The sequence below is a fragment of the Adiantum capillus-veneris genome, chromosome 29, assembly GCF_014529385.1.
Source record: "Adiantum capillus-veneris isolate H3 chromosome 29, ASM1452938v2, whole genome shotgun sequence".
NCBI lineage: Eukaryota > Viridiplantae > Streptophyta > Polypodiopsida > Polypodiales > Pteridaceae > Adiantum > Adiantum capillus-veneris.
In genome coordinates, this window is record NC_140959.1 from 29,181,794 (window position 1) to 29,253,882 (window position 72,089).

Sequence of the window (72,089 nt, forward strand, 5' to 3'; positions counted from 1 at the left end):
AGAGGCGGGAGAGAGAGATGAATGGATGACACGACCAAAAAAATTCATAACTTAAAGTATGCAAAATGTTTATGAATCATCTTCCAAAAGATCCCTACAAGAAGCATCATCTAATTCTAAGCCCATGGCTCCTAAATCAATAAAGAGAGAAATAGAATTATCATTTATGGATGCATTGGCTTCATCATCTTCGAATTCGTCATCCTCCATCTCATCATCTTCATCATCATAACAATCATCCTCGCTAAGACTTGCGGCCGCCGAACTTGATTTATAGACCTCTCTCTCCTGTATCTCCCCCTCATCCAAAGTAGGAGGTGAAAGAGGGTCGAAGATGGTCTCCACTTCATTAGTAAAAAAAATGGTTCTCCCCCGAGGTGTTAATGGAGTTACAAACCAAAGTTTTGGTTGGTGGATTGTTGGGATATAGATAACCTATAGAAGAAAAGCTCAAAGTGAGTAACATTGGTATAATTAATGTTACAAGCAAAAAAGAACAAAAAAAGTAGTCACTCACCTACTCACAATTGCGTGGCAAAAATAAATTGTCATACCTCCCTGTGTGATGCACAATAGAGTCCACCATGTAGAGGCCATTCTCATGTCTTCTAGACACATTTGCAAACCACTTGCACTCGAAGATGAAGGTATGAAATGTTCTAAAATTAACCTTTAGTATCCTTTCAATAGTTCCACAGTAAATAACTTCATCACCATCTGTGTCAAAGTTGTCCATGGTGGTTCTATGCTCGTGAATGTGGCGTGTACAAAAGTGACAACCCTTTGACCACATAGAGCTAAAAGAAAAGCATTACAAAATAGGAAAATATCTTTTATCAGTTACAAAGATAAAATCAAGAAAAAACTATAGAATATGGTTTAGGTATATGAGTACTCTACCTTTGGTACGCAGCCTTGTGCATACTCCCACTCTGTGTCGGTGATGTCTTCTCCGCACGCTTTTGCTTCGGTCATTCTCTTATGAATCCACTCTGCAATAATGAGATCGGGGAAACATGCAAGGTGTCTAGGCACTGGGGGTGCCCTCCTTCCTCCATGTACTTGTTTCCATGCTTCTCTCTCTTGCAAACGCCTTGCCTTTGCCATTGTCCACAAGTCCACTCACGTGGCCATAACCTTTGCATTGAGAATATAAAAGTTATTGACCACTCGGGATAGATTTATATCCATGTTAAATAATTTTCCCTTTCCACTTGGCAAGTGTGAAGACATCCTTGCATCTTCCTCGTCTGACCACATGCGAGGCATTCAAGGATCAACTTGTGTCAAATACTCTAAGATGTAAAGAAATTCCTCTTGCACGATCCACCCTTTGGCCATACATGCCTCTGGTTTAGACCATAGCCGCACAAAATCTTTAAGAGTCTTTCAAAACCTCTCTAAAAAGAATATCCATCGTGCGTGCACTACTCCACATATAGCGATCTCCTCCACCACGTGAACCAAGAGGTGGATTTGACTAAGAAGGACTGATTGAGGAAATGCATCCTCAATGGCACATATACACATACTGACCGGCAGAATGAACTACAATGTAAATTAGGGGAAGGGAAAGTGAGAGAACGTCATACACACAAACAATAGATAGAATAGAGAAAGGGACACTACCTGAATTATCTTGTGTCAATCATGGACTTCAACCCATACAATTGAACACTTCCACATTTATTTGCTTTTGTAAAAGCTCCCTTTAGTGACCTCATGTATCCTCTTGGTGTGCGAATAGATGCAATGGTACCCTTCACTTTGTCTAGTTCTTCTTTGGCTAGCATCCATGGCTCTTTAGGAAGCACAATCTTCCCATTGGGGGCACACCGTGGAGTAGCAGAGGCGGGGAAATGTTTCAAGACCCTCAAATCTTCCCTTGCCCCTAATGAGTCCTTCTTGCCAATAATGTGGTCCAACAGGGTGTGGGCTACATTTTTGAATATGTGTATGGGATCCAAGAGGTGTTGTATTTTAAGTCCTTCCAATATGGAAGCCTTAAAAATATGGAATACCTTGACATACCTTTTGGTGGAGTACTCGTAGCCGGATTGTTATTGTAGTGCTCTTTCCAAATGGTAGCCCAATTTGCCAATCCGGTGTCTTCCCATTTGTTGGAAGATAATCTATCCGGAGGCATGTGGTGATCTAGCTCGGCCACGATTTGGAGGCATGTGGTGATCTTTTGGCAACATTTTTCCCATCAAACTACAACAAACATGCGTATTAATACAATTGCGTTCAGGGCCGTTCGGAGGGCCACAAACTTCCCAGTCGACGTCTTGCACACGTGCAAAATAGAGAGGATATTCAATTCAAAAAATATATATTTAGTCACATGTGTCCTAAAAAAATTAACAATTAATTAGAGAAAGTAGTGTCAATTACATATTACAATTAAAAAAAAAGATGACTAAAAATTCAAAGAGAATAAAGTGCAATGAGTGCTACAATTTTTAAAAAATAAAGTGCAATCAGTACTTTCACTAAATGGTTTAATTGTTTAATCGCAAATGCTACCAAAAATAAAATGCACTTAAAAAGCATATAAAAATACTACAAAAATATGTACTTATAAAAAAAATCAAAAGACTAAGAATGACATTATCGATATCTAAGGGTAAAGGGGGTGGTTTTTACCCCCCCTACCTTGGATACGTTTTTATCCATTTGAAATGACGTTACACGACAATAGACGCGGCAATATCCACGGTAATAGCCGCGATAATATCCGTGGTAAATCACTAGCGCCTAAAAAAGAAATAAGGCAGAGTATACCGCATTTTTGCGGCATACTCTGCCCTCTTCTTCTCCACCATCACACCTGCACCAAGACCCCTCCTCCCTACTCCACCTCGCACACCCTCTACCTCTCTCTCCCTTGTCCATTTCTCGCCACCCTCTCCCTCTGGCTTATGTTTGTGTAACAAGTCAAACACCTTTTTGAGATGTTGTAGATTCTCTTCTTCAAAAGCATTGTACATGAGAATGTCATGGAGAAAAAAAATAAAAAACTTGCCCAGATATGGCTTCCAGACACTATTGATAAGTGTCATGAAAGTAGCTAGCGCATTGGTCAATCCTAAGGGCATAACCAAAACTTATAGTGCCCAAACCGTGTTCGGAATGCAGTCTAGGGTATATCCACAAGCCTTATGTGTACTTGATGATTACCTAACCATAAGTCTATCTTTGTAAAGATCTCGAGGGGGGAGGGAGGGGGGTCACTATATGTAAAACCTATATATCGCGTGCATTCAAGCGTTATTTATAAAACCCTTTAACTATAAGTTTCTCACCAATAAAAGGTACCCTTTTCCTATTCAATCTATAAACTTTTTTTTTCAGGATCATTTTTTCAAAACCCTTCTGAGAGGAGTTGGCGATCTTCTAGATCGCCATCTTCATGGAGCTACATCTTCAGAGGAACTTAGTGATTTTCTTCTTTCTCGTTCTTTGGATTCCTCCTCTCTTATGGGAGAGATTCTTCTTCTAGGAGTCTCATCAAGAGGCCTCCTAAGCTCTCTATCCTCTTGGGGAGGAAGGGAACTCTCATAAGCACGAAGTTGTTGAGTAAATTTGGCTTGCAAAGCAAGGTTTCCCAAAGCTTGTTGCAACCTAGTAACAAGATAATTAACAAACATGGGGCATCATCATTAGCACCTTCATGTGCAAAATCAAAGTTGTCAATATTCATTCTACTCCTTGATTATCGTCAGCCATGCTAAGTAAACTTATGTATAAATTACTTTGTGCTCTGGTACCCTCAAAAACCTTAGTCGCTAGTCCTTTACCTTTGAAAACTAGTTCTCAAGCACCCACACCCGTGGTTTAGACATTGTTGATTGCAAAGACTAGGGGAGAGGGTCTAACATTGCTCAATTGATCATGGTTTCTATTGAGCTTGCTAGTAGAATAATGGTTAAGCCAAAGGCAAGCCCCGAGAGACTCCATTATTAAGAATATAGTTCCCAATGGTGTACCTCGAACTAAGCCCTTTTCAAGTGAACAGGTCCAACCTTTCATGGACAACTAAGGACCTCTCTTCTTAAGTAAGAAAAGAGAAATCAATAGCTCTAATACCAATGTAATGGAAAAGGCCTATGAACTTTGAAGATAGAGGAATTAAGAGAATTATAGTGAGCATTTTTATGCGACTATTTTGAGAACATAGAGGGTGAACTTAATTAGCGGTAGCAACACAACCATTATACTTAATGAACTTGGCATGAACAATACTTTTGCAAGAGAGAGAATCAGAGAGCATGAAAACAATTGAGGACCGTATTTATATGGAGCTGGGTCTCCCCTCCAATAGGCTTTTGTATTAGATTCTCCCATAAAGAGAGACTTGGTACAATACAATCTTTGTGTTCATTGTGACCTAGGTGATGCAATGAAGATGGAAAGCTTCATGCATCATGAGCATAACATAAACTTTGTAAAAGCATTAACCATCCTCGGCCTTAGTCCCAAGGCCTCAAACACATTTTAAGGTGGAGAGAGCTAGCAGGGAATGAGGGTAGGGAAGAAGAACAAGAAGCAACATACGAGAAAGAGATAGTTCCTCACTTATCGTCACTCTTCTTGCATAGCATAGCATAATAACATAATAATGATAATGAAGAACATAGCAAGCTTAAGCATTGGAGCATGGCTCTTGGTGGGATTTTCATTCCATATCTAAGAGTGTTGGTGTAGGCTCTCAACTTCTCAACAACACTGGATGATCTCCAACTATTACTAAAGTTGCCTTCATAATCCCAAGCTGGAAGGAACCTCTTACTTGCCACCATCCAAGAACACAAGTACGTCAGTACTTGCATTCCTTGGGAAGACAAGTGTCAATGACCCCTTCCCCTTGTTATCGATGTCCAAAATGACCAAGAAACTAACAGCTAAGCAGAGATCAAATTTATGACAAAAAGAAAATGAACCACATTTTGGATATCTTTAAGATTATGTATGCTTATCAATGTCTATTCAAAATCTGCAAAACTCTTCTTACTTCTATGTTATGAAAAGTCCTCGTAATCCAAGGTTCCCACAATAGTCTAGAGTCACGAGTTTATTGACGTTTATGTACCATTCCATCATCTAGATTACCAATCTCTAAAAAGTAAAAATTTGGACAGCATCTCCTTTGTACAGTGGATAGATTTTCAAATTTCCAGTCAAAGCCATCTCTACTAAGACCCTCACAGGAGGTTAATGGCCGTCACAAAAAGGCAAACAAGTTCAAAATCTATAACGTCCTTATAGTTTTATTCTTCCAAATTTAATAACCCTGCATTTGTTACCAGTACTAGTTCAACACTCATCTCAGTACATATTGTACTTTTTCTTGTCAAGAAAAACCTGCAAAAAAAAAAGTCTAAAATTCTATATTTGAGAGTGCAAAAACTATGAAAGCCATCATGTATATGTCTATGTGCAAAGCTATAGTATTCCAACAAAATCAAAACCAGTCAAAAACTAAGCAGACTCCATATCAAACAAACTACTGAATAGGTGTCGTTCACGGATTAAAGTATTTTTTGCACCAATTGGGAAATTGATATGCTTTATCATAAAGAAAGAATGAATATCGCGTCATAAATTTCGATTCTCAACATATATTAGCAACCAAGTTTTTCCATATCAATATTCCCATCACTCGAAGTCACCTCAGTTCAATAGACCAACAAATTTCAACCAAAAAATTCCAGTTCTAATTGCTCAAATGCTAAAACCTCCCAAAAAAGAATTTGGCAGATTCATGTTTGTGTTTTAGGAAATTTCCAAAACTTTAGCTAGCAGATATAAAATTAAAAGATGGATGTAGAAGTCTATCTGTAAAATCATCATACCAAGCATGTCATTATGTGAGAAAACCAACATGCGGCTCAAGATCCAACATCCACCCACATGCTGCTCACAAAACTCAAGTGTGTGTCTTCAAGATGGAGAGGGACCAGCAGACTCAGACAATGATAACCCTTCATATTCTACCAAAGTGCATGTAGTGTGTTAATTTACAGGTCATCCTCACGCAAACCAATTACTTTCTATGTATAAGAAAACCTCTATGTCATGCAATGGGCCTTTGAATCATACATTCCATCTTTCTTTATCGTACATGTGTCTCAACATTTCAAAAATTTAAGCAGCAATTTGTTTGTATTCAGACAGTTACAGAAAATCCATAGGCTGCCATCTCTTGCGAGACCCTCACAGGAGGTTCCCGACAATAGAACACGAGTAAAATCCAACATGAGTACTTTATGGTCGTTAACCATCAATCTGTATTATCAAATTAAGCATGCAATTATTTTACAAAATCCGAACCAGGTAGTAGCCATCCTTCTTACAAGCGTTCATTCACCAAATTATTACCACAATTCACAGCATAGGTAATTATCATTGCTAAAGGATCCCACTTCTGGTCTACCAAAACCATGTTTCTAGGTGAAGGTTTTGAGTATCTTTTTTGGTCCTCAATGTCTATAATGTAAATACTTTCATATATGCTACAGACTTAGCTTTGTTTTTTGTTACAGATCCAACATATCATGTACATAAAATGCATTAGAAGATTAAAAACTCAAATACACTAAGTAGGTGCAGGTGCACCTACTTGTAGGTCTTTTTTTTTTGACATTATCTCCGACGTGTAGGCAATAGAACTTGGATTTTGATCTGCATAGTAGTAGATGTGTATTCTATTGTTCTCCTGTATTTGTGTGTGTGTGGTGAAGGAGGAGAGAGTGGAGAAAGAAGGCATGGTACTAAGTGTAAATCATGATCAGCATAAGGGGGACTTTAGATAGATTACCACCATGCTGAATGATTTTGTGTGTAGCTTTGTCGTTACATCCAGATCCATGAATAAAAAATTCAGTACGATTGCTTATGAGAAAGAGAGAGAGAGAGAGAGAGAGAGAGAGAGAGAGAGAGAGAGAGAGAGAGAGAGAGAGAGAGAGAGAGAGAGAGAGAGAGAGAGAGAGAGAGAGAGAGAGAGAGAGAGAGAGAGAGTTGTGTTTTAGATCCATGAAGGCAAAACTCGAGAGGGTGTGTGTGTTTGTGTGTGTGTGGGATAGCACACGCTCACCTATGACATGTCCAACACAAGAGAGTATGCATGTGTATGAGTGTGTGAGAACAATAGAGAGAGAGAGAGAGAGAGAGAAGGAAAGAAACTGAAGGAACGAGCATTTTATGGCATTTGATACTCAAAAAAAATCACGACTTATCTTTATGGTCACACGTGAAGGAAATTAAAGAGGCTAGCTACCAATAGTATGTACAAGATACCCATTTTTAAAGACAGTTGTGTTCTTCACATGCATTTCCATGTGTTACTGACGATATTCGGAAATGACATGCCAAATGGGGTGGCCTCTACTCCACATATAACATGAACTTCCCCAAGCATCATCTCAAGGTAGGAGTTACCTATAACTATAAGGGGCACCACCTAGCATAAGTGTGGCTAGGACGCAGACATAGATGACCGAGTTTGGTAGGAATGAGATGCCATCTAAGTAATCAACATATAATGATGATAGAGAAAACATCCACATATATAAAAAATTTCCTGGTCGACAATCAGGTGTGTGTACGAGAGAGGCATGTGACAATGTCAGAATGGAGCATGATTGACTGGTGATTGCGCACATGATGAAGCGCAAGCATGAGTGATATTCAAGGGGAGGATCATTCCACGGATATGGGGAGAACAAAGCTAAAGAGGGGAGAGAATGGACTCAAAGATCATGACAGAATTGCACACTTTTGTTGATGATGATGGTACTTACAAAATGGTGGTCTTGGCTGTTACCAACCTTGCTCTTGGCACTAGGGATGGATGCATGATGGAATGCAAGCACCATATGGTGCATGGTGAACTTTGGAGTTAGCGGTGTTAGCACATTAGCGGGAGTTTAGTTGAGGGAAACATCAAGACGATGCATCCCTCAATGACGTCGATCACTAGCATCAAGAGTGGCCCGAGGTAGCATGGTGTCGGTGCACTCAATCCTAGCGTGGTCATGTTGCCTTGTGGGGGTGATAATGAGTTCTAATGTGCATGGGGTGGTCATGATTAGTAAACCAACCATGGTGTGGGTGGAGATTGGTGGTGGTGGTGATGTTGCCAATGCTAGAACGCCAATGCTAGAATGCCCATGTTGGCAATAAGCACAACACCATGAGTTCCCAAGCTTGTGAGGTGCATTATGTGCTTAGTGGTGCATGGAGCTTGGGTGGTGCCTCTAGTGTGTTTTTTTTTCCTTTGTGCTTAGTGGAGTCCTCTTTATATAGGCCTGAGAGGTGGTCCTTATCTAATGGTCCTTGCAAATATCCACTGGTCATTGTATAGAGTCTAGATGCCTTTCTAGTGAGAAAGATAGAGAGGGAGAGAAGGTAGAGATAGAGAGAAGGGAGGTAAGAGTGGGATGGGGAGTTTTTTAACAATCCACTAGCCGTTGGCTAGGTTATTAGAGAAGAGTGGTGATCGGGGCATTTACAATGCGTGTTATTGATAATTTGGGTGGCTGGCGTGGGGTTAATGCTACGGTTCGTGATGTTTTGCTGATGTCGAGATGCTACGTGTCACTTTTGGGGCCGGCCGGGGCATGCATTCAACGTCAGTCTTCGATTTGTTATTGTTTCCGCGTGCTTTTAGTTTTTTTTTCTCCTTTTGTCAATGGTGTGGTGTTTTTTTCTTTGCTTTACATATTTATGCATATGTGCGTATGCGTGCGTGTATGTACATGTTGTGGGTGCATGTGCTCATGAGTGCATATGCGTGTGCGTGCGTAAGTGTGTGTGTGTGTCGGTAAGAATGTGTGTGTGGGAATGAGAGAAAGAGAGAGATATTTAATTTATCTTTTTATATTTTTATGTGCTGCCTGGCTAACTACAGAGAACGAGGGAGAGAGAGCACGAGTGAGGAGAGAGAGAGGGGCTGGGTGGTGTGTGTGTGTGTGTGTGCGTAGCTAACGAGAGAGAGAGAGAGAGAGAGAGAGAGAGAGAGAGAGAGAGAGAGAGAGAGAGAGAGAGAGAGAGAGAGAGAGAGAGAGAGAGAGAGAGAGAGGGAGGGAGGCTTTTGCCCTGCATGCCTTGTGCATGGAGGTCTGCACAGGAGAACGAAAGAGAGACAGTGGGAGTGTGTGTGTGTGTGTGTGTGTGTGTGTGTGTGAGAGAGAGAGAGAGAGAGAGAGAGAGAGAGAGAGAGAGACTTTCTGCACCTGCGTGGGCTGAACGACACCGAGTTGGAGAGAGATAGCGTGAGCGGGTCAACACGAGGGAAAGAGATAGGAGGTGAGTGGGTAAGTGAGAGTCTGAGGTGGTGGGGGTGTGAGTGGAGAGAGAGAGAGAGAGAGAGAGAGAGAGAGAGAGAGAGAGAGAGAGAGAGTGGGCTGAATAATAGATGAGAGGGAGAGTGGCTGAGGGATTGGGGTGGCGACATTGGAGGGGAGAGGGGGGATAATGGAGGAGAGGGAGGGAGTGGTGTCAAAGGCAGGTGCGATGGCCTGTTGCACGCGCGCGAGCAAGGGAAGGGAGGTGGTTTGGTGGCAGTAATAAGAAAACATTTTGTTTTGTTTTTTTAACCTTATGCTCCCCGAATGGGGTCGAGTCCCGCAGCCTTGGCTCCGAAGGCCAGCCATCTCAGTTTCTCAGGGTGGGCTAGAGGGCGGTGCAGCTAACCCGGTGTCATTAGCCCTCCCCCTAAGATTAGGGGCATTTATGCCTCTAACTCATTTGTTTGGTCATTGCCATCGGCGCTGGAGGTTGATAGTGTATCCTCATGAGGAATGTCAATAGGTGGAGTTTGATCAAATTGTAGAAAATAAGGTTTAAGTCACCAACCATTGACTCTGGTTTTATGAAGCTTACCATCAGCTTCCATGAGCTGGTAACTCCCATGGGCATATTTCTTCCTGATGATGAAAGGGCCTTTCCATTGGACTAGGAACTTCTTATCCTTGCGTGTGTCAGAGCTATTGTCATAGTGGAGCACCAACATGCCCTTGTTTAAATCTTTCCGCCGAAGATGATGATTGAAACTAAGCCGTCTGTGTTCTGCCTGTGCCGCATAATAACTGGTTGCTTCTTCTTTGTCCAGTTGTAGTCATTCCAGGTCAAGGATGTGATCTCTCAAATGCATGTTGGGTCATTGAAACTGTCTTGCCATCACTCCGAGACTTGCTAGTTAAACCTCAATAGGTAAGATTGCCTCCTTACCAAATTATCAAATGATATGGGGTGAACCCCAAAGATGTTCAGAATGAGGTTCGGTAGGCCCACAAAGCTGGGAGTAGATACTTATCCCAATCCTCAGAATGGTTGTTAACTGGTTATAATTTTACAAACCATTCCATTCACTTTTTCAACTAGGCCACTACATTGAGGGTAGTATGGTGAGGAGTGCTTTCTCGTAATGCCTAGTTTTTGCATTAACTGTCCCACCAAGTCTGCTCTGAAACCTGGCCCTCTATCAAAGAAGATTTCTAATGGTGTACCAAACGTGCAACATATGTGCTCATAGGCAAACTTAGCTACCTCCACGGTTGTGATCCTAGTTATGGCTGTAGCTTCCGTCCATCTAGTCATATAGTCGACTCCCATGATGATGTAGAACTTCCCTGAGTTGGCCCTAGGCAATGGTCCTATGGCATCTATACCCCATTTTTCAAATGGACCATATGAAAGGATAGATGTTTGTGGTTCAGGAATTAGTGACCTAGTGCCGGCCTTTTGGCACAACTTACATGTCTTACACCAGTGGTGTAGATCACGATTGAGGCTAGGCCAACAAAACCAGCCTGCAAGATTTTCCTACTTATTATATCTAGGGCAAAGTGACCGCCACAAACACCATCATGACAACTGGAAATTACCCCCATAATTTCATTAGAGAGAGGGACCTTCCGGAGTACTTGGTCCTTACCCTTACAATACAAACCGTCTGGCCTTCCTGGTAAGCCATTGCTGCTTCCCTTTCGTTAGGTACAATGGACATTCCCCTGTTTCCAAGAAATGCATTATGTCGAGTAAGGCGTCACTACCTTGAAATAGAGGGAGCTTTAGCTTTATAGCCCCAACCACCACTTCTTACAGTCTTTCGCTTGCTAAGGCATCGGATTCATGGTTTTGAGCCCTTGGGATGTGGTGTAGTCGAACTGCTTCAAACTTACTCAACAAAGTTTTTACAAAAGTAAGTCCTTAAGCTGGGATTCTTACATGTCCATACTCCATTTACTTGCCTTACCAAAAATAGAGCATCCCCAAATATATTAAGGCGCTTTATCCCTTGTGAGATGCACCATTGTAACCCCTTGGTTAGTGCTGCATACTCAGCTTCATTGTTAGAATGTGATTCTAACAAATGGCCAAGTGACAATACCTCAATACCTTTGTCATCAAAGACCACTATGCACGCAGCTGCTTTGTCAGATGCTCGCTTGTAAGCTCCATCAAAGTATAGAGAGTGTGCTCTTTCTGCCATCGATGGCTCTAGAAGTGGTTGAATTCCCTCCCCTTTAGATTGCTTTACCTTCTTCTCAAAGTTCTGATGAGTCATGAGTCCCCCCAAGCTTGCCCTTGTCATGCTTTCCACCTATATCGTGTAGTCAAACTCTTACAGACGAACTAGCCACTTGGTAATCCGAGCAGAAACATCCATGTGTTGTACCACATAAGGAAACATTTCATCCATGGTTAAGATTACGAATTGCCTAGGCAACACCAAAACTTTGTAGTCGCAAATCTAAGAGCTAGGACTAGGTGTTCCACATGGGTGAAACCTTTCTCTACTGCTGTCATCATTCGACTGGAGAAGTAGATTGGCCTCATGAAAGATGTTGTTGCATCCTTCTGGAGTAGCACAGCCCCCAAGGAGTCATCACCCACGCTTGAGGTAACATACAACTTTTTGTCCCACTTAGGCGGTGAGATAGTTGGTAGGGTGGCTAAGACCTCCTTTATCTTGTTGTAGTGATGTTCGATCTCCTTGTCCCATATGAAAGTCGATCGTTGTGTGAGCTATTACAGCTGTAGCACAAGTTGTGATAGTAGATGTATGAATCTATTCAAGTACCTCACCTTTTGTAGGAAAGAGACTAGTTGACGTGTGGTTGTTGGTGAGGGTAGTTCAATGAGTGCGGACACCTTACTTGGATCAGCATTGATACCTTCAGCTAAAATTTCATGGCCTAAAAGAATGACTCTACTTTCCCCAATGTGGAGCATGTCTACATCTAATTGCCCTCCTAGGCATTGCAGTCTTGTCAAACCCTCAGTCACCTTTTCTAAGTGTGAGATGTGAGGGCTATATATACAAAAATCTTCAATGAACACTCTTATGGATGTTCCAAATAATGGTTGAAAGACACATGTGACATATCTCTAGAATGTGGCAGGTGCATTTGTGAGACCAAATGGCATAACTCTATAAGCAAAGCAATCCCATGGTGTAATGAAAGTGGTTTTTAGTTGATCTTCAAAGGCTATTCGTATTTGAAAATAACCGGAATAGCCGTCACACACTGTGTAGCATTCAAACCAGCCACTTCATTCAAAATTTCATTCAAAAAAGAGAGAGGGAAATGGTCCCTCTTTGTGGGTGCATTTAGTGGTTTGTAGTCAACGCAAAACCTTCACTTGCCATTCTTCTTAGGCGTCACTACTACGGGTGACACCCACTCTGAGTTTTCAACAGGATAAATGAACATTCTTCCAGTAGCTTCCTTACCTCGACAAGGATGCCTTTTCTTGTATGACGCCCAACCATTTTAGTTTTTGCACAACTGGCTTTACCCCTTCCTTTAGCTTAATATGATGCCCCACTACTATAATACCTGTGATTCTTTCATAGTTGTCAATGAAAAGGTCACAAAATCCCATCAACATTTGCAAAAATTTATCCTTCTCTTCACTTGTTAATTCCATAGACAACATACTCTTCAACCTACCCTCTCCCCCGGGGCGGTCACTTTTTAGAATGTGTATGATATCACGTGAGTTAACCGGAGAGGATTATTAAAAGACCAAAATGTATAAAAATGTATACATACAGAGGGGGGTGGGGGTTTTTTAAATAGGCTCACAGTGTAAGTATAGTATGTATATTGGGGTATTATTAATTACCTCTTGAACGCACGTGATATAGGGGTCTTTTGATAAGTGACTGCCCCGGGCCCTCTCCTAGGCCGGGTGATTTATTTTTATCTTCGTTGTTTTTCCCTCCTGGTGATGGATTGCCGATCGTGCTTACCCTTTGTAAATCCTTCAGATAATGCCATCACGTCGATGGAACTATCGCTCTCATTGGTGAAAGTGGTCTCCTCCTCATAAGTGGAAGACTCACTGGTGGTTTCATCTGCTGATGTCTCTAGGTCCATCTGTTTCTGCTTGCCGGTTCTCATGTCATAGTAGATTATTCCCCCCTTCTTATCAGTCATGCATAGAATACCAGTGCCCTAGTCCTGCTTTGCCTTCATGGTCATCAACCATGGCCTTCCCAAGATCAATGGATAGCCCTCCCCCTTTAGTTGGCATCACAAAAATGTCTACTTCTACCTTAGTGTTGAAGTCTTTTACCTTCACGGCACTTACCACACCCGCACATTTTACTTTTTGAGTTGTTTGCCATCTTTGCCTTGCATGGAGAAGGCCGGTCAACCTTGAGCCCTAGCTGAAGCATCATAGCTTCACTCACACACAAATTTGTGCGCCACCATCAATGTAGGTGTTTCCAACCCTCTTATCCTTTATGTTGACGTCAATGATTGGAAGGATGTCATCCATGTTGCAACCCAAAATTACTCCAGCTACCACTGATTTGGAGCACCTTGTACTTACCATTTTGTTCTATTTCTACCTTACTTTTGGTGCGAGATCTAGTAGTTGTGGCCATGGAATCTTTGGTCCTTGCTCTGCCACATCCAATGTTAGATCATAGGGCCTAGAACTCTCCCCTAACTAAAAGTCGGTGATGCCTAGTTTCCGTCGTGGCGGGTGGATCCACTACTACAACCTTTCCTTTCTCCTCTAACCTTATGATGTTTATAGTACGGTCAGGTGGTGGTGCCGATGGAAGAGGTGGAATGGGTGCTTGTGGTGGACGTAGAATTTGTGTTGGTGGGGCTGGTGCTGAGGGTGGAGGTGTTCTCTCTCTAGGGGGTGACACTTTGTTTCTCCTACCTCCTCTATTATAGTGTTGTCGCGGTTTGGGGCAGTAGTACATACCGTGACCATCTTGTCCACAGTTGTAGCACTCTCCCCGGGTCTTGATCTCTCTCTTGATTCCTTCCTTACTGTATCAAGTGGATAGACAAATTCTGCAGTTGTGGGCCAACATATCTTGTTGGTCATTTCTTACCCCAAGAGCCGGTGATGGTGGAGGAATTGTGGTTGTCGTGGTTGTTGGTCGACGCGGTGTTCCTACTTCTGTTGACTCGGTTTCTTTGGATTTCATCCGTAAATTCTGCAGTTGATCAGTAATGTGGGCCAACATATCTTGTTGGTCATTTCTTACCCCAGGAGCCGGTGGTGGTGGAGGAATTGTGGTTGTCATGGTTGTTGGTCGACGCGGTGTTCCTGCTTCTGTTGACTCGGTTTCTTTGGATTTCATCCGTAGTTTCTTGTCCTTAAGGCAAGCAATCTCCACAGCTAGCTCATATGTAGCCGGGAATCTACCCTTCACCTTCTCTTTGAGCACCAGCCACAAGCCATGCGTGAACCGATCTTTTTTAAGGAAATCAAGCTTCCCCTCTTGCCAGTGACTCAACCCACCGTTCCCACAAATCCACGAACTTGGACTCATAGGTGGCATACTCTAAAAGACCCTCCCTTCACCTTCTCTTTGACTAGCATCCACAAGCCATGCGTGAACCGATCTTTTTTAAGGAAATCAAGCCCCTCTTGCCAGTGACTCAACCCACCGTTCCCACAAATCCACGAACTTGGACTCATAGGTGGCATACTCTAAAAGACCCTCCTGCTTTAAGTCTCTCAACTTGTCCCATAGCTGTTACCTCCCCCAAAGGGCCTCTTAAAAGCATTTTTTAAGAGCTCCCAGTCATCCTTAGTTTCTTGTGGGAGTGTGTCATACCACGACCTAGCTTATAGCTTCATGAGATGCTTAAAGATTCTAACTCGGGACTCATCTGTGTCTTTGTTGCTAACTACACATGCTACTTCAAAGTTATCTAAGAAATATGCTACCAAATCCTTCCCCTTCTTTCCTTTAAATGTTGGAAATGCTACACTTGCCATGATTACTGAGAGAGAGAGCTAGAAAGACACACTGCTTAGCTTACAACCAAAATATTTTTATTTATTTTTCTTTACAAGAAGGCGTGTATACCCTTTCTATACTAGAACATAGATTAAAATCTTAAATGGTACATTGCCTTGTACCAAAGGTAGGACAAATGACTGATCTGTTGCCCGAACCTCAAAGAAGCCCCCCCCCCCCCCAACATGGTGTCGATGATGTGTTGGTAGTGAGCCTTCCAGTCCAGTATTACCTTGATTGAACATACTCGTATTGGAATGTGTGATCTGCCTTGAGGTAGGTTGTACTGACTCATGTGAATCTTAGACATACTTAGTCGCTATCCAAACTTGTGGGAGATGGTGGTGTCCTTTCCTATAACAGGCTTAGTAGATCCCTAGTGTCTCTAGTGAGAGCGTGAGCATGTGCTTTGTTATTTGTGTTGTAGCATCAGGTGCGACCTGGAAATTGACTGTGATAATTACCTTGGTGACTTGAGTTACCTGATTCTTGAAGTAGAATAGTGTTGACTCTCTATTGTGAAGAGCTCCCCCCATCTTATTGTTGTGGGTTGGTCATAGTTTGTGGACATGGTCTTGACCTCCTCCTCCTTATTTTTGACACACGGCCTATGTATATCCACTGAGTCTGACGAGTTGGTTGTATTTCCCACTACAAATCTATTACCGTTACGCATGGAACTCGAGCCTCAATGGAAATGCGAAGTTTGTCTCGTTGTGCTTGGAGATCTTCTTCTTCTGTCATCCAGTTAGCAAACCCTTCTAACCATTCATCCATCCACAAAAGGTTAGGGTTTTCAATCTTGTAAATTGAAGGGTTTCATGAAAGGATCCTCTGTGGGGGCGCCAAGAAAATGATTTTCAGAAGTGACATGCCAGATGGGGTGGCCTCTACACCACAGATAGCTTGAACTTCCCCAAGCATCATCTCAAGGTAGGAGTTATCTCATAGCTATAAGGGGCACCGCCTAGCATAAGTGCAGCTAGGACACAGACTTAGATGACCTAGTTTTGCAGGAATGAGATTCCATCTAGGTAATCAACATAAAATGATGATATAGCAAACGTCCAGATATATAAAACATTGCCTAGTCGACAGTCAAGAGTGTGTGTACGACAGAGGTATGGAGCATGATTGACTGGTGATGGCACACGTGATGCAGCACAAGCATGAGTGATATTCAAGGGGAGGATCATTCCATGGATATGGGGAGAACAAAGCTAAAGAGAGGAGAGAATGGACTCAAAGATCATGACAGAATTGCACACTTTTATTGATGATGATGGTACTTACAAAACGGTGGTCTTGGCTGTTACCAACCTTGCTCCTGGCACTGGGGATGCATGATGGAATGCAAGCACCATATGGTGCATGGTGAACTTTGGAGTTAGCGGTGTTAGCACATTAGCGGGAGTTTAGTTGAGGGAAACATCAAGACGATGCATCCCTCAATGACGTCAATCACTAGCATCAAGAGTGGCCCGAGGTAGCATGGTGTCGGTGCACTCAATCCTAGCGTGGTCATGTTGCCTTGTGGGGGTGATAATGAGTTCTTATGTGCATGGGGTGGTCATGATTAGTAAACCAACCATGGTGTGGGTGGAGATTGGTGGTGATGGTGATGTTGCCAATGCTAGAATACCCATGCTGGCAATAAGCACGACACCATGAGTTCCCAAGCTTGTGAGTTGCATTATGTGCTTAGTGGTGCATGGAATTTAGAGTGCATGGAGCTTGGGTGGTGCCTCTAGTGTTTTTTTTTTCTTTGTGCTTAGTGGAGTCCTCTTTATATAGGCCTGAGGGGCGGTCCTTACCTAATGGTCCTTGAAAATATCCACTGGTCACTGTATAGAGTCTAGATGCCTCTCTAGTGAGAAAGATAGAGAGGGAGAGAAGGTAGAGATAGAGAGAAGGGAGGTAAGAGTGGGGTGGGGAGATTTTTAACAATCCAATAGCCGTTGGCTAGGTTATTAGAGAAGAGTGGTGATCGGGGCATTTACAATGGGTGTTGTTGATGGTCCGGGTGGCTGGCGTGTGGTTAATGCTACCGTTCGTGATGTTTTGCTGATGTCGAGATGGTACGTGTCACTGTCGGGGCTGGCCGGGCCATGCCTTCGATGTCAGTCTTTGATTTATTATTGTTTCCGTGTTCTTTTGGTCGTTTTTTCTCCTTTTATTGATGGTATGGTGTTTTTTTCTTTACTTTACGTATTTGTGCAAATGTGTTTATGCGTGCGTGTATGTATGTGTTGTGGGTGCATGTGCTTGTGAGTGCATATATGGGGTTGCGTGTGCGTGTATAAGTGTGTGCGTGTCGGCAAGAGTGCGTGTGTGGGAATGAGGAAAGAGAGAGATATTTAATTTATTTTTTTATATTTTTATGTGCTGCCCGGCTAACTACAGAGAACAAGGGAGAGAGCGCGTGAGTGAGGAGAGAGAGAGGGTGATGGGGAGAGAGGGGATGGGTGTGTGTGTGTGTGTGTGTGTGTGTGTAGGTAACGAGAGAGAGAGAGAGAGAGAGAGAGAGAGAGAGAGAGAGAGAGACTTTTTGCACCTGCCTGGGTTGAATGACACCGAGCTGGAGAGAGATAGCATGAGCGGGTCAACAGGAAGGAAAGAGAGAGGAGATGAGTGGGTAAGGGACCCGAGGTAAGGGAGAGGCTGAGGTGGTGGGGGAGTGTGTGGGTGTGAGTGGAGAGAGAGAGAGAGAGAGAGAGAGAGAGAGAGAGAGAGAGAGAGAGAGAGAGAGAGAGAGGGAGAGAGAGAGAGATAAAGATATATATATATATATATATATATATATATATATATTTATTATTATTATTATTTTTTTCATGCACCCTATGGGCGGCACAGGTCCGAAGAAAGAGGGAGAGTGTGAGTGAGGAGGGAGTGAGAGTGTGTGTGGAGAGAGAGAGAGAGAGTGGGCTGAATAATAGATGAGAGGGAGAGAGTGGCTGAGGGAGTGGGGTGGCGATAATGGAGGGGAGAGGGGGGATAATGGAGGAGAGGGAGGGAGTGGTGCCGAAGGGAGGCGCGGCGGCCCATTGCACGCGCACAAGCAAGGGAACCGAGGTGGTTTGGCGCCAGTAATAATAAAAGAACAAATTATTTTTCTTAACCTTATGCTCCCCGAATGGGGTCGATTCACGTGGCCTTGGCTCCAAAGGCCGGCCATCTTCAGTTTCTCCGTGTGGGCTAGAGGGCGGTGTGGCTAACCTGACGTCGCTACATTGTGCAGGCCATGGCCATGTGTGTGTGCACCCTATAGGATGTATAGAAAGTGGTCACACTTGATTTCAACATGGTGAGTGATGCCAAAAGGATAGTAGGAGATCATAGTTCAATTGTAGCAAGAGAACATAGTCAAAAGTTGTAGCATGTGTGTGTGTGTGTGTGTGTGTGTGAGTGAGTGTGAATCGATATATTACCTAGGGTGCCTAAGCCTACAATGTACGGTATTTACATGCAAACGCACAGACAAAGTTGGCGAGTAAGAGGATTCTATAGAATGTTACTACTCCATAGAGGGTTACATAGGATTCTATAGAGGGTTACCACTCCATAAACTAGAGTCCTATATGGAAGGGTTCGGTCCAATGTTGGCAAGAAGGTTAGCTTCGACCGACCACTCATGTGAATTTGCATAAGCTATATTAATTGCTCAGGGATTTGGTAATCTGTACCTTATCCATTTATAGTGTTGAGTCAGGTCCATGGAACGGAAATGGGTATGGGCTGCAAATCCTTGTCAAGGGTACTCATAATGAAAATACATGATAGGGATTTCTAAAAGGAATTTGGAATGAGACAGAAATCTCTCATCTACTAAGGGTAAAAACAAATTGTCATGTTTAAATGTGTGTGTGTGTGTTGGGGGGGGGGGGGGGGGGAAGGGAGAGTATACCCTGGATACAAGCCCCTAGATTTCTTGGTTGACCCTTTATTGTAGCTCAAGCTTCAAATTGGCTGGACCCCTACAAGCTTAGCCAATCACATGTAGAGTGCATATCAAGGAACCATGCTAGCCTTAAGACAAGTGTCCCCCTTTCCCCTTTGAGAGAGAGGACTTGATAAATGCATAAACAATTAATTTAATTAACTAAATTATCATTGGACCCCTTGAGAGGCCAACCAATAGGAGGCTTTAGGAACACCATGAGGGCAATGTGGAGAGGAACTTGACATGTGGTTGACCCCTTAAGAGGCCAACCAATAGGAAGCTTTAGGCACACCATGAGGGCAACATGGAGAGGAACTTGACATGTTTCCTTGTTGCTTCTTTAGACTAGGCTTGCCTTGTGTGAGGGTGTGCGTGTTCTCTCTCATGCCCCTACTACAATGAGGGCTCACCCCCCCTTGAGTAGGGATCTGGTTTGACTTTTGAAACACCTTACGCCCCTCAAGCACCTTAGTCATGGATCACTTAGCACCTTAGTCATTAAGCACCTTAAGCACCTTACTCAGCAAGCACGACAAGCACCTCAAGCTTGAGCTAGGTTCCCACCACCTCAAGTTGAGCCCTAGCTTGCCTAAGGTCTAAGGAATTTTAACACTAACCTTTGGAGGTCTTTAATGGATCTAACCCAAGGCCTTAAAGCTCCATTCTAGCATTGCTGTTTGACATACCATCTCTCATTTGGACCCTTTTCTTTGGCCTTGTGTTGAGATAGATCCATAAGCACATGTCTATATTCTAACCCTTGTTCCCGTTTATTCCCACACATTAGATGATTAGTTTAATATGAGAAAATCATTTGGGTGGGTTAGATACTAGATTTTATGACATTACCTCTCTCTTCAAATCATAGTCGTCCTCGACTATGATATAGAAGAGATAAATCCGTAATCATTTATCGATGTTTCTTAGCGGGTAGAGGATCCCTTTTTACCCTACAACATCCCATTTATCGATGTTTCTTAGCGGGTATATGGATGACTAATCCATTTGAGGCTTGGGAGATCTAGCTACTGCAAGCATGTCGGCTCTTGAGTCCATTTCATTCTCCCAAAGTAGAGTGATAAGTTCTACTTGATGTTTGAGAGACGTTGTCATCACAAACATGATTGTAAGCATGCATACTACTTAAAATTATGCACAAGAAAAAGATAATTAGTCATATAAGACAAAAACATTGATCATTTAAAAGAAACACTTACATTTTCTTATGCTAATGTAGCATTGTAAGCATTGACAAGGTTCATACTATCCTTACGTTGTATTCCTTGCATCCATCTAGCATCTTCAAAAGGATAATTTTTGAACTTAATAAGATGTCATTGGATAATCTTACCATGCCGTAGCACCTTGTCTTCATGATGAAGGATAGCTTCAGGTTGTAGCACCTCTTCTTGGTCTTCGATTTCTGCAGGGTCTTCAATAATTGGTTCTATTGGTGGATCTCCTTTGTAGGACTAAATTAGGCTCACATGAAAAGCATTGTGTATGAACCAATGGTTGGGAAACTTGAGTTGATAAGACATTTCATTGTTTGGATTCAAGATTTGAAAAGGACCATAGTATCTTTTTGCTAGTTTAGCATAATACTTTTGGTGGCCCATAGGAATTTTGCCCATTGTTTGCCTCAATCGAGTTTTGGGAAACTTGAGTAAGACCCAATAATTTTCCTTGAATGTTAAGGCCCTTTTGTGCTTATCAACAACATTCTTTTGCCTTTGTTGAGAGATGGATATAGCCTCCTTAATCTTTTGGAAAGATTCTTGTAGGTCATGGCTATACTCATCGGCAACAAAGATTCTCCCATGTAATTTAAGTAGAAAGGGACTTTTAGGTCTTCCCTCTATGATCTCAAAATGTGCCTTTCCTATAGTAGTATGGACAATATTGTTGTACGCATACTCTACAAGGGGTAAGTACTTCTCCCATTGTGAGCATTGATCTACTTCTATAACATAAGTCATTAGTAGATCAAGAATCATGTCTCACTTTGACCATCCGTTTGTGGGTGATAGGCCAAAGAGAAATTCAATCTTGTACCGAGATTTTCAAAGAGACCTTCCCAAAAATTACTGGTCATTCTAGGATCTCTATCTGACACGATGGATGTTGGAAATCCATGGTGTTTGAAAACATGAGATAGGAAGAGGGTTGCCATTTGGTGTGCCTTAATAGTATTTTTGACAAGAATAAAGTGTGCTTGCTTGCTAAACCTGTCAAATATTGTCCATATTTTCGTATTACCGTGGTAGACTTGGATAATCCAAAGACAAAATCCATGGATATATTCTCCCATGGTGAATTAAGAATTGGCAAGGGCTAGAGTAACCCAGGTTGCGTCAACACACACAAGAAGAAGAGAGTTTTAACGTCGTAGGAAACTATCCCAAAAGACGTTAAAGATTAAAAACTTAGTATTTTTGTGTAGCTTGAGCTATCATCTATTCACGGTTACACTCTATGTTTCACAGACCCCGTAACACATATCTATAGGGATATGTGTATTTATATACATACTTATATGCATCAACTACAATGACATCAAAAGAATGAGGGAAGCATGGCACTAACTCAATTTTCATTATACTACATTATTCATGTAGAAAAAGTTCTTTGAATCAGTAGCTCAGATTTGAGACATTAACGTTAAAGAATTGGCTATATCAACACTCATAAAAAGAATCTACAATAATCAAAAACAAATTTTAGAATTGAAGGGACCTCAAAATAGTGTGGTGTTTAGAAACACCAAGATAAAAAATAAAATCCAATTCACATATTTACATGGATCCAAGTATTGTACAACTCATATGAGGAAATGATACTATGTCAAGAGGCTCAATGACTATAAATACATCATTAAATTTTGCGTTTTCTCATGTATTTCTCCAATACATACAAGGTTTCTCTATCACAAGCTGCTTCGTTTACAAACATATTGCAAGTATACTCTCGTTTTTCCCTTGCATAGATCCAACCAAGTAACCACGCAGTGATTGTTCTCTCCAAAAAACTTTCAAGCTCTTCATTTGATTGATTCCACATTTTTGGAAAAATCAAGTAGGTTCTGGGCATATTCCACATTACACTGTAAAGGGTCTCGTAAAAAATTAAGGTATTATTTCCATCCAGATCATGAAAAATTCTCCATGCTACATCCAAGTTCTTGTGGTATACAAATAGATATCCAATTAGAAGATCTGTCTTTTGGCATGCTGCCTGTCCTGCTATGACATTAAATTTCTGATGGTGTTGTGGAAAGCATAACTCAAGAATACGACGAGTCCTTTGCAATCTACTAGTGCTCCAAATCCACACCTCAAACCATTGCATGCAAAAATCAAGGAAAGTGAATGCATCTTTGCGAATAAAATGCCACACATTTTTACTCTCTTCAACGAGATGCATATGTTTTCCCCAATCTGGGCATACATCACCATGTTGCATTTCAATGGTCTTAAGTAAAACACCATTGAGTTCAAGGATCAATACTCTTCTTTGTTTCCGTTTAGTATCTGAGGGTGGTGGAATCAATTTCCTTCTAGGCCTATGAGTCCTCAATGACACGTGCCACCTCAATAGTAAATGCTTTGTACATTTGAAATCAAATTTATATGCTTCAGAATCTCCTGTTCCAAAAAAAAGGCATGATGGTCAATGGAAGAGATATTATTTTCAATTAACACACTGTGCACCAACATTATTTATTTTATCCATGATATATATAGATTTAAACCTTGAGAAGACAACAAAAGAAAATATTTTTCTTCAATACACAGAAGAAATCTTGTACAAAGAGCTCCAACCACAAAGATAAAAGAGAGACTTCTTTTCCAAGGCTGAATAACATCTAGTTGATGAGTTATAAAAGTGTACATATTTGGTTCATGTTCAAATAATTGGACCTGGCACATTGTTTTGGCCGGAATACTAGAGTCCAACACATTGTTTTGGTCAAAATCTTCTTAACACATTTCCACCACTCTAGATGTATGTGAACACTGCAGGTGATTGAGTCAACGCGCACGCCAAGCCCTTACTGGTTGTTTTCTTCCACCTGCAATAACAAATATGCTAGATTAGATAAAAATTTGATTTTACTTTTTATATTTTTTGATAAATCTAAAGTGAGTCCTACCCATAAGCTTAAGTAGGCCCTTTTGTAGCTTTGATATGTATGCTTTTGCTGCAACTCCGCTAATGAAATGACCACAACCATACCCCAAGCTAGTAGCATAAGCAATAGCATGTTGATCACTCAAATTTTTTGTTTTGTGAGACAATTTTAACAAGTTCAGCTGGTTTTAAGATAATAGTGGCACACCAAACTTGGATGCCAACATAGCTGGATCCTTGCTTAAGGAGTTTACTACTATCTTGCCTCTACTTTCTTTATCATAACTTAACTTTTTATTGCACAATGGTAGCTGTGAAGATGCACAAGATGAGCTTTCCACTTTGACTGAATTGTTGTCAAGTTCTTCCCTTAGAACTTGGACATTGAACATGCCCCATTCTTCCATAATGTCTTGAAACTTTGTAAATAGGTCATGAACCTTTGTGATTGGAGATTGTCCTAGCTGATTGAGTGAAATAACAGATAGAATGTCATCTGTATAATTTAGATTTAAAAGGTATGGTAGAAGCTCATTGCAAAGAAGATAGTCAGGCCTCCCTTGAAAACTTTCAGGATATAAGCAGTTATCATTTGGGTTAATACATCCCTTGAAAGGGCTATCATCAATGAGCAATGTATTCTTTGTACTGCATAAATTCTTGCACTGATACCCTCAACAAACCCTCAACAAACGCTTAAACATAGCCTCAACATTAGGCTTATCCGGTCTATACACTTTTCGAAGATTATGGATGTAGCAATCTTCTTGTCCCCATACCATAAAGAAATGATATTTTTTTTGTGCATGCTTTTCAAGAGTGTTCACATAAGTGCAAACATTCTTTTGTAGCATGGTGGACCAAATACCAACATGAAAGTACTGACATATCTCATCCAAAAATTCAAAACAACCCGAGCGAACAACAATTGTGGTGTGACCAAGGTCAATTTTGACACAATCTGTACATGGATGCCTCTTGTCTTCTTTGCTGAGTAAAACTCCATTAAGATCAAGAATGAGTGCATGTTTCTTCCTGCTGATTGCATGAGCAATATTTTCTGCATACGATACAAAAGAATGATAAAAATTTAAGTTTTGCACTTATAAATCTCAAAACAAGGGACCATATATTTGCAGCACACAATTGTAAATTGCACACGTTTATTTACGTCTCATACTCCCATACTCATCTATAATGATGTCTCCTAAAAGTGATTGCATTTCTCTATTGATGTGGGAAGATTGAAAGACTAGTTTATCTCCATCTCTCTCAAAAGAATATAAGCTTCCAAGTGGCCTACGTTTTCGTGCATCAGGACGTAGATCCTCAACGTTGATGTCTACTTGTGGCACACTGGATCCTTGATTTTGAATGTCAATTTCACCTGCAAAGACAACATATTAGAATTTTGTATTATCTTCCAAAAAGGGCCATATCTATACTAATCACATTGGACAAGTAAGTACCTTTGTTTTTCTCACCAACTTCAATCCCTTGCTCCCTTTCTTGAATGCTCTGGACTTTGTTTGTATTTGGTGTCGCTTTTCTTGTCCCTTTGTCAGTTTTTTCTTGTATTTCCTTGGTTGCAAGAGTCGCTTGGAACTCTTCATTGGCTTCACCCTTCTTCTCACTACCCTCTTCATCCTCATCTCTTTGAGGCATGTTGTTAGTGTAGTGTGAAGGTTTTGGAGAATTTTGCACAACAAAATCACTTTGATGCTCTACAACCACCATCTCCTTTTCACTATTCCTAATGTCACTTTCATGAATTTGAGTCTCTCCAATTGTAGGTAGCATGTTCTCGCTCTCTTTAGTCATGTCATTCGAAGTTTTTTGAGAGGTTTGTTCTACAAAATCACTTTTGTGCTCTACAAGATCACCTTTATGAAACTTGATCTCTCCAACAATGGTGAGTAGCACTTGTGCTGCTTGAGATATGTTATCTCCGTCTTCTATTTTGTTGTCTTCATCTGAAAGATGAAAAAAGCCAAATTTTTACCTATTTAGAAAATAGTCTAGTGGATTTTCAATAACCATAGAATCCATTTCATTTCCATCATCTAACCCTGACGTTTTATGCTAGAAAGGCTCCATTTAGCACATTAACACAAAAATGCTAACCTAGAATGATACCTAAAGCACATTTGAAAGTGAGGCTTAATCTTAAGCTCCAACCTAAGGCTTAAGTCTCAAAGTTTAGGCTTTTGTTTCAAGCCTAAAACTTAAGTCTCAAAATTTACTCTTATGTTTGAAGTTTAAAATGTAAGTCCTCAGCCCTTTTTAGTCTTCATCATTCACTATGTGAAAACCTTTTATACTATGTGCACTGAAACCTATTTATAAAACCCCTTATCTATGAATTTTTCAAGGTATCATCCAATTTTCTTCATAATGTATAAGTATTTTGTAATTTGTAACATTTTTATTCGACTGAGATCATCTGCCACTATATTGTATCGGCCTTTGCGATACCTTAACTTGGCATCATATTCCTGAAGGATCTCGGCCCACCTGGCTTTTCGACCCTTTAATTCTGTTTGTTGTGTAAACCATTTGATGCTTTCATGGTCAAACACAATCTTGAACTTAGCACCATACAAATAGTGACGCCATGTCTTTAAGGCAGACACTATTTCATAGAGTTCACATTCATAAGCAGAATAATTCTGCTGAGCTGCATCCAGCTTCTTACTTTCAAATGCAATTGGTTGTTCGTCTTGTAGCAGGACTACTCCAATGGCACGGGCCTTTTGTGCACTCTCATTAATGTTGTCCAGCCTTTGCTGATGAAGTGCAAATGCAAATTGCAGGGAATGCCACCCTTTTGCTCCATGGATCCTCTTCCTGCTGCCATGAAGGCGACGTTAAAGAGGCCCTTTATGGGCCGAGGGTGGTTCATGGTGATTTCAATATTGGAGCTGAGGTGAGAGCTTGTTTAAGCTTCATGAAGGATTCTTCACATGCCTCAATCCATTCAAAGTGTGTAATCGAGCTATACATGGGTTTTGCAATTATAGTGTACATGTAAATGAACCGTTTGTAATATCCACAATGTCCCATGAAGACTTGAACCCCCTTGACTGTTGTTGGTCTAGGCAACTTAGAAATAACATGAATTTATCCAAGTCAGTAGCTATGCCATTTTTAGACACTATATATCCAAGAATTTTTCCTTCTCTACCCATGAGTATGCACTTTTCAGGATTTAGGCAAATCCTATAAAGTCTACATTTTTTGAATACCTTTTTAAGGTGTTCAAAATGATCAACTCGGATTGATGAATGTATGCATAGATCATCCATGTATAATTCTAAGAATTTCCTCAAATATTCTTTAAAAGCATGGCTCATCAGTCTTTGAAATGTGGCAGGAGCATTAGTTAACCCAAAAGGCATAACCCGATAGGCAAAAATACCCCATTCCGTTGCAAAAGCAATTTTATACCGATCTTTTGGGTCAACCAAAAGTTGATTGTATCCCAAAAATCCATTTAAGAAGGTGTAAGATTCTTTTCCTGCAACTCGTTCTAAAACATGCTCATTGATTAGAAGAGGAAAGTTGTCTCTAATGGTAGCTGCATTCACTTTTTTGAGATTGACACACACTCGTAATTTTCCATTCTTCTTGGGCACTACCACAATTGGAGACACCCAATCTGTGTGTTCAATTTCGTAAATCAATTCGGTTTCCTTTAGTTTCTCAATATCTTCTTTGATCTTCCTGGAAAATGTTTCATAATATGTGTATGCCCTTTGTCTACTTGGTTTAGCATCATCTCTCATGGGTATGGTATGTTGAATTTTTTTTGGATGAATACCCTTGAGATCCTTGTAAGACCAAGCAAAGATATCTCGGTACTCTTTTAGCAAGCTTAGCAAAATCTCTTCTTCTTCCTCCAGTGTTAGGTCATTTGCAATGTAGGCAGACCTAGGTTCTTCCCTTGGTTCAGCCAAGTCTATCTTTTTCATGTTCTCAGGCCCTTCATAGGACTCACCTTGTTTCCGTAGTTCTCTAACAGGTTGTTCGACTATGATTTTTTTATCTTGGAGAGTATACATTTTGTAATGGGATGGAACACTCATTACATCCTTACCATCCTCTTTTGTGGTTTCCATTTCGGTCGTATATATCTCCTTTAGAGCTTTTTTCAATCTCGGTATTTCTTTTTCCTCTCAACTCGTGTCATGGTTGGCTCCTTGTCCTGTTTGTTTAGCTTTACTTGAGTATCCTTCCTTGTTTTTCTTGATATTTTCAACATTTTTGAATTTTATTTTGAAGGATATCTGCCAGTGATTTTGTCCTTGACACAATCATGTGCATCTATCTGCATCAGGAATTGTGTTCTACTGGAGACTGATGGCATAGGTCTTGTTTTCACGTTCCTGGTGTTTCTTTTTCCTGTATACCATTTTTGTCTTCTCGATTTCTGGTTAGCAAAGTAAAAAACTTTTCCTCCCCTCCTTTCAAAAGTAGCTTAGTTCTCACATGTTCTTTTTCTGACTCCGAATCTTTTGAGGTAGGTGAGTATTCATCTAACTCATCTGCTGCATTGTAGTAGAGGTCTGAAAAGACTTGTTGAGCTTTCATCAAGTCCTTGGATTCCTCTATTTCGTCTTCAATGTTGAGGGTTGAAATCATTTGGATGGGAATTATGTCGTAGCCATCCTCATTGCAAAATTGAGTAGGCATAGACATATTCACACATACATCCATTGTCGCTAAAATTTGAGTCCACTCAAATGGCTCCAACAAATGATCTGGAAAGGGTTCAAGTACATAGGCTTCATCTGTGCAATCACTTTCTAAAATACATTCTTCTCGTCTTAAACTCCCATTTTCTGAAGCTCCACAGATCCAAATAGGAGTGTCTTTGTTCAACCACGATGGAAGCTTAGTTTCAACCGAAGAGACCGAATCAAACTCTTGTATGGGCGTTTTCATGACATCTCTATAAGTGTGATCTTTTAAATTCACCCTTGTTATAGATCCCACTTGCTTCAAGTACAGATAATTGTTTTTCCAATCTTGGATAAGCTATACCTGTCGCATGAAAGGTCTTCCCAATATGATTTCGTAATAGAGTTTTTTTTCCAAAGTCTACTATGACAAAACTGTGTTGATATTCAATCCCACCAGAATTGACAATCACTTTTTTGAGCAGTCCTAATGGTCTTTCAATGTGTCCATCATCCAATTGCAATTTTATTCGAGTTTGTCTAATGGCTGGTTGTCCCCAGAATTCCCATACTACTTTTGTGGCTATAGCTATGCCTACTCCATTATCCAGTATTGCCATGGTTTCAATGTCATTATATTTCACTGGAAGGGTTGCGTTTCCTTCTTTCCCTTCGTAATATTCTCCAACTTTGTTCATTGGAACATATCAAATCTCTTTGTTATCCATATCGTGTTTCAATCTTTCCAAATTTTTTACGATGAGCCCCGTTATCCCTGCCTTCTCTAGGATTTTCTGTAGGTCATGCCATAAATATGGTCTGATTTTTAACAGTTCTCCCAAAGTAAGAGTGCATTGGATGGGTGTAGACATGATTAAATGAATGTTGTCTACTTCTAGGGTCTACTCCGCTCTTTTGACTTGAGTGGTCTTGCACACTATGGATTCATCTTCGTTATCTCTCAAGTAAGAGGGTAATGTTTTTAAGGTCAATGGTTTAGACATTCCTGAAGCTTCAGATCCGCAATCCCCATACAAGGATTGTACATCCATGTTCATATCAGGAGGTAGGTTGTCCAACCAAACTTCCTCTATAGGAGTTGACTTTAGACTTAGGCTACCATCGTTGATCTCTCGAAATTTTTCCCATAAGTGTCTTGGCCAGTCTTCCTCTATGAAAGGAATTCCGCCTAAGGCATCTTTTTTGTTTGGCACTAAAAGTTCTGGTTCTTTTGTTTCAAGGTGGGGTTCTACCACCACTTCGGATTTTTCTTTAGTGTCTCTTACTACAAGCTCCTCTAGTTTCGTGATACTTTTGAGCTTGGGTTTTTGTTTTTCCAGCATCTCTTGCATGATTCTTACCAAATTTTGATAAGCTTCAAGCTTAGATGCTTGCATGTCTGGAGAAGAATAGTTTTTCCATTTGTTTTCCATGTTTTGGCCTGCTTAAAGTCCTGCTTGGTAGGCTTCCAAGGATGCATTGATAGGCTCAAAAATTTTATCAACCAAAATTGATCCTCCAGATTTCACGATTGTTATTTTGATTTTTATTTCGCTTCTAGTTTCTTGCACCTTTTCCTGGAATAGCTTTTTTGCTTTCTCCTCGATTTCAGTCCGTTGTTTCTGTTTTCTCAATTCATACCTTTTGCTTCTGCTTCTTTTGGTCTTTTGAGAGACAGTTTTTGTGTTCTGAGAATCATCAAAGGAGTTATGTTTCTTTTTATTCACCTGAGCTCTAGTGATTACCTTGAACAATTGGTTCACTTTCATATGAGTTCCTAGGTATCACTTGGACTACATTCACCACTGTTTTCCCCTTATTTAGAGGACTTTTAGGATAATCTTCTGGGAAGTGTCCTCCCTTTTTGCAACATTTTATGCAATAAGCTTCAATTGGCTTGAGGTTCTTGTCAGGCTTTGGACATTCATTTTTCCAATGATCATCTGTACCACAGTTGTGTCAGTTTCCTGTTCTTGGCTTAATCATGGGTCTTACCATAGGAGGCGTGACACCTAGATTAGCTACATAATACATTGATGCGAGCTCTAGTGGAGCATAAGTCACAGGCTCTTCCATTGGTGGTGAATATGAATTATACCAATCTCCTTCTACCATTACTGTAGATGGACTAGGCTGAGCATAGGGTGTAGCAGGCACTAGTGCTTGTTCATCTACGACTCCTTCTAAATGCATATACTTTACAAGAACTGCATTATGTCTTGGATACAGAGGCTATTGACCCAACACAGGTTGAGGTCTTTCCATACCCATCGGTGGTCTTTGAGCTTGGACCATGTTAGGCTGGTATCTGCACATGGGTTGTCCTTGTGGCCTCATGGGCACGTACTGAACATTCTCGTCATACTTTGGTCAGAAGTAGCACTCGTTGGTCCATGGTTGGTTGTCCCTATTGAGGTATCCCTTGTCTTGGTCCCCTCATAGGTGCTTTTTGCATGTTGTTCATTATGTAATTTATCCTTTTGAGCATGTCTTTTATGGCTGAAAGCGGTGCTATAGTAGTCGTTCCTACTTGTGCTAGTTTAGTGGATGTTGTTTTCTCACTTTGGTTATCCTTAGGGATATCTTCTTCATTGAAAATATCACAATTGTCTCCTAAGTCAATAACATCTGACACACACTCTTCTAGGGTTGTATGCTTCTTGCTATAGAGTATAGCATGAAGTTCTTTGTTTAGCAGTCCCTCTAGAAACAAAGATACGAGTCGTTCTTCTGTAGGTATCTCTAGCCTGGGCATCTGTTTCATTCGAGTTGCACAATCCCTAACAGACTCACCATGTTTCTATTTAAAGATGTAGATTTGAGCTATTGTATTATGTTTGATCCCCGTTTTAGAACAAGCAGCTAGAAATCCTTGAGCTAATGCGTTTAAGTCCATGATTGACCTTGGTGGAATGTTTTGGAACCATGTCAATGCTTTTCCTTCTAATGTCATTCCAAACCCCTCAAATTGAGTATGAAAATTGAATATACGTTCTGCTCTTAGCACTTGCTTAAATCTTGCTAAGTGGTCGTATGGATCCCCTGATCCACTGTATTTTCTGACCCATTTTTGAAAATCAGTTGGTCTGACACGTCGATTTGGTTCAACTCCCGGTCTCTTGGCAGTTGGTCTTGTTTCGAGTCCTTCAAACCAGTCTGTTGGAAATAGTGACTCATGTAGCCATGGACTGGCCTTAGTGCCGGTATATAAGCCTATAAATCAAGGTTTCTTGTTTTGTAAGGTTTCTTGAGCATTGATCTTAAGACTTGTCTCGTCTATCAATCATTCTCAAAATCCTACTCTAATCCTACAATCTTACAGTCCTAAAGGCACTCGACAAGTACAACTATTTCCAAGCTACCTTTACACAACAAAAGATGACAATCTTAGGCTATGCAGTTTCTAAAAGAAATTTTTTAACTCTAGGACATCCTAGAGGAAGTTAAAGGATAACTTCACAAGACGCTCATGTTTTTTCCTAGTTTATGTCTCTTCGATCCTCGATAGCGGTGCCAAATGTGGGACGCGTGTCTCACCTCACTATCCTATCTTATTGCAGTTTTAGCGAGAACCACGATTAAATTGTCAATCCATGGGATGAAGCTGACTCGACTAGTGCGTAGAGGGTACAAGAGGTTGTCCATATCTCGAAAAACAACTAAAAACTCGCATCTAACTCAAGCTACACTCAAGTGACTGAAATCACCAAAAGCCAATCGCTCATCGGCAAACAAATCACATCCGTTGCAGCATCAAATGACATCCAAACGTAACGAAACTTCTAGGACATGTTTATAAGACCTAAGCACATATGATTATGGTCTCAAACCCAACTTTAGCTCAAGTTCCAAATGCGATTATTGACCTAGTCGTTCTCGGCCCGGAATGCATCTAAATGCTTAGCAATGCTGCCCCAATATCCCGCCTATGCTTAGTTTTTTATTTGAAGTGAAAATTCCTAGTTATGATGAAATTAGGCCATAGTTTGGCGATGCTAAAAGCTGCAAAATACTATGATGTGTTTACGTCAATGCGTAGAGCTCTTACCTGCGGTTGCAATGCAACAAACGCGACTGCAATGTGGCAACCGGGAAGGGAGTAGGAAGCGCGAGAAGGAAAGAAGTGAGCGTCGTTAGCTCACGCTGTGTATTTCATTATCCAAAACTTAATAATAAATTACAAAAATTGGCTTTTATACCTTAGCCAAGGTTTTTGGTGGTCAAAACTAATAATCTGGGAGTTCTACCAAAGATGGGTAATGACAGGTTGATACAATGTGGAAGCTTGTAGCCCCGGCTCATCAATTACAAGGTTTATCCAAAAAATAGGAGTTACAATAATCCAGATTTATCAAAATAATAAGTGTTTTTACAATGAGAACTCCAAAAAATGGTATCCGTGGTATCTATGTTAGCTTGTTGCTAACACACTATTCTAATGCCTTTGCGGGATGCGACAAAGGACATTTTGGTTGAACTCTTTCAAAATGGCATCTTTTATATGGCCCATACCTAGAGAGTCACTTTGAAAGGCCATTGCTCTAGGTCTAGCCATTTACTTATGAAATGATGTATCAATTTTGATCACTTTCTCTCATTTGTCCCAATTATACATTTTAAATTGTTTAACTTTTTTGATTCAAGTGATAAAGTGTTGATTAATTTATGATCAAACCATAGCAGGACATTCTTAAACACTCCCGTCTACAACAACCGAGTTTGGTTTCAGGGACTTTTGATGGACCATTTTTTGTTAAAATCAAGCTAGGAGGAGGGTGAGAAGGCTACACAACACTGCCAACAAGGCTGAACAGGCTCAAAAAGTGCCTTTGTGCTATTGGCATGAAGTTGTAATGAAAATTGATAAATATTTACTTAATGAAATTGAAAAATGGCTAAAGCATAATTGAATTATGGGCTCTGCAAAAGATAGCGAGTTTATGGTATCTTTATGAATGATGGCCGTTTTATGCCAAGGCGGACAATTTGTAATCATTTCTGAGCATTGAAGAAATCTATAAATAAATACTTGCAAAAGAAAAATCCTCACTATAGCACAAAGGGAGATTGCAACCAATGCTATGTGCATCTGTTTTGCCTCTTCCTTCTCCGGCATGTGTAGTACTCCGCTCTAAGAGGTGCACTTGCATGCGTTCTCATGGTCTCTCTTGCTCTCTATCTCTTGCTAATTGATCTTGCGATGGATTATGCATGTATAGGGTTTTCCATTAAGTATGTAGATTTGTGGTGTTATTGCTTGTCGCTTGCTATTTTGTGTATTTTGCACGCACTTTGAGTTTTCAATAGTAGTAGTGGTATCAAAGTGATCGGTACTCTTGGTGGTACATGGATCGCAACAATAGAGATCTCTATGCCCAATAGACATAAAGATGATTTTTTTCCGGCCTTTCATGATTCTCTCCATTTTTGTTTAATTTGCTTTTCTTTGAAGATATGAAGAGATCATTCTTGCTAATGAGGAGATTCATGCAAGTATTGAGTAGTTCATGCATGGAGGTTGAATTGAGCTTATGTGCATGATTGAGTAGTTGACATTGTTAGAGAAGAAGATATTGATTGTATCATTCCCATATTGAAGATATGGTTGTTAGATATGGGGATACATGCTTAAGATGAGAATACTCATTTTTTGCATAGCTATATGGAGAAGAAAAAGAACTATTTCAATGTTGTCTAAACATTCCGATTCCAAGGAGTTCAAGAAGTTTAATTGCATGAGAAGAATCAAAAGTCTTAATGTCCTAGGAATAACCCCAAGAGACCTCTAAGAAGTGTATCCAAGTTTGAAGAAGAAGAAAGGTTGTAGAAGAAGGCAAAGTTGAGGAGAAATTCCTCACTATAGGCACTGCATTGGTCCTCATATCCATCAAAATCAATGGCAAAATTGGATCTTCCTCCCGCCATCCCTTTCCTCTCCCCTTTTTTCACTTTTCTTTCCTCTTCTTCTTCCCTTGACAATCAAGAGGCGACTGATTTGCGTTGTCCATCCACCTGCAGTTCCTTGCCATAATCCTCCTATGCACTCATTGGATGTTTTCCAAGTCAACAACTGTAATTTTTTGCAACATAGGCAACCAAGCCATGCCAACTCAACATGCATAAGAACTATCGGATCTCCGCCAAAAACCAACCAAAAATTTTGCACTACTTGAGTTTTGCAATGTCTGTAGCCATAGAATTTTTTGCAAGATTTGGCAATCATTGCAGGCTAAGTTTGGATGGTCGAATCTTGTGCCTATTGGTGTGACACATCCATTGTGTAGCCTCCCTCCCCAGGACTGTGATGTCCAAGAATGATTGTGTAGAGACCATTCCCACATGTGGTCACACATATTACAAGGAATGGTCTCTATATGACCAATTCCTACCCCTTCAAGTCCACTTCAATCGTCCACCACTTCTTCTTACCTAATTGGTAGATGGCATCATCACGAAGGGGGAAAATTGGCAACATGACAATAGTCATTGTTGTAAGGTAGCAAGAAAATGTCGATTGCTAACGACTAGCCCCAACTAAGGTGGCATATTCCATGCAAGAAACTACTCCATTCTAGTTGCACACCATGACGGTGCCTTCCATCATACAACTACTTCCATGCTACAACCTTAACCATTGGAGTGAGTGCACCCTCTTTGTAGACAAGTCTTTTAGACAGAGCTATGCGGAAGTACCTTGAACAAATAGGTGCGCTGATTTTTTTTCCCCACCATGCATAGTTTAGCCCTTGATAACTACCATTGGAAACCCTCACTTCATAATAGAACCTTAGCATAAATTCCTCACCTTCAAACTCGAGCACTTGACCTCTACTTTTTATTGGTAGATGATCTTGTCTAGTCTTTTGGTCCACATCCTAACTTAATTGTGAGGCCTTGCTATTCACTTGACCTTTTAATTGTATACATATTGGCTCATCTTTCATTTATTTCCTTGAATCTCCACATATTCCACCACATCCTTGCCTTCTTATACAATCAGGTATAAAACCACGATTCAAAAGCTAGATTTGAACTCCCACGATCACATGCAAAATTAACCTTCATTACTCTAAGCAGCCCAGTCATTCTTGCACTTCAATTTTTCAAAAAGAACTTCTTCTTTACTAGCTCCCCATGGCACTGGCTCGCTAGGCATTGAGCTAGCCCTCTAATTTCCATGAACATCTTGCACTTTATACCACACAATTGCAAAGAGAGTGAGTAAGAGGAAAACTCAATAGCCATAGGAATTGGGACTCATAGAAAAACTCATAAGAATTTACTTATTTTTTTTAAAAGACCAAAAATCCTATCTCTAGCTCATATTATAAAGGGGCCATACTTCAAATCCTATTGATTTTAGGCTAATAATAATTTTAAAAAAAGGAATTTTATCAATCTTTATGGTAAAATTTATAAAATTCTACCCGTTTCCTTTCAGACAAACACAAAATCTACTCAAGATTTAATAAGTTTAGGTAAATTAGTACTTTGATGAATATGTGATTGGGGAGGAGCTGGGAGCACAACGGAAGAAGAATACGCACGCACACACTCACACACACACCACCGTAGCTACACACAGGTTGAAGGGGGAGAGCCAACGTACTGTATATGCCCCCTTTCTTTCTTCTGTTATCCTATGCACTAAGGCACAATACACATTGTACTTAGTGTTAGTGGCTCACACAAGTGTATAGCTATACACTTAGGGTTAGCGGCAGTTAGTGATGGGAGGTCGGTCACATGGCCATTAAACCTAACAATATGTACTATATAGTTGCTAAGTGGAGTTGTTTATGAACATCAAAATGTTGAAGAGTCACTACCCTTGATTTAAAATTGATTTATTTGGTTTTCTAACTTAATGATCTCTCTCTCTCTCTCTCTCTCCCACTATTTTGGGATTTTCTAATAGGTGTATAAGGTTGCAATTTGTATAATGTGGGTATTCTCAAAGTTAAGCTCTAGAATCTACTGAGGTAAATAATTTAACAATTATCTCTAATAGCCTAAGTAGATTTCATTGGCTGTCCATTTCATATTCAAGATATCTATAGCTCATAGGGAACTACTATCACTTATGATGAGTACAACAATATCTTCATGGACCTCACTTTTCTACAAAGTAGAATGGTAGAGTTCTACAATATCACATTCAAAGAGATAGGTGGCGTTCTACATTTTGTTTTGAAGCTAGATGAGTGTGAGATTCTTAAAGAGAAGAATCTAGAGCGAGTTACAATCACATTAATGAATAGGGCCCTTTCCAAATGTCCCACTGATGACCCTTCATACTTCAGTGTTCAATCAGAAACAAACATATGGTGGCTTGGTACATTTCAGGTAATCCAGTTATCTCCAATTTTGCAGCTCTAGCAAGCCCTCTATTGTACCTAAATTTTAAATTTAATTTTTATATCTCATAAGGATTGATCTTGCAGGTAAAGAAAGAATACCATGAAATTTTATTTTGGGTGTTCCATCAAACCCCTATTCTAGATATCATTGATAGGCAAATAAATCAAGGAGAGGTATTGGCTGGAGATGGGAGAGGAGACTTTCAAGTTCAATGGCATCTTGCAGGTGACCTCAAAACACTGAAGTGTATGTATAATTGTGGAATGGGTGCCATGGAAAGTCTCCATGCTTTTATTGCATGGAACCTGCAAAAGTGATGGACCCAAAGTGGTGGCAAAAGGCTCCTACTCGTCACAATCAAGACTCTAATGACCGACCAGTTCTGAATATACCACTTGTTAATGTCCATATTTGTACAATGCATGCTCTCTGCCGAATTGTAGAGGAGTTGGTATATTTGTACATTGGGTTTGCTTGGAAAATCAAAAGGTCATCTGCACGACAAGTCGCTCTAGAGGCTTTGCAACTAGTTTTTTCAGATACTGGTCTACATGGGGGCAATGTGAAAATACAGCGGGATGAAAAAAGGTCAACCAATGAGAAATATGTACCCTGCAAACCATTCATAGGTGGGGTCAAGGCATGCCGTTTTCTATCTAAACCTCAAGGTATGAAATATGTGAAGCTAACAAAGTGAGGGAGAGTATATCACTCTACCTACATTAGCAAAGTTGAGTATATGTACTGGAAAAAACTTCATTTAGCAGTGAAAGACCAAGAGCCAACAACTCGCAATGCAAAGGTTGATGTGTGGCGTTCCATTGACATATTATTTCAAATGTGTGAGAATGATGATTGGTCGCAGGACAATCTCAGCAAGTTTAAACAGAACCTTCAGCTACTGAAAAAATCCTTCAAGACAGCATGAACTGACACTCAAATCATTTACATGGTAACTTCAAATTTCCTCATATAGTCTTAGTACTAAGTGTGTGTTTAAACTTCTAAATAAATTTCTTCTTTTGCAGCACATTATTTTTAATCATTTTCCATACTTCATCCAAAAGTATGGGAATCCACGTATATGGAACACCCAGGGCCCGGAGAAGTCTCATTACATGGCTAAAAATGCCTACTCCGGACACACACAACATGGAGGCTCTCGAAATAAGGCAAACAGTCTAAAGGAGTTATTTCAGTGGTTTTATCGCGGAATCATTCATCGCATGCAACAAAAGCAAGTATTGGCCTCTTCAGCAACCATACAGGCAATCAGACATTTTCAAATTCAGAAAAGAAAGCAAGTAGATGCATTCAACTGTGATCCTTGTCCCACCTACACCAGTAATCCCACCAAACAAGGAATGAATAGAGCTAGATCCCAAAAAATCACGGAACAAAGCTCAAGGACCCAGCATTAGAACCAAGGATAGAATTGAATACCATTGATAACTCTTTTGAGGGATTTTACTTAGCTCTACGAGAGGGTCGAAGAGAAATAGATGGTCTTGACAAACTGTGGAAACAATTCAGAGAGGCCAATGAAGCCAGTGAGCTAAGCAGACGAGTAAACCAGATTGGTAATGGAAGAGGATTGTTTCTTCCACCAATAGAGGAATTTGAGGGTGGATCTCAAATGAATCTAGAAGTGTAATCATATTGGGGAGATCAAGGATCTGTACAATCTATGGACAATCAATCCCATTCGCCAAGAGCACTACCATCCTATACGAGAGATCACGAGACCAAGTCAGATGTTATTGAAGTCCATCACAGAGACTGTCTTCCAACAAGGTCATTGATTTAAAAGGGTTAATAGATATTATATCTACCCCAGTCACCTATACAATAACATTAGCCAAGTTTCTCAGAATAAGACCAAACATGTGGACTACTATGGGCAAATGTCTAGAGAAATTTGGTGTAGAAAACCCAATGACTCAAATCAAGGAAGAGATCAAAGAGCTTGAAATGCCTCAGCTAAACACTAGGCCAGTTCCATTAAACAAGATAGGTGAGTATTGTGAAAGTGAGGATAGAAACACAAGCATCCCTGTAGAGTTCCAAAGTGTCACCACCATGGCAATTTTAGGCAGTGGAGCTAGAGTTGCCATCGCTACCAAAGAGATTTGGAAAAAAACGGGGAAGACTTGCCTTGAGAGCCATGAGAATGAAATCACAGCTAGTTGATGGATATATGGAGAAACCCCTAGGGCTCCTAGAGAAAGTAGTCATCACTTTTTATGGCATTGAGTGTGAGCATACCTTTGCTATTTTTTATTTTGACAAGAAGCAATTATGAAGTAATATTGGGAAGACCATTCATGTGGCAACTGAAGATGGTCCGAGACTGGGGATATGACTTTATATACATTAGACACATGGAAACTACTACAAGAATAAATCTTAAAGATCATAGTTACAAGGACGTGGACCGAACCCCTGTAGAGGAGTTTAACTCAGCTACATTAGCAGGATTTGAACTTCCAACATGACTGGGTAAGTCCAAGTAATTATGGATGTGCAGCGCCTCAGACTGTGGAAGCTTAAAGCGAGAGGAACGAGAGGAATGTATCCTAGAGAGGGCTATAGAGGATAAGGATTATGTCCCATAACCATTCCTTGAAGAAGAGTTAGAACCTCTAGGATGGGAACGCATCTTGGCTACTTTGGTGGATGTGTGGGCTATTCAAGACGGTCCAACAACAAAGTTTTGTGATAAAGATGGCTTTGATGTCGTTCCTTACTTTGCAATGAGTGTGATCCAAAAAAACGAAGAGAACCAGGCATCAACAAGTTACCAAGATGAGGAACAAACAAATGAATGTCACAAATCAAAAGACAAGCTCTATGACTCCATAGAACACTTAGAGCTTCAAGAGGATGCACACAACGAAAACCTAGACAACCCAGTAGGTGACATGAATGAAACCTTAATTTATGCATGGTTTTATGATTTTCCTGATCAAAGACCTAGGAACCAATGTCACTACTACGAGAATAAAGTGCATCAAAAGTGGATTCCAAAGTCCCTCATGGTGACGCAACCGTAATAAGCATCCTCATACGTGGCTCCTATATAGGAGGAAAAGACTCAACCAAGAAGAAGATGGCCGTGGCAATGAGCTAGTAACGCTCTAATCAATTGGCTAGAAAATTCCTTCCAAAAACAACAATCCAAGAGTAACCAGATAGTAACTTTCCATAACCAGCCAAACCACAAAGGGAAAGTGTTGGATATCAACCTTGATGATGATAGCAGCTTGACAAAAAGCGACAGGGGGGAATCTTATGGTTTCCCTTATCAATGACTTGTGCCATCAACTTCAAAATTCAAGCTTGATAAGGATAGTAGCGATAGTGGTAATTCTATGACATCCCCTATCAGGAACTCATGTCATCACTAGGTCTATCACTAGTAGCTTTTGTAACAACCTGGAAGGCCAAAAGCAAAGAACAACAAATCAAAGCCAAAAAGTTTGACAAATTTGGATACCTAAGAGCCAGCTCGGCCAAAAGCAGGTATGGATCAAGAATACAAAGATCTCTGTGAAAAAATCACAAGATCCAACACCAAAAGGAAAATAGACGAAGTATGCAAGAATGGCTAAGAAAGTTGCAAAGTCGCAAGCATCCACAACTCACATTTGAATTCCAAAGAAGTTGATTCAAGCACAAAGATGTCACGAGTTCATTTGGATTCCAAACAAATTAAAGTATCAACTCCTAAAGTCTGAATCCCATCCACAACCAAGCATACAAGTGCTGAAGCAAAGACCACTATCAACTCACACGAAGACAAGGTGGATCCCAAAGAACAAAAATGAAGAAGGGACAAGTATGGGTTCCAAAAGAGAATCATCAAGGAAATAGCCAGTGTTCATAGAGAAGTAGGTCCCAAAGGAAACCAAAAAAACTAGTGTCATTGCATTGCATCCTGAATTCTTTCAACTCTTGCTACAGTTACAATACAGATAGAAGAAGCAAGTTTCTCACTCCACCATTGCATGCTGCATAAGGTTTACAACTCTTTCACAGATACAACAAACTCACCACTTAGCAACAATCTAAGTCCATGGAGTCTACAAGGACTTTGAGAGCTCAAGAAGCTAAAAAGCAAAGAGCAAGTAAAGACACAACAAAAATCAGCTGACAAAGATGCAAATATGGAAGATGAGATTCATTCATTCAACCATCAAGAGTATCAGTGAGCATGTCAACCTCTCCACAAGTGGCAGCAACCGCGGGTGAGTCCACCCATCACCAAATAAAGATCCGCAGGTACCTACATGTTCACCATGATGAGAGGAGTCCCCAAGTACCACCCAAATTGAAAATGACCACCCAAAACTCACCCAATCATGCAAAATATCCCACAGGTTCCATACTGAAAATCTCATATCTACAAGGATCGAGAGCTCTAAATTAGGCATGCATAGGCTTAAAAGAACGAGCAAAGCAAGGGGAATACAACCATGTAAAACGTTTCCAAAATTTCTAAAGATGGCAGCAACCACAATTGGCACCACCCCCACCAAATTAAGAAATAATAATATGGTTAGCTTCTCCCACAGGTACCACCCAAAGTCAAAATGGATGAGAAAACAGGTCAAAGGAGCAAAAAGATTGAAGTCAGAGTACCAGCTAAAAACAAGTTGAAACAACTCAAAAAGAATGGTTTTTTCAAGAATTTTGAGTCTTATTGTTCAATGGCAATGAGATGAAGCTATTCTAAAAAGAAACCATGCAAAAAAACATCACCGATTTCCAGTTACATCGAAATATACAACACCACAACATTTTTCACCAAAACTATTGTGAACACCTAAAAAAGAGTTCGAAATGCATGAATTTCCTCATGGATAGCTCAAACATGTCCATATGAAGCTACAAGGAAGATTTGAAGCTGAACGAAAAACCTTCATCGGACCATAACTAGTTGAAGGCTTGTTTCATAACAGAAAAAATTATGTATAATGTCCAAATCCCTGATGAGAAAAGTCATGCAAAGCATCATTGGACTCTTCTCATGAAGAGGAACCCAACCATACCACTTTAACCCAGTTTGGTCACAGTTGGCAGCAACCACAATTGGCGTCACACCTACAGCCTTTTGTCTTTTCAAGCATAGAGGTCAATACAATGGATAAAAGTATGGCATGTGGGTACTCTACAAATTATAAATTCAAAGTGCAACCCAAATATAGTTTCAAATTTGGTAAAAAGTGGCTAAGTAAAAAAATCACCCTTGTAACCCAAGTTATCTGACAGAATCCAAAAAAATTTGGCCTAGATTTGAAGATTCTGAGCTTCAAATTCATCAAGCATAGCCTAGATGGAAAGAGCATGAGCTGAATATACAAGCTATATGACCAAAACCAAAAACTGACATAGTTAGCAGCAACCGCAATGGCTGCCACTCCGAGACAGTTCTTTTCCTTTTCAAGCATAAAGGTCAATACGAGGGACAAAAGTATGGCATGTGGGTACTCTACACGTTAGAAATCAAACGAGGAATCCAAATATGGGGTCAAAAATGATAAAAACTGATCGATGTAAAAATTGAATAGTAAAGATCCTGGTCATTAGACGAGAACAAGACAGTTTTTGGGCAGAAAATGAAGATTCAAAGATACAAATGGACCAAGCATGACATAAAGAGAGGAGCTATCAACCATGACAAATTTGGATCAAAAAATGTTCACATCGGGACAAATCTTGTCCATTTCAGTCTAAAAGACAAAAATCGACCCTAAAATTGCAAAAAGCAGTGCAAAGTTGGGAATTTTCTCATCTAAAGCTAAAACACAATTACTTTGACCTAGTGTGACAGAAAGTTAAGCAAAAAGTTGGCCGAATTTCAAGATAGGTTAAAATATGTGCTTTTTGCATGTTTTTTTTACCAAGCAGGTCACAAACATATAAATATTAGGTCTGTGACTCAGAAGTTTTCCATAGAAAGCTCAAGATAGACCATATAAACCTACTAGAGCAGTTTCAAGTTGATCCCTAGATGACCATAACTTGGCCAAATGTCCTTTTGCGGACATAAACAAGTACAAAGGAAAGCCAAGATAGGAATTCAAATGTTTGTGCATAGCCTAGGAGTGATGTACTCATCAACGGGAAGCTATAAGTACCACTCCGATGTCAAACTAGCAAAAAAGCCACAAAAATCTTTTGTTGCCACTTGACTAGAGGCATTTTACCCAAGAGATTAAATGACAAAATCACCCTAGCATGTGGGCAGTCTACATAAATCTCTTGACTAGTAGAGTTCAAAAATGAAGATACATTGAGCAAAAAGTGCAAAGAGTCAGGAGTTGACGATAAGTGACTTATCAAAACACAAAAATGGTCATAGCTTAAGATTGAATGATCCAAATTGGACATGCATAGCATAGATGGGATGAGGAAAGCATCAAGAATAAGATGGTATCAATAGATCTGGAAGAAGCCAAAAAAAAGACACTAACCACTTTTGTTGCCATGACTACAAGCATTTTATCCAAAAACCCAGATGGGAAAAACACCCTAGTAAGTTTGGTCAATCAGGCTTCAGACCCTAGTCTAGAAACACACATCAATAACATCTTGTATGTACTTCTTCTACAAGCGGAACCAGCAACATAATAAAGTGCTACCCAATGTTCAACACAGACAAAGCAAGGCCAATTTGATTGTACAAATGTTTTAGCAAGAATAGTTTTTCAAAGGTATCAACCAAGCTCTCGTCACAAAATGGCAAAGCAGAACAACTTCAACAAGCTCTCGTCACAAAATGGCAAAGCAGAACAACTTCAACACAAAGAGTACAAATCAAGATCAAAATAACCAAAGTACAAGATTTGACAAAAGCATCACAAGAACCTTGAAAGTACCCAAAGATGCTGGTATCAACTATTCGGTCAACATCTTCCCCTGCAAAAGAGACAAAGCCCAAATAGATACACACATGCTTTGCCAGCAGAAGCTGATTTAAAAATAGCATGAGATAGATCACCTCCAATAAATGGCGGTGGCCTTCGAACAAAACAAAAAGTAGCCCCTACTGAAGCCAATGAAGTCTTGTTGGGAATGACAAGGACATGAGAAGGGGGAGTGTTGAAGTAGTTGACCAACACACGTCAAATCCGACGGGTTAACAAAGGAGCATTAATTATTCTTTCACTTTTTTGCCTAAAGCTGGCTTTGTAACTCCTAATCCTGAGAGAGCTGTGTAATGTTGAAAGAGGCTAGAGATTTCGGTGCATCCATTTTTGTAATAATTATCCCTTTTTAGCCCAAATATCTTATTTATAGTTATAGGTTTATAAGCCAAAGGTTGTAATTATTAAGGGGGAGCAACTACTATGAACTAAGAGCGTACAAACAATTTTGGCTATGCTTGTGCGGTCACATTGTCAAGCATTTTTGGATAAGCATAAAGTCACTAAGTCATGCCAAAAAGCTTGCTCACTAGCCTCAAGTACATAGATGTACATAATGCTTTGAGTTTTCAAAGTGCTCTTGTAAAAATTATGTATAAAGGCTTTGTTTTGCTTAGTCATTTTCAAGAGTTTTGGGTTGTTCAAACTCTTAAAAGGTGGTTTTCAATGAGTACTCTCAATCATGCTTGATAGCCGGTGAATCAGAATCATACATCATAAGTTACATGCATTGGAAGTTGGGAGGTTCCTTACTTAGAAAGTGGGTGCGGATGCATGCGAAGAAAATCAAGCGGGCTGATTTGATGGATTTAATTAGAAAAGGTGTGGCCAAGGATTTCTGGATATAGCCGAAGTGATAAGCTCCGAGCCGGGCTTTACAACATCACATTCGGTGCTCGGAGTCACCCGCCACGCCTCCGCCAAGATTGTTCGATGTGAGGGGCAAAACAAAAAATTCATTAGCTTAAGTGGGGAGGTGGGAGGATGGTGCCAAGTCACAATGGAGTAATCCCACATTGGAGGGAGCAAGTGGAAATTGGAGGGTATAAGGGGGTGAGTGGGTTCCCCTTAAGGGTGTATCAAAGAAGCTAATGGAGATTCCTTGCCTTGCTTGTTAGGGCTCGTGGGTGTTGGGGGAGAGAGGGGGCGCCATTTTCAGTCCACACCAGATGCACAGGCACTTGGCCACCTTTTCGATCCACTGGACATCCCCTTTCTCCACTTGCCTTGGTCAAAAAGTGGCCAACAGCTCATTTTTCACCCAAAAAAGGCCTAAAATGGACCAATTTAAAGGTGACCAAAGGGAGAACTGATGTCGGCTAAGAAGAGAGAGAAAATACCTTGGGATAAGAGCCAAAAAAATCCCCTTTTAATAGCTGAAATTTCCTGCACACCCTTTTTCCTAACAAAGACTAGCTTTTTTGGAGCTTTTGAGAGATACCCCAACTTCGAAACCTTGTAACTCTCTCGTCTGGTGTCGGAATCAAGCATATGGATACTCTATGGAGGCTACATGACACAAGATTCATCTTTATGGTCTTGGTTTTCATCAATTTTAATCATGGTTTGGGTTAGGGGTGTTTTTCGACCGACTCTATAGGTGTTCGACATAGGTGTTTTCTGCACCTTAGTGGTGTTTCTTTCCGACGGTGTGGTGTGTGCAAGGCTATAGGGGTTCTCATTTTCCTTCTTGTTTGCATGCTAACAATGTCTTCATGTACGGGTATGGCATTGCAATGAAACTTCAAGTGTTGCTTCTACATGCTCTTAGCTTCATGTACGTGTCTTTTGTGTTGTGTTTGAGTGTGTATGTGCGACACATTGAGTGGTTTTAGCTTGAGTTTTCTCCGTATCTACTAATCTTAATTTTTAGAGGTAATTAGAGGTTTAAATGTGTTTCTAAGCTTGGACAGAGGTAGCACTAGAGAGGATCCACAGGACCCCTCATTCGTCTTTTGTGTTGTGTTTGAGTGTGTATGTGCGACACATTGAGTGGTTTTGGCTTGAGGTTTCTCCGTGTAACATTTAATGGCCTAATAACTTGTGTGTAGCGGAAATGAGCATGAACATAGTGGGCATTTCATTAGAATAGATTCCTAATGAGAATTACAAGAGTGCTTGGGTGGAGAGAGCAACAAAAAGCATAACACCTAGTTAGATAGCATCGACAATACTTTCAAAAGAGAGAGAAATTAAGCTAATGACAACAGTTGAGGACCGGATTTGCATGGATCCGGTCCCCCCCTCCAAAAGGCTTTGTATTATGGTTTCTCCCATCAAGAGAGACATTGTACAATACAATTCTTTGTGTTCCTTCAAGACTAGCTAGTGCAATGAAGATGAAAGCTTCATGCAGTAAGCAAACACTTAGCAAACACAACTTGAATTATCCCTGTTCTCAGACCCAAGACCTCACACACCTTCGAAGATGGTGAGAGCTAGCAGGGTATGAGAGTAGATTGAGAGGAAGAAGGAGTATCTTACGAGAAAGATGTACATCTCCTCACATAATCACTCATATTAGCACAGCTTAGCTTAGTAATTAGCTTGGTAGAGGAGATGAGCATGCATTGAAGCTTGGCTCTTGGTTGGATTTGCATCCACATGCCAAGAGTGTGTTGATGTAGGCTTCTATCTCACAAGCTTGGAGTAGGTGATGAGCTCTCCATTAAAGCTTGGGAAGAGATAGTCTTCTCTTTCTTCACACATGAGATTGTGTGAGTGTGTGTGATAATGCCTTGCAAAACTCAGCCCCCTCTCTCTCTTGGGCGAGCCCCCTTGCTATTTGGTCTTGCTCCAGCCTCATTGGCCCTCCCCAAGTCAAGCCAATCACAATTAAGCAGCATAAGTGATAGCCTTTTGACATGTGTCCCCCTTTCCACTTTTATGAGAGCTTTAGGTAATTAAATAATTAAACTAAACTCTCATTGGACCCCTTTGCCTCCTGGCCAATAGGAATCAGGCAAGCCATTGGGCTCCTGAATGCTCATTGGACCCCTTGGGAGATTGCCCAATAGTCTTCTAGGAGACTTAATTCTCATTGGTTTCTTTTATTAAATGTTTTTAAATTAATTAAACTAGATTTACTCTAGCTTAATTCTCATTGGTCCACTTCAAGGGTCATCCAATAGAAACTGGGCACACCTTGTGGGCATCTGGCCTAGGGAGCTGACATGTGTCCCTCATTCCCTTTGTGTAAAGGGAGCCTGTGTGTGTGTGTGTGTGTGGCTTTCTCTCTCATCCCCTAGAAGAAGGGCTCGCCCCCTCCCATGTAGGGATATGTGTTGACTTTGGAGAGCACACAAAGCATCCAATTTCTCCCTAAGCTTTAACCCTTTGGACACAACCTTTGAATTTTGGAACCTTAGCATTTTGGAAGTCTTAATGGGCTGAACCTTAGGGTCTTTTTAGCCCATTGTTTCACATGGATCTTTTGCAGATGGCCCCCCCTTTGGATCCCTATTTTCCCTCATTTGGATCCCTACTATGGCCGGTCTGCTAGCTTAACCAATATTCTAGAATTTTCTCCCCTGGCACTTCCCCACATTAAATGATGGCCCCCCCTTTGGATCCCTATTTTCCCTCCTTTGGATCCCTATTGTGGCCGGTCTGCTAGCTTAACCAATATTCTAGCCTTTTCTCCCCTGGCACTTCCCCACATTAAATGATCAGTTTAATATGAGAAAATCATTTAGGAGAATTAGATATTGATTATTATGACACTCCGTATCTACTAATCTTAATTTTTAGAGGTAATTAGAGGTTTAAATGTGTTTCTAAGCTTGGACAGAGGTAGCTAGCACTAGAGAGGATCCATAGGACCCCTCATTCGTCACTTTTGGTGTAGGTGAATAGTGGTGAGACGATAGTGGTAGCTCATTCCAGCCAGATTTTCAAATTGAGTTTTGGTCACATATTTGGGTTCTCCTTGGTCTTGGTAGCTAGGATTTCAAGTTTCATCAAGTTTGGAGTCCGTTTGAGTCCTCTACGGCGGACTTAGGGAGTCTCGGTTAGTCCGCACGCAGGTTTCTTGCTATTTTCTAGATCTCCCTTGTATAGAGGGTGTGACACCTTTCACTTCAATGCATTGATGCTTAGGGCATTGCATTTGATATTTCCATGCACTAGTCAGGTCAGCCATTAGGAAATTTTGGAGGTCATTTGGAGGGCCTTATTGAAGAGAGAGAAAAGAAGGCGCATCCAATGAGCAGCAACCTTACGTAACAAAGAAATACATGGAAAGCAACAAAAAAATAAAAAAAAACATTTTAAAATATTGAGTTTTGTCCCATTTTTGTAAGGTAACTTCCTGCTTACACAAAGTAGGGGCCACTGCTAGTAGGCGTCAAGTTCATGACACCTGACTACTGATTGATAGCTAGCTCTCTCCCTTCATTAAAAGATATCCACTACCTTTATGAAAGGCTTTCAAACCTCATTTGCCTCCATTTTACCTATGGCTTCATCTTCTACCCGCCCAAGAAGTTCTAGAGGTTGCTCTACACTGTCCCCAACCAGCCTCACCATCAGTGTGCCAAGAAGACCATGTAGTAGCATAAGCACTATCTCAATCTCAAACTCTCTCACTATAGATAATAGGTGGCAAGAGCAGTGGCTAAGCAAAGGTTCTTGGGTTCTTATGCAGCCAAGAAGGAGAAAAAGCTCGAAAGCAACAAACATAATTTGTTTTTCATGGAAAGCAAGAGTTCTGGATTTTAAAGTCGAGGTCGGTAAGAAGATTGTAAGAAGTCTTTGTTCAACATGTTTTCACTCACTCCGATGTGATTGCTAATGGCGGCGATGTCTCCATGGTGCATAATCCACGGTGCAACTGTAAGTTAATTATTTAGTACTCCTCTATAAATGTTATCTTAATTTCAAATGAGAATCTTTTTTTTTTCTTTTATCACAGATATATAGTTAGGTTATACAGATGTTTGTATTTATTTCTATTCTATTACATTCACATATGTTTATCCTTTGTCATATGAGGAATGGGAGCCATTGGAGTGCATTATAGGTCTCATCTCTGTGACCCATGCTCATATTGGAGTCTTGCAATATGCTGGCAGAATTAGCAAAAGCCTGGCAGACAAGGGTATTTTCTTCTATGACCATTTCTACCAACTCAATCAAAGGAATCAGAGAGGAGTGTTGGTGAAGGTTCCACTACCAACCAACTGGAACTCTGTGGATTGGCCCGTTCCCGTTGGCCCGTTCCAGACAGAACAATGAGTGAGGCATTGAGAAGCAGGCTCTATAGGGATGTTCAGAGGTCTCTTCGAAAATCTGTACGCACTAAATTGGTGAAACTTGAAAATTTTTGTCATGTGCCATGAGGGACTAATCTGGGAGTTGGCATCACCAAGGGTGCATTACACCCTATGCTTACTAGTGAGGCCCCCACAAGCTATTTGAACTCCCAAATTGCCCTAGATCTGAAGATTTTGTCAAGAGGTTTCCAAGGTAGTTTGAGACCATTTTGGAAGAGGAAATTTTACCCAATATAGGTGTGCATAGGCCAAGAGGGCTGCACCAACCATAGGGCACCAGTGAAAAACTTGAAAACCTCAAGATCAGCAAGGGGGTAGTGATCGTGGTCACTTCTAGTAGGCTACCCCTTGAGACCACCCACACTCAATTTGAGTGCTTAAATTGCACTAGAATTGAATTTGATCCAAGAGGACTACCAGTTGAGCTTAAGGTTTTTTGGGTTGGAGAATTCTCCCTCACATTCACTTGAGCATAAGTTCAAAAGAACCCATAGACAGCCAGGGACAAGGAAGCAGTTGTAAGAGTAAGAACCTTAGGGGAACTAAAACCAAATTCCAAACTGAGACTGCAAAAACCTAATCGAGCTACCTAGTGAAGGGGAACTGAAGGCTCAAAACCTCAAGACAATTTTGGCTTAACTATTAGTGGTTAAGACCATAAAAGTTTGCCAAGCTTAACTTCCTAGAAGATCTAGACCTTTTGGCTAAGTGGAAAAACCTTCAAGGCAGGACATTCAGAATCTAAGGACATTCAGAATCTAAGACATCAAAGAGAGACTGATTAGACTTGTTATCCAAAAATTATTAGAGTTTTAAGGGCTTTAGCCTTTTGACAAAGTAGATCAGAACCCAAGAGACTGATACCATACCATAGTGAGTTAAGCTTGGAGGAGACTCACTCTATCAATGTCAAGAACATAAGCGGTACACAAGACATGTACTCAGCTAGGAAATACACGAAAATATATGTAGAAGGATCTAACTCTCACGGAGCTTTAGTTCATACCAGTTCATAGGGATGGAAATGTGTGTGCATTGAGGAAACACCAGCTCAACCATCAGATTAGTCCAAGTGCATGATGAGGGAGATAGATTCCGAGATAATGAAGGTATAGCTTACCTAATTTTTGAAAATCTAGAACACCATAATTAGTATGGTGAATATGTAATGAGCAAGAAAATAGTCTTTGAAATAGTACAAATACCACCGCAATAAGACCTTCCTGGAGCAATGTGTATCTATGACAAGAAGGTGATAAAAATAGCGGCAAATCATGGTGAGTTAGGGATATATGAGCACACAGTTGGAGGAGTTACATACTACTTCTAGTGTTTGGAACCCTACTCAAGCGAGTTGAGTACTGAAAAGATCTTGTATATGTTCACATTTGACACATTCCTAGGAAGTGATTTAGTATATGTTGATAAGTATGGATGTGAATACAAACCCATGGATCCTAAGGAGGTAGCACAAGTTGTTATGCCAGGAACATTCCAGAGGCAAAACATAAATACACAAACCGCAACTCAACAGACATTGCAATCTTAGTTTCAAAGAGAGACAACACCAGAACACGGTTATGTAATGGGTGAACATCAAGTTGTAATATTGGTGTAAGAGGGCTACCGACACCACCAACATCACTCTCGCAATGGCATAAGGAAGAGATAGAGTGTGGTTGTCAGATCTGACTTGAGAGTTTTGATTTTTTCTCCCTGTGCCTTATGGTTAGGTCTTTCCAATGAGCCTATGCACCAAAATTTTGATCAAGTTTATCACTTGCAAAATTGGGTTTTACTGCTTTAGATCAAATAGTATCAAATTTTTAGATCTACAAGGATTTAAGCATCCCCCTTGGGATTTGCTAATACCAATGAGTAACTAGAGGTCTGGACACTCCAATGAGCATATGCTCACTCAATTTGGAGCTCAAAAACCCTATCAAAAGACACTTTTTCTTCTCAGTCTAGTGCACACAAAATCTTAGATCTAGAGAGGTTTAGTCAACCAAATAAAATTTAGTGGGTATCAATGGATAGTCCAAGTCAAAGAGCACATAAGGGCATAGTCAAACTACAATTTTGAGCATGATTCCACATACATTGATTGGTGGCTATTAACTGAGTCGACGTCAGTTAATAGGATGTTAACCCTCAGGGCTCACGGACACCCTATCACCTACGACGGATGATTATATTATTTACTTGGTAGAGTCAGGTACCAGGCTTGTCGGTCCAATAGGAAAAGGGTATGAGTGATCGCTGATGAGAGGCACACTCTAACTGGAACATTCAAGGAGTTAGTTGGCTAAGCATGGGCGCCCAAGTGTGAATGGGGTGAGCTCATATAAAATTCAACTAAACCTAAAATTCACTCATTCTCTCATTTGCGCAATTGAAGAGTGCTCTTGCTCCATCTTCATCTTCTTCTTCTTCATCTCCTTGTGTGTGTGTATATGCGTGAGAGAGAGAGAGAGAGTGCGATTGAGCATTGAGGCGGCATGACGGTGCGAGGCGGTTGAGCACGGTGTAGCGGCGTCTCCCTCTTCTTCGCGGCGAGGAATCCTCCACGAAGCAAGCGTAGAGCGGTGAGTGACACACCATTGTCATCTTTGAGCTTACTAGTTTATGCTTGTTGTGTGCTTGGAGCCATTTGTGGCTCGCATGCGGTGTATCAGCAAGTTCCTTGCATTGACACGTGCGACATACACACACATTTTTGGTGCCATTGCCGGAGATTTCCATACACTAAGCTTGAATGGCACTCTGTGCTTCTTTTGTGGTGTAATTTCAATTGTAGGAAAGGTAAGGAAGGAGGGTGTGTGTGTTCAGAAGAGGGATTTGGTGTTATACTATGTGTTTTTTTTGTTAATGGAGTTTTCAAAGGTACTGTGTTTATTCTCTGTGCATTAAGGTTGTTAGTTTTCTTTGTTAATGGAGTTTTCAAAGGTACTGTGTTTATTCTTTGTGTACTAAGGTTGTTAGTTTTCTGTGTACAGTAAGTAGGAAGTAGATATGTGAGAGTTAATAGAGTGTGTTAGTGTGTAACAGTAGGTGTATTAGTTAAGAGTAGGTAGATAGAGTGTGTGTGCTCTCTCGCGCAGGCCGCGGCGACCTTATCCTTAAAAATAAAAAAATAAAAAAATAAAAAAAATAAAAAAAAATTTAAAGGTAGGATTGGGATCTGGAATATCTCCCAGACCCAAGCCCAAGCTCACGCTCACACCTAGGCCTCAGTCGCCTTTTAAAATTACGAATTTTAGCTTCACACATAGCTAAAAATCGATTTTTTGAGGACCAACGGAACTTCAGATGCCCGAAAATTGTGTTGTAAAGCACACAGCGACCCTCTAAGTGATACCCTCGTTTGGATCTATCACACACTTTAATAAAAAAAATCAAACATTAAAAAAAAAATAAAAACGTAAAAAACACGAGTGAAAACGGATGCTTAAAAAAGTAATCGGTTAACCTTCGAGGTTATTCGCCGACGCTTGTAGGGTGCCAAAGGCACATGCATCTGCGCTCTGGTCATGTGCTAGAGACGGAGCAACTAGAGAGAATTTTGACTTAAGTGAGTTCTCAATATCCACCTACTTTAGGTTCCGAGCCCTCGGCGGGGACCCAAGGCAGTACAAACCAAGACCCGAACATAGCGTCTAGTGACTCTTCCTCTAACTACGACGTCATGGAGGGTTTTACAATGCCTAATCTCGATAGCTCAAGCCAAGAAATGCATGCCATGGGCCCGCGGTCCAGGCCGAGCGTGCTTAGCCGCTTGAAGGAAACCTTTAGTAGAGCCACTTGCCCGAACATGCATGGAGCTAATGATGTAAATGAGGGGGGTGGGGAAGTAACTTCTCCATTCGTGACCAACGTAGACCCTATACCATTAAATAATGTGCACGTGAATACTTCATTCACTGCACCTCCTGACTCTTCAGAGTTATTTCCCTCCGAGGTCGTATTACCCGATAGTAGAAGCCTTGCCAAAGTGCAAGAGGTTGAGCGATATATCCTTGCAGCGAGGGAAAAGGAAGTCGAGATCTTATGCAAGGCAGAGCAAATAAGAGAGTTAAAATTGAAAGCCCCTATGTCAATATCCTTGCTAAGAGAGCAATCGAGTGCTCCTGACTAATTAGCAACCGCTAAGGGCCAACCCCTAGAAAGCAACATTGCATCTAGCTCAAGGGACACCCCTAGCACCTCAATCCTAGATAGAGTGGTCTTAAATGAGAATTGGGAGTATGAACTACAAACACAAACTCTGACCGACGTATACACAGGTCACACCTATCACGTGGGTTGGTTAGATGTCCTACAATCCACAATGGGCGCTACTAGTGTGGAGGATCAACAACAAAGAGTTTGTGAGGTCATCCATAGGGTCATTGAGTTAGAGAGACAGAACAAGGGGATCAACATGCCTTCAACGGGTCTCATGAGATTCTTAGATACAGGAAAGGCTAAACAACCGACCTTATCACAAATGGAGACTCCCTCGGTAAGTCTGATGGATCCTCCAGATGTTGTTTCTCCAGGGGTCTCAGTGCAATCTAATCCCCCAATGATGGGCATGCCGAGAAACACGCCATGGAACTCATTTGTTAGTAAAGCACCGATACATGGTAGCTCAATGCCTGCAACAGTACCTACAAGTGTGTACCAATCGTATACACCCATGGGTCCTCGTGCTCATGTAGTCCCTACTCCTCCCATTGTTTCAACTACCTATGCTCCACAACCACAACACCCAAGTTCTTATTTCCATGGGACTATACCGGCTAGCATTAGCATGTCACATCCGATGTCTGCTATGCCTAGGGCCACACATATGAACTATGGACCACCACATGGCACAACATCGTACCCAACGTGGAACCCAAGGGCTTCCTATGCACCAAGCCCGATGCCAATACCTACTCCACATGTAGTCTCTGGAGCACCTCCACCCACGGTGCCTGCTCATTTAGGTGACTTGGCAACAATTTCTCAAGCTATCAGTCGATCTATTGCTAAGAATATGCGTTACTCGCCTGATAGAGAGCCTAGAAGTAAGGCAATACAAATAGCCAAGCTCACACAAAAATTTAGTGGAGACGGGGATGTGAGAAAGCATATCAAAGTGTTTGAACAAATATGCGATTCTCTAGGAGAACACAATGACCTACATAAGAGCAATGCTTTAAGCCTAACCTTAAGTGGAAAGGCTGGGGATTGGTATAGAACCCTAAGGGTGGAAGAAAAAACGATTTACCATACTCTTAGGAGACTGTTCTTAAAAGAATACATACAAGAGGGAGTGCTTTGGGGTGTAGCCTCTCAGCTCCAGAAAGCTCAACGAGAGGAAGGAGAGTCGGTGAGAGACTTTATAAGTCGCTTGAAGCATTTGAATTCTCGTTGTAATCCAAATGAGCGCTTCAACAATAACCAATTGCTTGATAGATTCATTAGGGGATTACGACATGAGGATATCTACAATGGCCTAGTCATTAGAGGTATCACCACTTGGGAAGCAGTCACCACCAATGCGATCCAATTGTAGGATAATTTAATGATTCAAGGAGAAAGAGTGTTTGTTGAGACTAAATCTATTAGCTCGCAAGCATCAGGGCATCAGCCAATGACCCTAAAGCCTATTGCTAAGGAGCCAAAGATATCTGAGATGACTTTAGCAAATCTCACCAAGGCTATTCAAGAGAGTCTTAGAGACAATCGTGCTCCGCAAAACAATCATATGTATCCAGGAAGGGAGCAGCAATGGTGCTTAGTATGCTATGGACCGCATAGTACCAGTGAATGCCCTACTTTTAGAGTAAAATTCAATGGGAACTGCAATGCATGTGGAAGGTATGGTCATCAAGCTAAGGATTGCATAGTATTTAAGCACGCAATGGCCAACAGACCAACCTTAGCATGGACAGACACACCTCGAGTGCCTGCATTGATGCCGGCCCCACCTCTTGAACAAACAACACAACACATGGTACCTAGGACCCAAAATGTTGTTCGAACAACACCTTTACCACCTCCAGTGCTAGGACCACAACTACCACATTCGAAAATCACTTCTGTGAATCAAGTGGGTTGTGAGTCATCTATTTCTTGTTTGGAAGGCTGTGAGGAAGATATAGATCCTAATATTGCCTATGGGATGTATGTGCTTGAAGAAAGTCCACAATACTACATGGAGGACTATTGGGGATAAGTCAAACCTGTATATCAAGTAGCTGCTCTTGCGACAAGAGGCCAAAATATCAATTACACTGCTAAGAGACCACCTCTTCAATGCTATGAGTGTGGAGGCCCACATCGTGTAGCCGAGTGTCCTATTAGGCTACAAAAGAACGCCACACTAATGCAAACCAATCAAGCGAGCACGTCTACAATGCCAATACTCATGTGTAATCGATGTGGCATAGATCATTAAATTGCCCAATGTGCAAATAATCCAAATGCACCGAAGATCACGCCATTAAACTTGATTGAAGTTACCGAGGAGCCATCACAAAGTACACCTGTGGTACCAATAAACGTATTCACATGATCGATGTTCCAAAAATAAAATTATATCTTGAGGAAAGAGACACGGCATCAATTTCTCAATCTCAAAAAAAGAAAAAAACACGAAGGAAGATATCGCAAAAAGCAGCGAAGTCAGACTCTAGTTCAAAGACCAACATAGGGTCTGGTGACGACCCCGTATATATGAACGACACTGAAGAGGATTCTGATTCAAGAGAAACCGTGGAGACCAAAACGACCACTAAGATAGAAACCAACAAGGAATATCTTCATGAGCCACAATGGCAAGGATCCAAGAAGAAGATAGGAACTTATCCAAACCCTACAGAGGAGATTGAGTGAGTCAAGCAATTAAGGAGTTTGGTAGAAGATACCCAAAGGGATCTAGAACCAGCACCTAGGCAGATCCAGATTACAGACACCGTGTTACCTACACAACATCAACCTCACCAAGTCCATAGACCCTTAGCCATACCTAGTGTCATCCAAGAAGAAAGTGACTTAAAGTCATGGGAAAGTGGACGTACTCACTTCTTGATGGAAAGAATGTTTACAGAGGGACTACTTGATCCTATCGAATAAATGGAGATCCCATCTTCCCCACCTCAAGGGACTGAAGTCCAAAAGGTGCCGTTAAACATTGCCAAATTGATGGATTTCATGTCTTCAGAAGCTAGAACCACCATCATGTCCAAACTATATAAATACCCAGAGCTAGTGTCAGCTCTTCGAGCCTTCCTCAATGGAGAACTGAAGTTTGGGCTACCACAATTTTCTCAGATGGATGGAGCTGGGGAGATGCCAATAGAGGAGGAACACTTAGATCCACAACCCAACCTAGATGAGAACCTTGTTATATAAATACCTGTTAACAAGTTGGGACAATACTTTGAGGGTGATGAATCCAATGCGACCATATCAATCACTACTAAGGGATTAACTGTGAAGGGAATCCTTGATGGTGGCGCTGGGGTTAGCATTGTGACTAAAAATTGCTGGGAAACTATGGGAAGACCTCACCTTGCGACCACAACCATAGTAGTGAAGATGGCCAATGGGTGGATTGTTAAACCTATTGGGATGCTAGAAGATCTCAAGATCAAGGTCTTTGGACATAAAATAAGGATTACCTTCATTGTTATGGATTTCTCCAAACACACTATGGCATTGGAGATTATCTTAGGACGTCCTTTCATGAGGGAAGCAAAAATGGTGCATGACTGGTATAAAAACCATGTCTACCTGCAGTTCCAAGATTCTGTCATTCGAGTGGATCTTGTGACTAGTCAAGCACATCCTCTAGGAAACAGGTTTATGATTGATCATAGATCTGACATAACACTTCACTCGGCCCCATTGCAGTATTGTTACACGTGTAAAGCGGACACTGATGTTGGGGAAGATTCTCCTTATATGGATGTACTACCTGGGATGACTGAGTAAGAAAATGTGGATTGGTCCAACTAGCAGCAACCATAGACACTTGGGAAAATAGGGGGACAACCTGGGTAACATTGAAACAACACCAAAAGACTCTCAACCACTGAACCTGCTGGAGATTATGCTCATAAAAATTGTATGAACCATTGGGTAAGCTTAAGGATGCATTTGAGGCAAATTTTCAAGAGTTTACAAAACCTCAGATTATTTACTTTTTCTTGAGATTTTTGACCAAATTAAGTGTTGACTTGACTCAGAGTCTTAAAACAGGTCATAAAAAGACTGTCCAGTGAAAAATTTACAAAAAGTGTTCATTTTAGGTCAAAAGTAAATAATCTTATTTTTTGCATTTGGCTCAAAATTGATTAAGGTTGATACCACACACTCTATGCATGATTACAAACATCTTTTGTGAAGGCTCATAGACTTTGGATCACAAAACATACCAAAAACTTGGCAAAAACTAAAATCCGTACTAATTGTCGAGAAATTGTGTCTAACTTGATGAATCTTGTTCAAATTCTGTGAGACTTGATTCAGAGGCTTAAAACAGGTCATAAAAAGACTACCTAGTGAAAAATTTGCAAAAAGTGTTCATTTTATGTCAAAAGTAAATAATCGCATTTTTTGCATTTGGCTCAAAATTGATCAAGGTTGATACCAAAGAGTCTATGCATGATTAAAAACACCTTTTGTGAAGGCTCATAGAGTTTGGATCACAAAACATGCCAAAAGCTTAAATCTATACTGATTGTCAAGAACTTGAGTGTGACTTGGTAAATCTTGCTCAAATGTAGTGAAACTTGACTCAGAGGCTTAGATTGAAGTGTTAAACAAGTGTATATGCTCAGATGACAAAAAATATGCAAAAATTTTTCAGAAGCAAATAATCACGATTATTTACTTTTACCCTATTCTTCAAATTTTTTGACCAACGAAGCATACCACAAGTTTTAGCATGTTATATCAAGCCCACAAATCAAATTTGGTAAGATTTGAATCATTGGAGTGAAATTTGTGGCCAAATTTGTAAAGTCAGTCTATAGACACAAAACTGTTGACCATTTGAACAGGGACTATCTAAACTTGGTGAAACTTTGCTAGGGAGCTTAAGTTGAGTGGATTAACCAGTTGGTATCAACATTTTGACAAAAAGTTGTTAAAAAATGCCAGAAGTAAATAAATGCAATTATTTACATCTGCTCCAGAATTGAGAAATTTTGCACAACTGAGTATGCCACAAGGTTAAGCATACCAAGTAGACTCCACAAATCAAATTTGGATCACAAAATTGAGACTTAAGCTAGATTCTTGGAATCGGAGTCCGCGAACAATAAACAATTGATAACTCGGACAAATATTGTTCAAACTCAACCAAACTTGTCCAGAGACCACAACAAGGTGATAACTTGGCAAAACAAGCCTAAAAAGTGTAGAAATTATAAAAAGTAAATAATGGCGATTAGTTACTATTGGGACCTAGAGACATAATTTTGGACTTTTGAGTTTGTACAGTGTTAGAACAACATAATACAAGACCACTAGTCAAGTTTGGTTCCATCAGATCAAAATTAATACATGATGATAACTCAATTTTCAAGTTGCAGATTAGTCCTTTAGCTCCTTGCAAGGATAGAATTTTGAAATCTCATTTGCTGACTCACTTAGCTCAGATTGAAGAACCAGGTTGTAGGCAAAGAATTGTAGTTATATGAATACATATTCCTAGGTGTGAGTTATCAGACCTAAGTGTGCATTTTTCTAGATATCCTTGCATCCTTTCATGGAATGAAATATTTCTATGTTAGTGTGTACATACCCCATAATATTTATTTTTACAAAATAAACCCATATATTTCATCCCGCACCCTCGTAGAAGTCAAAATTTGTTTCTACACTGTCACTCACTTTCACTAGATATTTTCTCACTTTCATATTTTACTCTTTCACCCAAAAACAAAATAAAATACTCCTATCATGATATTCCTTCATGGGTCATGCACATATTTTTTCCATACACCATGTGCTCATAAAGACAAGGGCTAGGAAAAATCCAAGCACTAGGTCTATCATATGCAATTGTTTTTTATTCTTCAAAATTCATCATCTGCACACAATGATCCTCTTACTCTTCTCTCACATTTTCACACTCCCACCCACATACACACTCATCCCTTTCCTTCCCACTCCCAAACCTGCAACTCCCATGTCCTAATTCACCCTCTTCACCATTTCCACTTCTCTCATACCTCCATAGCCTTCATCCTCCATTTCTACACCCCTAGGTGCTCTCCTTTCTCTCTACATATATGTCCATATTACCATACTCTCTTCAGCTTTGTAAAGAACTTCAAAAAACAGCAAAAATCCGAGGTTAACCTCTGCAAATGAAGGCTTTTATCATGAATTTTCCAAGGTTTGAAGATAACATAGCTTCATCGACACGCGCTAGTTCGCCATGCTGACCGCTTCTTCTACTGGTGCTGTAAAGAGGTGAATGTCAACTTCTCCAAAGCTTCAACCTTGCTTTACAAGCTTATCCCTTCTCTAACTTTTCTCATCATATATCTCACCATTTGGTGAATGATTTTGTAAATATTTTGTAGTGATAATTACTAACTACTAACCACTAACCTTATTGTAAAATCCACCCTCTACTAGAGTAGGCACTCCCAAATTATTCACTTAATCCTCTCTCCTTTCATCCTCAATAATTCTCTTCCCTTGAGCCCACATCCATGTGACTCAAAGGATAAGAGAGACCCACCCTCATTTAAAAAAATAAAATATGCATAATCTTTGATTTCTTCAAATAAACTTGATTAGGTCAAATCCTAATCGGGGCTTCTAAAACCTATAAATAGAGCTCTTCTCTCCCTTGTAAATCATCACATGATCACACTACACCACACCATTCTCAACACATAACACACCACTCTTCAAGCCTAGTTATGTAGAGTGTGTGCATTGTGAGTGCTCTATTCCATCACTACACATAGGTGCATGGAGAAGCTTGAAGTTAGTTATGCCATCTAGAGGAGTGGAGTGATACCATACTCTGCATCACACTTGTAGCCTACTCTTGTCCATAAATTAGATTTATAGTTTTGGGTGCAATTGTATGCTGCAACTACGACTCTTCTCTCCAACTTGACTTGATCAGTTGGCTCATCAGGTGGTTGAAGGTATATTGTCCTTGAAGTCTGTTGTGCTATTTCATGCTTGTTGGTTTGAGGGCTTGTTGAATTGTTTGCCTAAAAAGTCAACTGTAAGAGGGTGCTCGATGAGAGGGCTCCCGTGACCCTAAGACAATTTGTGTATTGGCAACAAGGTCAAGTTTTGTGTTGTCTCTCTATTTCTCATCAATTTTTGTGTGCATCTAGTCTTTAAAGCTAAGACTGATTTGCTCAAGTTGATTTGTGCTCTTTACCTCTCTCTGGCGTGGTGAATGTTTGTGTTTTGTGTGTGTGGCTATCTTGCATTCCCCTACCTTTGTGTGTTTGATTACAAGAAGATATCGCGTGCGTCCTAGTTCGTATCTACAACTAGGTGGTGCCCCTTTTCTTGTATTGGTTTCTGGCTGTGGGTTGTTGTTATCTTTGATTGTGCTTTCCCCAGCCCCAATTGAGCAGCACGGGAGCCTTGAGAGGTGTTTAAAGGTCGCCTCTCTTGTTGCCCGCCCCGGACCGCCTCAGCGTGCTGAGGTAACCGACTCTTCCATGATGGTATCTCCATCATTACTCATTACCTGGAGTAAAATATTTCCAAGGAAGCAGAGGTGTCTTAAGACAAGCTGTCTTAAGGATGGTCAAACATTTCTTTCCTAGGTCAATCAGTCATAACCCAATCATTTCTTTCCTAGTTACAATCATTGCTCGTTGGTTTCGTGGAAGTTACCTTCCATTTACAGCCAGTTTATCCTTTCTAACCTTATGTATGCAATGTTAACTTAAAAATGGACTTTAAAAGATTTTAGTGAACAAAATAGAAAACCACCTGGGACTGCTCGTCCATGTGCTGTGGGGCGGGTGCCCGTAGACTCTCCTCTGTTGGCCTATGGCTAGGCCCAGCCTCATGGTCATTTGTGGCTTTGTTTCGCTTGTTGCTAACATCCTTTTCCTTAGTAAGATGATTTCCCCTAGTTCTCTTGGGAGCCATATCGGTAGCCTTATAAAAACACTTAATCCATTAGAATGAATAGTCTTTTTTTTCCTTGTTTATCCAAAAATAAGGATTTTTGGAGTAAGTATGTATCTTTAATAGTCAATTTGATGAGATATTCCTTCTATAACTTATTTATGCTATAAGTAATTTTTCCCACTCTTTAATAATGATTTTGGACCTCAGGTATTTATTTGGAAATTAGATAAATTCATTTGCTAGTTTTCCTTGTCTATTTTATACAAAAATGGGTTACTTTTATTGAAAATACATACCTAAACTATTTATCTAAAGTTGAAATATTTATCATGGATTCCTCAAGGAGTGTTCTTCCTATGATATTTATATCAAAGGTTCTTGGGTTAATTTACTATATTACCCCTTTTAGTTTCTCCTAAAAATAATGTAATTTTACTAGGATATTTAGTTAAACTAATTATCTGATGGTAACATAGTTATTATGGGTTCCCCAAGCTCTAATTAACCTCTGATAAATATCTGAATTCAATTTGAATCTATTTGGTAATTTTTCCTATTTAAATTGTACAAAAACTAGAGTATTTCTACTAAAGTAATTAATTAAATTAATTATTTGAGCTTGTCCTAATTATCACTGGTTTACTAACATCTAATTAACCTCTGATAAATAGATCAATTCAATTTGAATCTATTTGCTAATTTCCCCTATTTAAATTGTCCAAAAAAATAGAGTATTTCTACTAAAGTAATTAGCTAAATTAATTATTTGAGCTTGTCCTAATTAACATGGGTTTCTTAACATCTAATAAACCTTTGATAAAGAGCTCAATTCAATTTGAATCTATTTGCTAGTTTCCCCTATTTAAATTGTCCAAAAAACAGAGTATTTTTGCTAATGTAATTAGATAAATTAATTATTTGAGATTCTCCTAATTATCACGGGTTACCTAACACATAATTAACCATTGATAAATAATTCAAATCATTTGAAATCAATTTGATTTTTTTCCCATTTAATTTTCTCTAAAAAACAATGTAATTTTGCCTAATTAATTAGGAAAATTACTCAAAAAATTATAGGATAATTTTCCTAGCTTAATGACTATCTAATGCAGCTCTGATGATTACCTCAACTTAATCTAAGCTTAGTTCATATATTTCTCATTAATTCATGGCTAATTTGGCTAATTTCAGTCCTAATATGATAGGATAATTACTTAGCTTAACATTACCAAGTTTAATTACAACAATCAGTAGAGAATAATTAATTAAGAGAGGGTTTATGAGTATACATAGGCCTAATCGTTGATTATTTAACAAAATAGATTAATCTAGCCTTGCTAATTAAGAAGGATTAGGCTAATTACCGTTTAGGTTAATCGACTAGAGATTAACCTCTAGTTATTTCTGCGTAGCATTCTCTCTAGATGAGAGAAAAAGTATCAATGCTCTGAGTCTAAAAAATTATGAAGAGAAGGGGGTTCTTTTATAGCTTTTCTGGGCACCGGGCAGCTTCTGGCAGGTTTCTACACTCCAAGCAGCCCCCCAGCGTGCAAATGGAGCCACGTGCTGCTATATCTGTCCCTGGCAGGTTCCCCCAGCTTCCACACAGCTCCCATACCTTCCAAAATTTACTTTGGTTGATTTTTGATGATTCTAATGATGAAAATTTGAATACCAGTTAATTCTAGAACCTTAGTGTAAAAAAGTCCTTGTTAATGATTATTATTGAAACCATCCAATTTTCATTAACTAATTGAATTCCTATTGTAATCTTCCAGGGTCTGTAACTTTTCCAGTTTTTATCGGATTCAGATTCTGAAAATTACTAAACATAGTAAAGCTCTACTTATGATTCTAAAAATACCAAGATTAACCGTGTTTGCATCCTTCAACAGTGGTTTTCCATTTAATTTTACAAGCTTTGTACAATTTTAAGGTTTCGGAAACTAGAAACCTTACAATCATCCCAACTTAAGGCATTGAGATGTCCTCATCTCAACCGAAATTGGGAAAATCTTTGCGAAGTGATACTTCATCCTCCTTGGTGGCGTCTTCAGTGGGGTAGTCCTTCCATTTGACTAAATGTTCTCTGATAACCTTGTTTCTCAGACTCCTTTCCCTAGTGTTGAGAATACAATCTGGTTGGAGTTCAAGAATTCCTTGCTTTTGCATCACAATCTGTTCGTCATCTAGAGTGTGATTTGGATTTGGGATGTAGGGTTTTAGAAGACTGATATGGAATACATTATGGACCTTGAGGTGCTCAGGTAATTTTAATTTATAAGCTTGATCACTGATTACTTTAATCACTTTATAAGGTCCACAATATCTAGGGCTTAGTTTTTTGTATTTTCCCAAGGATAGAGTGCTTCTTTTTGGTCGTACCCTTAGGAATACTTTATCTCCTTGTTTGAAAACCGGATCAGACTGTTTTTTATCAGAATACTGTTTATGGCGGTCCTTGGCTGCCTGAATGTCTTGTCTTATGGTTTTGGTTTGAGCATCCATCTCCTCCAACATTTGTTTTGAAGCTTCTACTCTTGTAGTAGGGTCAGAAAATTTTAGGGGTGATATACATTCATGCCCATAAAAAGCATTAAATGGTGACATCCCAATGCTTTTATGAAAGGAAGAGTTATAGGTGAATTCCACCAGAGGAAGCAATTGGATCCAGTACCGGGGTTCTCTACCACAATAGGCTCTAAGGATGTCTTCAATAACTTGATTCACTCTTTCTGTCTGGCCTTCTGTTTGGGGGTGATAGGATGTACTGAAACATAGCTGAGTTCCTAAGGATTCAAATAAAGTTTTCCAGAATTTTGAAGTGAATTTTGCATCTCTGTCACTGACTATTCTCTTAGGAAGCCCGTGTAATCTGAAGATCTCTTTGATAAAGAGACCGCTTATGTCTGATGCAGTGTAAGTTGTTTTTACAGGCATCAAGTGGGAGACTTTAGTCAGCATATCCACTACTACCATAATGGAGTCGTAACCCCCTTGAATAGTGGGAAGGCCTGTTACAAAGTCCATGCTAATGAGTTCCCACTTCATTTGAGGAATGTTCAGAGGTTGAAGTTTTCCTGGCATCATTACTCGTTTAGCCTTAATCCTTTGACAGGAAAGACATTTTCTGATGTAGCGAAGTATATCTCCTTTCATTCCTGGCCAGAAATAGCTTTTCCTTATGGAATTAAGGGTCTTTGCATAGCCAGGATGGCCGGCAACTGCAGCGTTGTGTCCTTCATAAAGGATTAACTCCTTTAATGTTGGATTTTTAGGAATGTAAAGCCGATACTTATAATAGAGAAGCCCATCCTCAAGTGAATAATCCTTGATTATGTCTTTCTTTTTCTCGTTTAGGTCTTGTTGATTGATAACCTGTAGAAGTTCTTGATAATCCTTATCGTCCAAGGAAGCTTCCTTAACCTTGTTGAGGATTGGATTGTCAACTGTGAAAATAGCCCCAAGAAAAACCTTATGGCTAAGAGCATCAGCAACCACATTCTCTTTCCCTGGTTTATATTTTATTTCAAAGTCATATTTCTGTAAGAGTTCTATCCATCTTCTCTGCCTCATGTTGAGTGTTGCTTGTGAGAAAATCCATTTTAAATTCTGATGAACGGTGATTAACTGGAATTTCCCTCCTAGAAGATAGTGCCTCCAGAGTTTTAGAGCATGGATGACAGCTAGGAGTTCCAGGTCATGAGTTGGATAATTCAGCTCGTGGATTCTTAATTTTTGAGAAGTAAAGGCGATTGGTCTGCCTTCTTGGTTTAAGACTCCTCCTATAGCAAGACCGTTGGTATCTGTTATACTTCAAACTCTTGAGTGAAGTTAGGAAGTTTGAGTACAGATGCTGATGTGATATTTTTTTTTAGTTTGAGGAAACAATCTTCCCACTCTTTTCCCCATGTAAGTTTGGCTCTCTTTTTAAGTAGCTGCATCAAATCAAGGGTGCGACGATAACTGCATAATCTTTGACGAAGATTCTATACCATCCTGTAATGCCCAAAAATCATCGAATTTCACTGACCGTTTTGGATTGTGGCTAGTCTATTATGTCTTTAATCTTGGCGGGATCTACTGAAATTCCTTCAGGGTTTATTATAAAACCAAGATAACTAACTTCTGACATGAAAAACACACATTTACTCATCTTGGCATATAACTGATGTTGGCGTAGAAGATGAAGTACTTTACGTACATGGCCTTCATGCTCTTTTTCATCCTTGGAATATACTAGGATATGATCCAAAAACACCAACAAAAAATCATCCAGATATTCTCTGAATATATCCTGCATGAGACGGTTAAAAGTAGCTGGAGCATTTGTAAGACCAAAAGGCATCACGATGAACTCATAATGCCCATACCGGGTGTTGAAAGCAGTTTTGTAAATATCTGTCTCCTTAATCCGGATTTGATGGTAACCTGATCTGAGATCAACTTTTGTGAATACCTTAGCTCCATGTAACCTATCAAGCAATTCATCGATGCGAGTAATGGGGTACTTATTCTTTACTGATACCTGGTTAAGCCCCCTATAATCAATGCAGAGACATAAAGATCCATCCTTCTTCTTTTGGAATAGAACAGGCGCTCCCCAAGGTGAAATGCTTGGTCTTATGAATCCCTGTTCAATAAGCTGACGAAGCTGTTCTTTTAATTCAATAGCTTCAGGGAGGGACGTTTTGTAGGGTCTTTTTGAAATTGGTTCACTACCTGGGAAGGTTTTAATTTCGTGGTCTATATCCCTTGGAGGAGGTAAATTTGAGAGATCTTCCGGAAATATATCTGAAAAGTCTTTAAGCCATTCTAGGGTTGTGTTGTCCCTTGAATCATCTGCCTTATTAAGTTTTACTACAAAGATCTGTTGCCCTTTATGTAACCCCTTCAACAGTTGACTATCCTTAACTAAATGAGCCTTAGGCTTCCCATTTAATCCTTTTACTAATGTTTCTTCACCTAAGTGATTTTTGAAGGTTAAGTTCCCTTGAGCACAGTGAATTTGGGCTTGAGTTTTGATTAACCAATCCATTCCTAGAATACCATCATAGATTCCTACTGGTAGAGTTTGAAAGTAGGATAAAGTCAGGGTTCCCCCTAGTTCAAACTCAACTTCCCCAGCTCTAAATTGAGATATAACCTCTTTCCTATTTTCTAGTTCTACTACTAATTTCTTGGTGGGATATTGGTTCAATTTAAGTTTCCTTAAATATTTAGGGGAGAGAAAAGAGTGTGTGCTGCCACAATCTATAAGTAGTTCAAATTTTTCACCTTCTCTGTTTGCAGTGGTTTGGATGACAGCATACTACTACCGAGCTCCAAGGTTATCAATGGCGGCAAAAAGAGTAGCTCTTTCATCTTCTTCATCCAGCAAGGTAGGCTCTCCTACTACAGCATAAGCTCTAGCTCCTCTACCTCTTCCTGTGCCTCATCCTCTATTGCCTCTACCTCTTTGATTATTTCCTTGTCCTATCTGAGTCTGAGGAGTGGTTCCAGTAGCAACTTTAGGATTTTGCCCCTCAGGACATTGACTCTTGTAGTGTCCCATTCTATTGCATCCATAGCATCTGATGTTTGGAAAGGTCTGCTCTATAGTGGCTGCAGCTGACACTGCCCTCCGTTGACCTCCTTGATTATAATTTCCCCTTGCTCTTCCTCTAAAGTTATTGTAGTTGTAATAGCTCCTGACAGGGGGGTTTCCTTCAGCTGCAAGTGGTTTAGCTCTTAGAAGAGCATATTGAATAGAGGTGTGTCTCATAGCTTCCAAGCGTTTACTCAAAGGTTTGTTTAGACCCTGACAAAAACGAGCAATCTGTTGTTCCATAGTCATTGGTGGTGCATAACGTCGTAAAGACACATATTTGGTGTAATACTCTTCCAAAGTAAGCCCTAACTATTTGAGGGCGAAGAACTCATTCATTTTGATAGCTTGGTGAGCTGGAGGAAGATATCTTTCTTTTACAGCCTGCTTCATTCTTTCCCAAGAGGGACTAATGGAAGGATTATCACTACAGTATTGTTTCCACCAGAGTTTGGCATCTCAGTGAGTCGAAATATTCCTAACATTGCCTGATTTTCCAAAGCAGTTCCTGCTGCAAAGAAATAATCATCCATGGCGTGGTGCCATGCTTTGGCATCACGTTCTAAGTTGGTTCCTTCTCCCTTGAAAGTTTGGAGTTGAACTTGTTTTAACAGTAGTTTCTTTTCCAGGGTGGGAGTATAGAGACTTTTTGCATTTCCCTGAGTTTGTAATTAACAAAAATCTATTAGTGATTACACTACTTTTAATTTGTTATGCAAGTCTTCTAATCCATATACTTTTAAAACAATGAAAATAGAAATCTGACAATCATTATCATCATCATACTTAAACTACACAAGTATGTCATAAAACCATGGTATATACAAAGTTAATACAACACCGACTCATACTATGTATAAGATGGACTCAGACTATATACAATGTGTAATTCTCTAGATCAACATCCTCTTTACCACTGGTGGGCCTAACAGGGGATCAAAAAATATGATGTCTTTTGGTCCCCTAAACTTTGGGCATACCCTCATGGGCCTAATCCTACCTGGGTATATTACTGTGGCTACCTGATCATAGACCCACTGATTTTGTGACACTTCTACCCCATCTACAATAATGGTCTAATCTGGACCTCCAGTCCCACTGAAGAAGAAAACTTCGATGGTCCGAAGTGTTTCTGCCTGCTTGAGTCTTTTTAGATTGAGTGTCAATCCTTCTAACTGTCCCGCATCAATCAGGAAAATTCCACCAAACTGTGACCAACTAATTCCCCATGTAGGAGGAGGGGAAAACATTAAATCTAACAATTGCATGATGCTCTTGCGAAGTACAAAGTTGTTGGAGCTGCAAGCAGCCTCGAACATGATGTTGAAAATCACAAACTTTTGGTAAGCTTGGCGGATATTTTCCTGTATTGATAGGGAAATTCTCATTTCACAATATACCATAATTAAAAATGCAATACAACTTGTGCCTATTTCTCAACTTTTACCCTCCTAAGGTCGGGACCTTATTAAACCATGCTTTGATACCACTTGTAAGGTCCCCAATCCCGCCGACACCAAAAACGAGATGGTACCATTGACAGGTCTCTAGGCCTACTAAAGTCAGAGTCCTTAAACAAGAAAAATTCCAGGGAATTCACCCTTACCATTGACAATGGTTTAGGTTTATAGCCCTAGAAGAGACCTAGTCATGTCTCACCGTGGAAACGGGACCATAAAAAAAAATTCCGGCCCTATATCTTCATCCTTCAGATTAAGGTTTCCTTAGCCAACGCTTTTTTCCCCCTAACATATGTGAGGGCACAACCGTTGGTGGATTCCTCTTCCAAGTGAAGAAGTTTCTAAACGTTTTAGTGCGTGGAAATGGATAGTTACCTGACTAATCAGGTCCACCCGTCCATGATTGACAACCTTAGTCAATCCCCTTTTACCACCCCGCACTCACACATGGTTTCTGTGTTGTTTAATTACTACCACATTCTTTTCACAATTAAAACAATTATTCCTTTTTAACTTTCACACTGTATTTCATTAAGACAACCTTTGAAAACAGTATTGAAGACATTCTTTCAGCAAACAACATCTTTAGACTTAAAACAAGGTATTGTCATTCTGAAGTATCGCTGACCAGTACTGACTTGTCTCAAGACCACCTTTACAGGGGTGAAAAACGGAACCCATCCCTTATTTATAAAAACCCGGGGTGAAAAAAAACCTCACCCAAAGTCCGAGCGCCCATACGCCAAAACCAGTTGCCCATACAACCGGGCGGTTCCACTAGCATAAACATGAAAGTACTATCCACAAACATAAACAAGCATGGGGTAAAGACTCCACGCGTGCTGAGCTAACCGACTCTTTCATGATGGTATTTGCATCATTACTCATTACCTGGAGTAAAATATTTCCAAGGAATCAAAGGTGTCTTAAGACAAGCTGTCTTAAGGATGGTCAAAAATTTCTTTCCTAGGTCAATCAATCATAACCCAATCATTTCTTTCCTGGTTACAATCATTGCTCGTTGGTTTTGTGGCAGTTAACTTCCATTTACAGCCAGTTTATCCTTTCTAACCTTACGTATGCAATGTTAACTTAAAAATGGACTTTAAAAGATTTTAGTGAACAAAATAGAAAACCACTTGGGACTACTCGTCCATGTGTTGTGGGGTGGGTACCCGTAGACTCTCCTCTGTTGGCCTATGGCTAGGCCCAGCCTCATGGTCATTTGTGGCTTTGTTTTGCTTGTTGCTAACATCCTCTTCCTTAGTAAGAGGATTTCCCTTGGTTCTCTTGGGAGCCATGTTGGCAACCTTATAAAAAGACTTAATCCATTAGAAGCTTAATTGAATAGTCTTTTTTTTCCTTGTTTACCCAAAAAAAAGGATTTTTGGAGTAAGTAGGTATCTTTAATAGTCAATTTGATGAGATATTCTTTCTATAACTTATTTATGATATAAGTAATTTTTTCCACTCTTCAATAATGATTTTGGACCTCTGGTATTTATTCGGCAATTAGATAAATTCATTTACTAATTTCCCTTGTCCATTTTATACAAAAATTGGTTATTTTTATTGAAAATACATACCTAAACTATTTATCTAAGGTTGGAATAATTATCATGGATTCCTCAAGGAGTGTTATTCCTATGATATTTATATCAAAGGTTCTTGGATTAACTTACTATATTCCCCCTTTTATTTTTCCCTAAAAATAATGTAATTTTACTATGATATTTAGTTAAAATAATTATTTGATGGTAACATAATTATTACGGGTTACCCAAGCTCTAATTAACCTCTGACAAATATCTCAATTCAATTTGAATCTATTTGGTAATTTCCCCTATTTAAATTGTACAAAACCTAGAGTATTTCTACTAAAGTAATTAATTAAATTGATTCTTTGAGCTTGTCCTAATTATCATGGGTTTAATAACCTCTAATTAGTCTCTGATAAATATCTCAATTCAAATTGAATCTATTTGCTAATTTCCCCTATTTAAATTGTCCAAAAAATAGAGTATTTCTACTAAAGTAATTATCTAAATTATTTATTTGAGCTTTTCCTAATTATCATAGGATTCCTAAAATCTAATTAACTTTTGATAAGTATCTCAATTCAATTTAAATCTATTTGATAATTTCCCCTATTTAAATTGTCCAAAAAATAGAATATTTCTACTAAAGTAATTAGATAAATTAATTATCTTAGCTTCTTCTAATTACCAAGGGTTCTTTAATACATAATTAACCATTGATAAATAACTCAAAGCATTTGAAATGAATTTACTAATTCCCCTACTTAATTTGTTCCTAAAAATAGAGTATTTCTCCTAAAGTAATTAGGTAAATTAATGATCTAATCTTCTTCTAATTATCACGGGTTCTATAATACATAATTAACCACTAATAAATAACTCAAAGAATTTGAAATCAATTTACTAATTTTCTCTATTTAATTTGTCCTAAAAACATAGTATTTCTTCTAAAGTAATTAGGTAATTTAATTATCTGATCTTCTCATAATTATCATAGGTTTCCTAACACATAATTATCCACTAATAAATAACTCAAAGCAATTGAAATCAATTTACTAATTTTCCCTATTTAATTTGTTTTAAAAATAGAGTATTTCTGCTAAAGTAATTGGTTATATTTATAATCTGAGTTTCTCCTAATTATCACGGGTTCCCTAACACATAATTAACCATTGATAAATAATTCAAAGAATTTGAAATCAATTTGATTATTTTCCCGTTTAATTTTCTCTTTAAAAAAATGTAATTCTATCTAATTAATTAGGAGCATTACTCAAAAAATTATAAGGTAATTTTTCTAGCTTAGTGACTGTCTAATGCAGCTCTGATGATTACCTCAACTTAATCTAAGCTTAATTCATATATTTACCATTAATTCATGGTTAATTTGGTTAATTTCAATCCTAATATGATAGGATAATTACTTAGCTTAACATTACCAAGCTTAATTACAACAATCAGTAGAGAATAATTAATTAAGAGAGGGTTTATGAGTATACATAGGCCTAATCTTTGATTTATTAACAAAATAGATTAATCTAGTCTTGCTAATTAAGAAGGATTATGCTAATTACCGTTTAGGTTAATCGACTAGAGCTTAACCTCTAGTGATTTCTACGTAGCGTTCTCTCTAGATGAGAGAGAAAGTGTCAAGGCTCCGAGTCTAAAAAATTATGAAGAGAAGGGGATTCTTTTATAGCTTTTCTGGGCACCGGGCAGCTTCTGGCAGGTTGCAACACTCCAAGCAGCCCCCCTGCTTGCAAATGGCGTCACCTGCTGCTATATCTATCCCTGGCAAGTTTCCATGGCTTCCACACAGCCCCCATACCTTCCAGAATTTACTTTGGTTGATTTTTGATGATTCTAATGATGAAAATTGGAATACCAGTTAATTCTAGAACCTTAGTGTAAGAAAGTCCTTGTTAATGATTATTACTAAAACCATCCAATTTTCATTAACTAATTGAATTTCTATTGTAATCTTTCAGGGTCTGTAACTTTTTCAGTTTTTATCGGATTCAGATTTTGAAAATTATTAAACATAGTAAAGCTCTGCATATGATTCCAAAAATACCAAGATTAGCAGTGTTTGGATCCTTCAATAGTGGTTTTCCATTTAATTTTACAAGCTTTGTATAATTTTTAAGGTTTTGGAAACTAGAAACCTTACAATCACCCAAAGATCTAATGGAGCATAGGCATAGCCATCATGCAACTCCATTTCTCTATTATCAACATAGTATAGAATAATGTGTTAGTAAGGGGATGGGTGGCCATTCATTTTTTATTTCTTGGCCATAGTAGGAGCCTTAATCCCAATAGCCTCCCACTTAAAGGCCAATGTAGCCTTAAGTGTCCAATAGCAAGTAATATGTATAAAACCTATACAAGCTACATTGTTTTATAAGTTATTCAAGATTCATTTTATTCATGAATAACTTTGTTTTATTTGTTAAGGCTTTTTATTGGAACATATTATATGATGATATATAAGCTTTTCCAAAAAAATAATATAATCTTTGACATTTTGATCACAGACTATTGATCAAATAATTATGGTACAAAACCTATTCGATCGAATAAAGTTAGTATAAATAAGCAACCTTTTTCCTTGATCTCCATAAATTACTTGCTCAAACTATGAGGTAAATCTCAAATTTGATATTTTTCAATAGAAATTATTAAATTGGGTTATTTTATTCAAATTGGAATAAATGTTTGGTATGTGAGGCTTGAGCCCACACATCTAAAGATAAAATATAGCACCAAAGTTTGGTGTTAGTATGTTAGT